The sequence below is a fragment of the Pipistrellus hanaki genome (assembly GCF_964339955.1).
Source record: "Pipistrellus hanaki genome assembly, chromosome: 3".
Taxonomy (NCBI): Eukaryota; Metazoa; Chordata; class Mammalia; order Chiroptera; family Vespertilionidae; genus Pipistrellus; species Pipistrellus hanaki.
In genome coordinates this window covers 139,826,255-139,898,343 of record NC_140505.1, presented here as the reverse complement: position 1 = coordinate 139,898,343, position 72,089 = coordinate 139,826,255, and the positions used below count along the sequence as shown (strand labels likewise).

The following is a 72,089-nucleotide window of genomic DNA, read 5'->3' as shown; positions in this document are numbered from 1 at the left end:
TTGTTTGGAACAATTTTTGAGAATCAAGTGGTCATGTAAATAGGTGTAAAATGACAAGAGAACAATTGACAAATAAACTACAAACTTTGTTCCAAAGTCTATTGCAATATAATAAATAAAATGACAATTAACGAAAATCACCTTTATTTTAGTCTTCAATGTTGCCTCTCTCCCCCTGCCCCCAATATAAACATGATTAACTTAAAAATGGCATTTACAGTGCCTCTTCAAAGCATTTCCCTTTAATCGGAAACTTAGCCTCACAGAACCCAGACACTGAAAAACATTAAATTTTGTTGTCATTATAAGATAAACAGAATCTGGCATAAGTCAAAGGAAATACATTCATACTTCAGGTCGTTCTCTTCCACAAACCAGCATTGTTATATTATTTCCACTTAACAAAATCTTGTATAATTTATTAATCCAGAGAGAGCTCTGGGTTACTCACAGGTGAGATCCTCTCCTCCCTCAGGCAAGAGGGAGGGAAGGAGGGAGGGGCTGGAATCCACCCTCCAATTGCTCCAGTGCTTCTTTTTCTGTAGACCAGCCATGAAGTGAAGATTGGGCTGCCTCTCACCTCCCCTTCCTCCCTGATTTCCCCTCTCTGAAGCACCCTCCCCTCCCATAGCCCAGGGCATGTAGGAATAGGACAGGGACAGAGGAGGGCATCCACAGCATGTACTCAGGCCTCCAGGCTTATTTCCTAAGACCCTTAACAATCCACAAGTTTAGGCCTTTGTTATTTCCAGACCAAGCTACCTTGGAGTTTCTCAGGGCTCTCTGGCCACCAGTCTGTCTCCACTGTAGTCCATGTTCTGGGCTAATGCCTAAGGAATCTCCTGAAGTTCATGCCACATCTCTACTTAAAAGTCTTTAATGACCACCAATTATCCATAGGATAGAGTGCAAATTCCTTGGCTATGTGTTCAAGGCCCTTCATCTTTCAGATCTCATCTCTTGCCTCTGTGAATTATTCCCTGCTTGCTGTGGTGTTATATCTGTATTCATGCTATTTCTCTGTCAGGGGTGAGCGTCCCTCTCCGCCTGCCTGGTGTATTCCACATCAGATGTTGCCTCTTCTCTGGAGTGAATCCAACGTTTTCACTATCACTCCTCCATTGGTTAGTCACCTCGCCTTTTTGGTTCCACAATACATTGTTTACATCTTTATCTTTTCATTATTACACTAGTGGCTCAGTCCATGAAATTTGTGCATGGGGGTGGGGGATTGTCCCTCAGCCCGGCCTGCACCCTCTCCAATCTGGGATTCCTTGGACATCCCTCTTGCAATCCGGGACTGCTGGCTTCTAAACGGGTACCTGCCTGCTTCTCTGATCGCCTCTAACCACTCTGCCTCCTGACCTGCTTGACCCCAACTGCCCCCCCTGCCAGCCTGCTCACCCCAATTGCCCTCCACCAATGGCCTGAGTGCCCCAACTGCCCCCACCCTGCTGGCCTGTCCTCCCAGGCTTGCCTGGCAGCCTCCCCGCCAAGCTGGCCTGATCCCCCAACTGCTCCCCCTCCAACCTGCTCTGCAACTGCCCCGCCCTGCTGACCTGCTCACCCCGAACTGCCCTCTCTGTCCTGATTGCCCCTTAACCACAACCTCTGCCTCGGCCCCACCACCATGGCTTTGTCTGGAAAGTCTCCCAGAAAGTCTCCTGGTCTAATTAGCATGTTACCATTTTATTAGTATAGGCCAGAGGCCTGGTGCACAAAATTCGTGCATGGTGGGGGAGGGAGGTGTCCTTCAGCCCAGCCTGCACCCTCTCCTTACACTATCTTCATATTTTTGGGTTCTTTTTCCTTTTACGGTTGAGTGTTTTTTGCTTCTTTGAATTTCAAATCTTTGACTTGATGCTTGTGCTCCTCTAGTCTGCTGTTGGGTCTCTGTATAATAATTTTTATTTTAGTCAGTGTATGTTTAATTTCTAGTTGGTCCTTTTTCATGTCCTCCAGGGTCTCGCTAAATTTATCGGCCTTTTCTAGGTAATTCTCGAAGAACCTTATAACCATGGTTTTGAACTCTATATCCAGTCATTTGTTTTCCTTCATTTCTTTCTTTTGTGATCTGTTTCTTTGTCTCTGCATTTTCACTGCTTCCCTGAGTTGGTAGAGTAGCTTTGTGTGCTAGGTGTCCTATAGGCCCAGTATCTTGGCCTCCCCAGTTACCTGAGGTGGACACTGTAGGTCACATGTGTCAAACACAAGGCCCGCGGGCCAAATCCAGCCCGCCAGGCCTTGCAATGTGGCCCGCACCGCGCTGTCATCACTGCACTCTGCTGTCAGTTTATGACATTGTCAGTTTATGACTGTTCAGTAAACCATTCGGCCCGCGATTTAGGCTGGATTTTAGATTTTGGCCCCTTCTCTGATTGAGTTCGACACCCCTACTCTAGGTGTACCCCTTTGTGGACTGTGTGTACAGCCTTGTTGTAGTTAAGTCTTGATTGTTGTTGGTATCACGAGTAGGAATTGACCTCCAGGCCAATTGGCTATGAGGATCAGCTGTGTCTACACCAGGAGAACTTCCCTCAGCCTTTTGCAGCTCCTCTGAGTCTCTGTGTGCTTTCCTCTTCCTTCTAGTGGTAGAATTTCCACTCAGCCAGCTTTCCTGTAGTTCTGGATGATGTTCATTTTGTCTTTTAGTTGTAGTTTTGAAATTGTTGTGCGAGGCAGCAGTTAAGTGTTTATCTATGCCACTATCTTGGTTTATCCTCTGATCTTGCATTTGTTAAAATTTTGGTGCTCTTTTATAATAAACAGAACTATTTGTGTCTGTTAAAATGTTTATTGTGAGTTGCAAACTTTATTAATATACTTTTCCTTGTCTCACTTAATGTGTTTGTATTAAAATAAATGTCATCTGATATTAAGATTAATATTCTGCTTTCTAAAATTTGCATATGTGCTTTTGCCATTCTTTGACTTCCAATCTTTTCGAGTTACTTTTCTTTCTTTCTTTTTTTTTTAAATATTCACCTGAGGATAGTTTTTCCATTGATTTTTAGAGAGTGGAAGGGCGGGGGAGAAAGAGAGAGAGAAACATCATTTGAAAGAGACACATCAATTGGTTGCCTTCCACTTGTGCCCCTACTGGTGTTGAGGATTGAGCCTGCAACTGAGTGGATTAAAACCTGTGACCCTCAGTTCACCTGCTGACGTTCTTAATACTGAGCCAAATTGACTAGGACCTGACTTACTTTTCTATTGAATTTTGTGTAATTCCTGCAAACAAGACTATTTTCATCATAACCACAATACCACCATTAAAATCAGAAAATTAACATTTGGTATACTATTGATGCCTTATTACCATGTAAACTACAGTCCCCATGTGAATGTTGCCAGTTGTACTAATAATGTCCCATATAACAAAAGGATCCAATCAAAGATTAACATTTAGTTTTCACAGTTCCTCAGTCTTTCCTTGATTTTCGTGAATTCCAGTTTTGAAAACTACAGACCAATTGTGTAGAATGTCTCTTGATTTGGATTTATCTAATGTCTTCTTATGATTAGATTCAGGTTCTGTATTTTTGGCAGGAATAGCAAGAAGTGACACTGCATTCTTCATATTACATTTTATTAGGTGTTGCATAAGTTCTATTTGTCCCATTTTTGTGATGTTAACTTTGATCACTGTTTAACACAATGCCTGGCAGATTTCTCCACTGTAAAGTTACTTTTTTTCTCTTTGTAATTAATAAATATATTGTGGGAAGGTACTTTGAAGTTATGTAAATGTCCTGTTCCTCATCAAATTTTTGCCAATTAGTTTTAGCACTCATTGATTTTTTTTTTTGGCTGAATTATTTATTCCTGAAATTGTTGTCAAATAGTGATTTTCTAGTTCATTCATTACTTCTGCATTCATTAGCTGCTATTCTACTGTCAGGAAAAACCTTTTTCACTTCCCCATGTATGTACACTAATACAAATAAATAATACATGCACATTTATATATGACTTTTATTTTAGTAAGTAAATTATAATCCTGTTACCATTATTATTATTATTATTATAGTAATTATTATAATAATAATTATTATTATATTTTCCTTTCCCATTGAACTTGGCTAGTCTGAGACAATTTGACAGTGATGGAAGTAAGCTAACTTTCTGGTTAGGTTATGTTTTCTTTTGACATGTCTTCATTATTTTTTGAGCACTTTTTAACTTTCTAGTACAACTAGGCATTCCAGGCTCATCATGTACTTTCTCTGTGCTACTCCTGGTATCAGCCATTTCTCCAAGAATCTCTATTCTTTTAGTGGTATTTAGAAATGAAGATATAGCAGCTTCTTGGAATGTCAGTGCTTCTAGGCCCTTCCATTGGTCAAAGACAGGGAATATATATTTGTGTGAATGTATGTACATTCACACAAATAAATCATATATATCTCTCCCAATAAGTTCTCACTGTTGCCTCAAATTCTAGTCTGGTACCACAGAATTCCAGCTCAGTTACCCTACACCATGTAGACCTCCTTCTCATCCTGCTTGTTTGCTGATAACCCCCACCAGATCAGTACTTGCACACTCCCTCTCCTCCGTTCCCAGTACCCTTGGGCAGACACCCTCCTCATCTTTCTCCAGTTCCAACACCCAGCTCCAGCTTTTCAGCATGCGCCTCCGCTCCACACCCCCACCCATGCAGAGACCTATTTGGTGGCTCTATCTATTGGATTTTGCACTGAATCATTAAGGGAAGAAGCGAGGAATCTACTGTTTATAGTTTAGTTTTGCTTTGTGACCCAATCTGAGATTATTTTGCTTTCAATACATAAATTTGTGCTATTTCTATTTATTCATATGAAATGTGTGTTTGGTGCTAGTTTTATCTTTTCAATGTAATCCTTTCATCTTAACAATTCATTATTATTTATTTTTTGATATATGATTTGTATTTCATTTTTTGTGTAGTTTTTTTAAAATAATTTAAATATGTGTAGTTTTAATAGTCCTACTGATTCTTGTTTAACCATAACTTCAAATAATGCAATCAATTCTTTATCATGTTTTTCATGAATTATAGTATGAATTATTCTCATGGTTTCCTTTATAGCTTTATTATTGCATTAGCAGATGAAAATAGTTTTTGATATCCTATAAAAGTTGTGTAAGTTAGCCTATTTTTATTAACTCCCGTTCTCTCCTCTATCCCCATCATTCCCATTCTGATTTTGTTTTGTTACATTCTCATAGTTCATAACATTTACCTCTGCTCTGTAACCATAACTCCTCAGCAATTTAGCTTTTTCTTGAATGAAAATGAATTTAGCACTTGCAGCTAATCCTTTTACCTAATTTTATCCATTTATCTCTTGGCTGACTAGAGTTTCTAATCTAATAGGTTTTTTTCTTTAAGGGTCATAGGAATGGAATGTCTTGAATTCTTGCATGCTGAAAATACTTGTCTGTCACCTTTAGACTGGAAAAATAATTTGAGGAAGTACAAAATGCTTGAGTCTCATTTTTCTTCTTCTAGAGGACTTTGTAAAGACTTCTCTACCCTTTTGGTGTTAGTTTGAAGCCAACATCTAATTATATATTATATATAGATAATTACTTGTGCAAAAAGGCCTCTAATTATATAAAATTACATATATATAATTAGAGGCCTGGTGCACAAATTTGTGTGGGTCTGTGGGATTGGTCCAAAACTCTCCAACACCGTCCAAGGGGTTCTGTTTGTGAGAGGCTGCAGACCAGGCAGAGGGACCCCATGGGTGCACAGTGGCTTGGAGGGACCCGGGAGGTTGGCCAGATGGGGAGGGACTGTGGGAGGGCTCCAGGATGTGTTAGGCCCATCTTGCTCTGTCCTGATTGGCTGGATCCCAGCAGCAAGCTAACCTACTGGTTGGAGCATCTGCCCCTGGTGGTCAGTGAATGTCATAGTGAGTGGTTGAGGGGCTTTAGCATATCATTAGCATATTTTGCTTTGATTGTTCAAATGGCCTGCTGGTCAATTGGACACTTAGCATATTGGGCTTTTATTATATAAGACTCTTCCCCCTCAGTTCTTCAGTAGCTATGCTGATAGTTTTGCCTGAATGCCCAATGATTCTTTTTAAACTTTTAAATTTTTTATTATAGTTGAAATGCAATTTGATATTAGTTTAGGTGTACAACATAGTGATTAAACATTTTTATACCTTACAAAGTGATCACCACAATAAGTCTAGTATTCACCTATCACCATACATAGTTATATTCCCTAGGCTGTACTTTACATCCTATGCCCTATTTTACAACTGGAAGTTTGTACTTAATCTCCTTCCCTTTTTCTAATGATTCTTTTTTTTAAAAATCTTTGAATATAAGAAATTTTATTTAGACAGTTCTCAGCATTTGTCTTTTTAAATCTGTTTTTCCATTCAATCTGTAGATTGCCATTTTTAAATTTTATTTTATATTTATTTATTTATTTAAAATATTTTTATTTCAGAGAGGCAGGGAGAGGGAGAGAGAGATAGAAGCATCAATGATGAGAGAGAATCATTGATTGGTTGCCTCCTGCACATTCTCTATTGGGGATTGAGCCTCCAACCCGGGCATGTGCCCTTGACCTGAATCAAACCTGGGACCCTCCAGCTCCTAGACCAAGGCTCTATCCACTGAGTCACACCGGTTAGGGCTCACGTTTTATTATTAATGTTAGTTTTAATTTGTGGTAAAATACATAGAACATAGAATTTACCATCTAAACCATGTATAAGTATACAGTTCAATAGTGTTAAGTACCTTTATGTTTTTGTACAACCGATCTCCAAAACTATTTTCAACTTGCAAAACTGAAACTCTTCATCTATCAAACAACTCCCCATTTCTCCCTCACCCGAGCCAGATTCAAATTTTATTTTTAAGGAACACTTTAATTATGTCTTTAATTCTGCTTTTCTTTTCTAGGTGATCAGTTCTTTTTATCAGGAGTAGTCCTCATACATATTGTGGATCTAGTTATAAACAAGGTGTTTTTGATTTTATTCCTCTGAGTATATTATGCACTTTGTCTGCTCTGCCCATGAGCTGTCATCATGGAAACTGTGTCAGCTTCCTCCCTCAATTTGGTTCCAGTTTCACTGGACTTGGCAGAAGTTCTTCATAAAAAGTGTTATTTGAGCCCAGCTGGTGTGGCTCAGTGGTTGAGCATTGACCTAGGAACCAGGAGGTCATGGTACAATTCTCAGTCAGGGCACATGCCAAGGTTGCAGGCTCCATCCCCACTGTGGGGTGTGCAGGAGGTGGCTGATCAATGATTCTCTATCATCATTGATGTTTCTTTCTCTCTCCCTCTCCCTTCCTATCTGAAATCAATAAAAAATATTTTTAAAAAAGGAAAGTATTATTTGGGGTTGTTTTCATCCAAAATGAAATTTATATATCTGTATTTATTTTCCTTGTGGTAAATCAATTTAATTGGTTTCAAAGATAAGACATTGGTAGATGCATCTTTATTCCTTCTCATTATATATGGAATTGTGTTGAGTGTTTCTCTTATTAATTTGTATATAATTTATTAGAACAGTGATTTTCAGCTCATGGAACATATAAACTAATTACTTAAATTCTGCATCATGTCAAAAATGATATTTTTTGTTGATTTGACCAAAAAAAAAAAAATTTTGATTCATTCACAATGGATGGCTATTGTTGTGTTGGCCATTGTTTTTTATTTTTTTATTTGACAATTTAAGGGAAAAGAAGTTAGTGCCCCTGAATAAATAGTCAAGTTTTAAAAAGTCTTGTGGCATACCAGATGAAAATCAATGATTTAGAATATCACCCATAGCTGAACATCCAATTCCACAACCCCAGAATTAGGAAAACAATTGCCAATGGAAAGAACTTACAACCCCAAATAATCCTTTCCTTTTTAAAAATATTTTAAAATTTGTTTATTATTTCTTGTCATCCCATGAAATTGGGTGTGGGAAGGGGATGGAAAGCTGTGCTTGGCCTTTTAGCTGGACACAGATGCGTTTGTATGTGTCTTGAGTGGTTTGTGTCAGAGAGACCACCTTCTGCTCCCACACCCCCGACAAAAGTAATATGTTAAGGTAACATACAACAAGGGGAAGCTGCGGATGCCTTTTTCCTTGTTGGTCTGCCCAGGGATTTTGGACTGCTGTCATTGTCTATGGGGATGAACCATTTCACTGGGCCTGGGGTCTCCTCTGAAACTGTCTGGGAAACCTTCCCCTTCATCAGGCTTTGTCATGGTCACTGTACCATCCAAAGCACAGAGATGGTTAAAGTTTTCTGTCCTTTGAGGGATAGGGGGAATGTGGGGTGTGTTGGAGTGCTGGAAGGCAGATAACACCAGAGCCTGGGTGGGCACTGTCAGTGGGGAGGATGGGAGAAGTGTTGTGTGCCGGGATGGGCCCGAATGGACAGTGCCTACATGAATCTCCATCATTCAATACACAGGCCATTTGTGAAATAAGCATCTATTATCCATTGAGTATTAGGGGCCCATCAGGACACTGAAATGGATTACACATAGACTTGGTTCTGAAGAGTTATATACCTTCAACTAGGTAAAGAGGTAGCACAAGTGGAGACATTAATTTCACAGGATGAGAATGGAGAGGTGAGTGGAAGGGGTGAATTCATTCAACATTCATTCCAGGCACTGTTTTAGGAATTGAAGCTATACCAGCAAAAAACCCCAGAAATCTCTGCTCTCCTGGTGTTTACGTTCTAGTTAAGAAAATTGATAAATAAGTAAATTACATAGTATATTGGATAGTGAGAAATGCTATAAGATAAGATCCAGAGAGCTGCTCTACAACATAATGTCTATACAACATTGTGTACTTAAAACTTGTTAAGCCCTGGCCGGTGTAGCTCAGTTGTTTGGGCTTTGTTCCATGCACCAGGAGGTTGACAGTTTGATTTCCAGTCAGGGCAGATGCCTAGGTTTTGGGCTTAATCCCCAGTGGGGGTGTGTGCAGGAGACAGCCTATCTATGTTTCATTGACGTTTCTCTCTATTTCTCCCTCTCCCTTCCTCTCTCTATAAATCAATAAAACAAAATGAAATAACAATAACAAAAGCAGACATTTGCAATACTTTCAATAATAAAGATAAATTTAAAAAAACCACACTGAAGTAAAAGAATTAAATACTGAGAAATAAATTTAACCAAAGAGATAAAATATCTGTGCAGTAAAAACTGAAAGACATACATATCAATATAATGGACTATTATTCAGCCACGAGAAAAAGGGAAATCCTGCCATTTGAAACAATATGGGTAGAGCCGGAGGATATTATGCTAAGAGAAATAAGTGAGAGAAAGACAAGTACTTCATGATCTAATTTATATGTAAAATCTTAAAAACAAAACTAATGGAAACAAAGTATATTGGTGGTTGCCAGGGCTTAGGAGGGGGGGAGGATATGGGTGATGGTGGTCAAACGCTGTGACTTTCCAGTTATAAGAAGAAGCCAGTAGCCTGCTGAGATGTTGAATATGTGAATAGGGGTGTGTGTTATTTTTCTACCATAAACTGGATGATTTTAAAACAACAAAAATTTATTGTCACTTAGTTTTGGAAGCTAAAAGTTCAAAATCAAGGTGTCAACAGGGCTATGCTCCTTCAGAAACCTGTAGGTAAGGTAGAAACCATGATGATGGCATAGGTAAATGCCTAACTGCAGCCTCGCACAACAATTTCAAAAAAATACAACTAAAATACAAAATGGACGTTATCCAGAACTACAGGAAAGTTGACTGACTGGAAATTCTACAACTAGAAGGAAAGAGAAAGCCAGAAGGAAAATGAGAGGAGCTGTAAAAGCCTAATGTACAGAGACACAGTGCACACGTGGGGAGAGGACAGAGCTGGAGAGAAGGGGGTGGCTGAGTGCCTGGCTGGCGTTCCCCAGCGGGAAGGAGATAAAAGCTCCGGACTGTGCTGAGCCCCAGTTCTAACTGCACTGATCCCCAGTTCTGGGCCAGGCTCTGGGGACCCAGGCTCATATGGAGGAAATCTGGGCTGTCAGGCGGAAACTGAGGGGAGCGGAGAAAGGCAGAGCTCCGGAGGCGTGCACGTGAATACGCGCAGAGGACGGACTGTTGACCATGCCACTGGATTGCCCTAGCGGGAAGGAGACAAAAGATACAGACTACTCTTAACCACACTTCCAATCCCACTTCCAATTTCACTGAACCCCAGTTCCGGGCCCAATGGGAGAGAGACTGGACTGTCTGGCAGCAGGCAAAACTCAAGGGCACCTTTCTCTCAGAGGTGCTTGCAGCGAGTACCAAAGGACACTGTGGAACACTGAGACTCAGGAACCTCATAGCATGGGGCTGATGGGAAGCCAAGGCTATAGGCTTCACCCTGAAACTCTGCCCCATCCAAACTGAGCACAGAGGCTTTTGCAATTTTCCAAGTCTAGTCAAATAAGGCTGTCTCCTGGCATAGACACAGCTGATCCTCACAGCCAATTGGCCTGGAGGTCAGTTCCTCCCCGTCATACCAACAAAAATCAAGACATAACTACAACAAGGCTGTGCACACAGCCCACAAAGGGGTGCACCGAGAGTGTCTATCTCAGGTAACTGGGAGGCTGACCCACTGAACCATATGGGACACCTTAGCACACAAAGCCACCCTACCAACAAAGGGAAGCAGCGAAAATGCCGAGACAAGGAAACATCACAAACGAAAGAAACGGAGGACAAAAAGCAACTGGATATAGAGTTCAAAACCATGTTTATAAGGTTTTTAAAGAATTTCCTAGAAAAGGCCTAAAAAATAAACGAGACCTATGACGATATGAAAAGAGGTCAACTAGAAATAAAGAATACATTATTTGAAATAAAAAGTATTATAGAGAGTCCTAAAAACAGAATGGAAGATCTCAAGAATCAAGTCAAAGATTTGGAACACAAAGAGCCAGAAGACACTCCTCCGCAGAAGCAAGAAGACAAGAGAATCCAGCTGAGACCGGTTTGGCTCAAGGGATAGAGCGTCGGCTTGGGGACTGAAGGGTCCCGGGTTCGATTCCAGTCAAGGGCATGTACCTTGGTTGCGGGCATATCCGCAGTAGGGGGTGTGCAAGAGGCAGCTGATCGATGACTCTCTCTCATCAATGTTTCTAGCTCTCTATCTCTCTCCCTTCCTCTCTGTACAAAATCAATAAAATATTCAAAAAAAAAAAAAAAAAAAAAAAAAAAAAAAAAAAAAAGAAGACAAGAGAATCCAGAAAGTTGAAGATAATGTAAGAAACTTCTGGGACAACTTCAAGTGAACCAACATCAGAATTATGGGGGTCCCAGAAGAAGAGAGAGAGCAAGATATCGAAAACATACTGAAAGAAATAGTGACAGAATACTTTCCCCACCTGGTGAAAGAATTAGATTTACAAGTTCAGGAAGTGCACAGAACCCCAACAAAAGGAATCCAAGGAGGACCACACCAAGACACATCATAATTAAAATGCCAAGAGCAAAAGACAAAGAGAGAATATTAAAAGCAGCAAGATAAAAGCAGGTAGTTACCTCTAAAGGAGCACCCATACGATTGTCAGCTGATTTCTTAACAGAAACCATGCATGCCAAATGGGAATGGCAAGAAATATTCAAGGTGGTGAAAAGCAAGAACCTACAGCCAAAAATACTCTACCCAGCAAAGCTATCACTCAGAATTGAAGGCCAGATAAAGAGCTTCACAAATAAAAAGAAAGCTAAAGGAGTTTATTACCACCAAACCAGAATTATATGAATTGCTGAAGGGTGTTCTTTCGGAAGAGAAAGAAAATGAAGATAAAAATTATGAACAACAAATACATAACTCTCAACAAGTGAAGCTAAAAACCAAGGGAATTAAAAAATCTGATGAACAATATTAACTGTTGAATACAATAGAATCAGAGGTATGAAAGTTGAGTGAACTGATGATTCTCGGGGAAAAGGAGAGTGGGGGGTGCAGGAAGGGTCTGAACATAAACTGTGCACCTATGGATGAGGACCATGGGGAATGGGGAAAGGGCAGAGGGTGGGATGGGAACCTGGTGGAGGGGAGAAATGGAGGGGGGTGGAAATGAGGAACATTTGTAATAATACGAACAATAAAGATTTATTTATTTATTTTAAAAAAGAAAAGAAACCTGTAGGGAAGAACCCTTCACTACCTCTTCTTGTTCATGGTGTTGGCATCACACCAGTTCCTGCCTTCTTAGTTACATGACCATCTATCCTTGCATGTGTTTACAGAATCTTCCCTCTGAGTGTGTCTGTGTCCCAATTTCTTCCTCTCTCTCTCTCTCTCTCTCTCTCTCTCTCTCTCTCTCTCTCTCTCAAGATTTTTAAAATTGATTTATAAAGAGAGAGGAAGGGAGGAGAAACCAAGATGATGACATAGGTAAACACTGGAACTTGCTGCCTCGCACAACCACTTGAAAACTACAGCTAAAAGGCAAAACAGACATTATCCAGAATCACAGGACGAATGGATGAGTAGAAATTCTACAACTAGAAGGGAAGAGAAAAGCACATTGAGACTCAGAGGAGTTGCAGAAGTAAAGTGCAGAGGTATGGAGGCATGCGGAAAGGGGCTGGCAACTGAGGATATGGCTGACGTTTTCAATCGGGAGGGAGACACAAGCTCCCAACTGTTCTTAACTCCAGTTCTGGGCAAGACTCTGGGGACCCAGACTCATATGGGGACAAACTGGACTGTCTGGCAGCAGACGGAAATGGAGGGGTGGCTTTCTCTCAGAGGTGCTTACAGTGATTACTGAGAGACACTGAGATCCAGGGGCCTCTTAGGGCAGGGCTGATGACCAGCCATAGCTTATTGCTCTGCCCTGAGACTCTGCCCCATCCAAGTTGTGTGAAGAGGCTTTTGCATATGAATGGCTTGTTCCTTTGAAATCTAAATTTACCTAACAAACTGCATCTGAGTCAGAGAGACCAAGAACATCCAAAACAAGGCCCAAGGACCCATAGCAACTTACATTGCTTCACAGCTGGGCCTCATGTGGGCATCTCCTAAACCCAAAAAAAGAAGAGGAATCTGCAGATATCTCCCTAGCTCCCACTTGGTGGCCTCAGGCAGAGGCTGAATTAGCACCTCCTTGGAGATCCAAGAGCCAGTGTACCCAGTGGTCAGAGTAGGACCATCCAGAGTACAACTCCTCAGATTCATAAGGGACACACTCAGGGAGCATATTCAGTGAGCACTAAAACCCCATTGAAGCAAGTCTTGCCTCATAAGGGTGTCTCCAGCACAGGAGTTCTTCCATCATAGACACAGCCGATCCTCATAGCCCATTGGCCTGGACGTCAATTCCTCCAAGTGATAACAACAACAATCAAGTGATGTCAATTCCTCCCAGTGATACCAATAAGTCTCCTATAGTTAAGGAGGCTTAACTATAAGACTGCTCACCCAACCCACAAAGGGGTGCACCAAGAGTGTCAACTTCAGGTAACTGGGGAGGCTGAGCCATGGGCCCTATAGGACACCTAGTACACAAAGCCACTGTATGAACACAGGGAAGCAGCAAAAATGTGGAGACAAAGAAAAAGGTCACAAATGAAAGGAATTAAGGAAAGCAAACTACTGGACATAGAATTCAAAACCACGGTTATAAGGTTTTTCAAGGATTTCCTAGAAAAGGCCCATAAATTTAGTGCGACCCTCAAGAATATGAAAAGGACCAACTATAAATTAAGCATACACTGACTGAAATAAAGAATAATATACAGAGATCCAACAGTAGACTGGAGGATTGCAAGAATCAAGTCAAAGATTTGAAATACAAAGAAGGAAAAAACACCCAACTGAAAATGCAAAAAGCAAAAGAATCCAAAAAGTTGAAGATAGTGTAAGGAGCCTCTGGGACAACCTCAAGTGTACCAACATCCAAATTATGGGGGTGCCGGAAGAAGAGAGAGAGCAAGATACTGAAACCTTATTTGAAGAAATAATGACAGAAAACTTCCCCCACCTGGTGGAAGAAATAGACATACAAGTCCAGGAAGGACAGAGAACCCCAAACAAAAGGAATCCAAAGAGGAAAACACCAAGACACATCATAATTAAAATGCCAAGAGCAAAAGACAAAGAGAGGAGCTTAATAGCAGCAAAAATTTTTTAAGATTAATTAAGGTAAAGTTAATTACCTACAAAGGAGCAACCATACAATTCTCAGCTGATCTCTCAACAGAAACTATGCAGGCCAGATGGGAGTGGAAAGAAATATTCAAAGTGATGAATAGCAAGAACCTACAACCAAAATTACTCTACCCAGCAAAACTATCATTCAATTGTTCAAACTGTGACCTCCTGTTCAGATAAAGAGTTTGACAGATAATAAAAAGCTAAAGGAGTCCATCAACACCAAACAAGTAAAGAATAATATACAGAGATCCAACAGTAGACTAGAGGATTGCAAGAATTAAGTCAAAGATTTGAAATACAAAGAAGCAAAAAACACCCAACTGAAAATGCAAAAAGCAAAAGAATCCAAAAAGAAATAAAGAATAATATACAGAGATAAAATGCTGAAAGGTATTCTTTAAGAAGAGGAGGAAGAAGAAAAACGTAAAGATAAAAATTATGAACAAGCCAAAACCGGTTTGGCTCAGTGGATAAAGCGTCGGCCTGTGGACTGAAAGGTCCCAGGTTCGATTCCGGTCAAGGGCATGTACCTTGGTTGTGGACATATCCAATATGGGGTATGCAGGAGGTGGCTGATGATGATTCTCTCTCATCGATGTTTCTGGCTCTCTATTCCTCTCTCTTCCTCTGTGTAAAAAAATCAATAAAATGTATATTTTTTTTAAAGAATTATGAACAACAAATATCTATCAACAAGTGAATCTAAAAATCAAGTGAATAAAAAAATCTGATGAACAGAATAAACTGGTGAATCAGGGGCATTGAAAGGGAGTGGAATGACAATCCTGGGGCAGGGGGGAAAGGGGTGTGGGAATTGTGGGAAAAGACTGGACAAAAATCATACACCTATGGATGAGGATAGTGGGAGTGGGGGTAAGGGTATGGCTTAATGTGGGAACTGGGTGGAGGGGATCTATGGGGGGAAAAAAGAAGAACAACTTTAATAATCTGAACATTAAAGATTTAATTTCAAAAAAAAGAGAGGAAGGGAGAGGGAGAAACATCGATGTGAAAGTGACATATCAATTGGCTGCCTCCTGCACACCTGCATCAGTGCACAGGACGATGCCCAACCAACTGAGCCACACCAACCAGGCCCAGCAAATTAATTGGCCCAGTGTGGAAAGTATGAGTGGAAGGCAGGAGGGATGCATTTTTACTAATGCCACAAGAAAGTGACCTTTGTGGCAATAACTCAGGATTTGACTATTTTCAGGATCATAAATCCTGGATCTTTGGAGGTTGATTAATTTTTGGAAGTGCTCAAATTTCACTAGGAGCCCTTGTGAAGAAGGAGGAGGCAGACCGAATCGAGTGGCATTTGGAGCAAGAGGCCCACCACATGTGGCTGTGGCTCAGTGTGACTAAAAGGGCTTGTTAGAGGCTGTGTCCTGAAAGGGGGCTGTGACTGGCTCAGGGTATGGGCTCCAGGCAGGAATTTTCTCCCTCTCCCTCAGGCCCACCCAACAGAACACAGGCACACAACAAGTTATATGCTTTCAATTTAATTGCTCTGAGCTCTACACATGTTTAAGGCATTTTGTTTTTACATTTCATTTCGTACGCATCGTGCAGAATTCTAGTATGAAGATCAATCTTCAGTCTCTCATAGAACCCTGGAAGAAAGCAGAGATGAAAATGAGGCTTGAAGGGCCCCAAGCACCACCCACCCATTCCATCCTCAACTCAATCTTCTTTCCAACCTCACTGTGCCCCTGAGGGCCTGACACAGAAGTCAGAGGGAGGGAGGTTAGATTCACAAGAGGCCAAAGGATGAGCCCTATCCTCCAACCTGGGCAGGAGTGAGAGAAAGAGAAATGAGCAAGCAGACTTTGCAGTGGGAAGGTTGGGGGTAGGACCCAGGGGGATCTGGTATTAGACAACCATGCATTTTGAATGTGGACGAATTTAAGGCACAAATGAAGGAAATTTCAATGGAGAGGGGCTGAGGTAGTCCTGCATCCCCTTCCTAAGATATCCTGTGTAAGGTGATGGTGGGGGTATGGCTGGTGGCTGGTGAGTATTCCCACCACTTGGCTGGTGGCTGGTGAGTATTCCCGTTCCCACAAGGCTTTGCCTTAGGATGCACTCACATTTAAGTTGCATTTTTAATTGTCTAATGATTATCGGCGCCGTTAGTTTTGCCTCTTCAATGCGGTCTCTTATCTTCTCGATATCGTTCTCTATCACACCTAATTTTGGAGCAGGAGAATCACATCAGCAGAAAAGCCATGTCATTTAAAAAGTTCCCACCTCTTCCTCTCTTCCCCCATTACCCTTGTATAAATTCCTAAAGTGCAGAAGTTTTGCTGAGGGGCTCAGCTTCTCATAGGAAAGTGGGTGGGCCAGGAAGGAAGCCATGTATAGTGAGGCAGCAAAATCTACTATTGCACAGACTCTACACACCATGTGCTCATTATAGATGAGTGTTTGTTTCTCCCGCCCTCTTCCCTCACCCACTCGCTACCCCCCCTCCCCGCCACAATGCATCTGATGAAATCTTAACTTCTAACAGAATGGTATTAGGAGGTGCGGCCTTAGGGAGGTGAAGCCCTCATGAATGACATTAGTGCCCTTGTAGAAAGGACCATAGAGAGCTCTCTCCCCTTCTTTCCACCATGTGAGGATACAATGAAAAGTTGGCAGTCTTTAACCTGAAAGAGGGTCCTCACCAGGACCTGACCATGCAGACACCATGGTTTTAGATGTGTAGCCTCCAGGACCATGGGAAATACCTTTCTGTTGTGTAAGCCAGTGTATGGTTACTTGTAACAGCCCGTCCGAATGGACTGAGACAGCACCTCTTGGGAGATGGGCAGGGTTGGGGAGGAATGGAGAGAGGAGTGTGGGGAGCAGTTAGGGAGCATGGTAGAGAGAAGTGGGTCTTGAATGCAGGATTTTGGCAGGGAGACTGTTCTAAAGGGGCTTCCTTGGGGGCAGGAAGTGAGTCAGCAAGAGCTTTTGGGAAGCCACGTGTGGGACAGGTGAGTAGAATGTGAGGAAGTTAAATTTAGCAGATGTGGGTGGTACATGAAGGAGAGGCATGGGAAAGAGGGTTGGAAAAGGGGTGTGAGGCCAGATAGCGGGCAGCTTGCAAAGGAGCTGGGAGTCACGAAAGCTGTTTACAGGTAAAGGTCTGAATACTGCATGGGACATTGCCCTTATTATTTGACCTTATCATTTTCTCCCTTTTATTCACAAAAGCCTTTCTCCACTCTCCCCATTAACCTTGCCTGTATGAGTTCTCCTGCTTCTTCCCTACACCTGTCCCACCCTAAGCCATGCTCTTCCATTACCACCAAGATCAGGACCCAGTCCCCTCTCCCTGAATTCCTCCCCGCAGCCTCGCTGACATCTCAGCTGTTCAACCCTTCCCAAGGGCAGGGACCAGAGGGAGAAAACTCACTGGTCACAGAGTCATCAGTAGCTGGTGTGGGATCACTTGTGGTATCTTCTTCTGTAACCGAGAAGAGAGACAACTATGAGGACTGAACCTGATCCACACCAGAGCCATCCTCCCTCCCATCCCCAATTCTCAGCTCTCAGGAATGTTTGTGGACACCAGGGGACAGATTTCACTGTGGGCTGAGCAGGTCCTTCTGCCACACCATTTGGTCCATCAGAGCATTCTTTCTGATGTTTAACTCCTCCTGCAGTTTTTTTTTTTTTTTTTTTTTTTAAGCAGAAAAGTGGGATATTCTCTGAAAATTGCCCTCCTCCTGTGCCTTTCGCTGTGAGGGTGCCCTAAGCTAGTGTCACGGAGCCAGTCATGGCCTGTGGTGGTAGAGGTTGGCAGTGCAGAGGCCACTGGGTCATGCTCAGGTCATTTATGGGATTGGGTTATAGCTCTAACTCCCCTTATTCTTTCAACACAATGTTTATGCAAAGTCTGCTAAGTGAAGGGAGTTCTATGATGAAGAAGGTGGACAAGATCCCATCCCTTCAGAGCTAACAACCTAATTATTTAGATGGTACGATATGGGCAAAAGAGGTCTCATTGGTCCTTTATTCACTTTATTTTTAAGGAAGACTTTCTTGAGAAATTCATACCTAAAGTGAAATTTCACAGATGAGAAAGCAATGGTTAGGTGATATTCAGAGTTGGCTGGGGAAGGGGACAGGCAGAAGGAAGAGCAAGAAGGAAGGTCCCAGTGTTTGAGGAATGACATGGTTATCCTGGCCCAAATAGTGCTTTTGTGCAATTGGAAAAGGCATCCTGAGAGAGAGAGGCGTGGGCAGGGTTCGCTGCTTGGCAAGTGGAACAGGGGCTAGATTTCAGCCCCTTCAGCTTCTCTGCCTGGTACCCCTGTGTAGGGAACAACCTGCCCAGCTATATACTGTGACCCAGAGGCCCTGCAATAAGAGTGAAGGAGGATGTGTGAGGAGATGGCCAGAGGTTTCCTACCCCCTCAGCCCTCCACACAGCAATGAGGTAAATAGGCCACATGTAGAGAATTGGGGGCGGGGGAGGGGAGGAAGGAGGGGGACAGGAGTCACTTGCAGAAGGAGGAGAAGCCAGCACAGCATTAGGAGAGAAAGAGAGGAATAAAGGCAGGAACGAAGGCTTCCCTGGACTGTGAGGGCTTTTGCAGTGGGAGGGCCATACTCACGGGCACAGACCAGGGTCCCAGCCAGAGCTGCCAGGAGGAGAAGAGATGTGAATCTCATGGTTGACGCTCAGGAGTGAGTATCAAAGCAGAATCCTCAGAGGGTCCCAAGTACAGTGCTGAGACCTGCTGGGCCCTTTTAAGGATACCAAGAGCCAATGGGAAACAAACTAGGAGGGGTGTGACTTCTTCCTCCTCCTCTTCTTCTTCCCCAGATTGTCACCTGCTAATTCAACAAGGATGAGCTGGGGCTGGCAGATACCTGGCACCAACCTTCTTTTTCCTTCTCCACCCCACCTGCCCTCTGGGTTCACATCTCTGGGATCTCAGGTTTGGTTTGGGAGATTTTAAAATGTGTCTGCTGAGGGCCGCAACCTGTTTGGCTCAGTGGATAGAGCATCGGCCTGCAGACTGGAAGGTACCAGGTTCGATTCCGGTCAAGGGTATGTACCTTGGTTGCGGGCACATCCCCAGAAGTAGGGGGTGTGCAAGAGGCAGCTGACCGATGATTCTCTCTCATCGATGTTTCTAACTCTCTATCTTTTCTTCCTCTGTGTAAAATATCAATAAAATATATTTTAAAAAATGTGCCTGCTGAGGGTAGTGGGAGGACTCTTAGTCCTGGCATCTCTCCTGAAGGAGATTGGGGTTTGGGAGCTCACATTACCCACCTCTTGTCTAGATCTCCACTGGACTCAGTGCAGGGGCTTGAAGGTTTCTCCAGGCTAAGTGGGTCCCATTCCCTGGAGAGGCCACACTCAGAACACACTTGGGGACTGAGTTCATGGCTCCTTCATCTTCTTGAGGACATGGTGCCTTCTCTGGAGTTGTCTTCTGCTTTTCCACTTAAATTTTCCATAGGAAGAACTGCCCCAGACCCACATGCGCCCCTGTCAGCCTCTGTGCTCAGGTCCAGGCAATGAGATCCCACATTTTTGAGAGGATCTTCTGGTTAAAGGAAGCTGGTCGTTCACTGAAGTTGGACTTTGGCTCTCCCTTCCAGTAGGGAGCTGACTCACGGTCACAAAAGCAGATAGTTCTCTTTGACTTGGGAATTCTTCTTGCCCTGAGTTGGTAATCAAGAAGCCAGGATTTTGAGTTCTGACTTTGTCATATACATAAGACAGTGTACTGTCATATGCTAAAAAAAAAATATAGGATTTTCACTTGTCATTGAGGAGTTATGGCTCCTGTACAGGAGAGTGTTGAGATAACATATGGCAAAGCATTTTATAGACAATACATTTCTGTGGAGATGTTTTGGATTCTTGAACTTTGAGAGGGTTCATCTTTCTGGGTAGGTTTGATTCAGGCTGGTGCTAAATGCTAAATTGAACGGGGCTGAGGAGAAACAAGAGCCACTTGAGGAACTGATAGGTGGAGAATAGGGTACTGGATACCAATTTGTGATTTTCCATTAGTTGGGTGCTAGTTCTCACCAGGCCCTGCGTGGTCCTGCAGGCTTCCCTGCCTCTCAGCTGTTCTGCATGCTGGTGTGGAAAGGGGGTATGAGGGTGTTTGGGTGGCTGGGTTCAGAGCATTAATCTCCTCAGAAGATAAAGAGGTGGGACATTGCTGGCATGAGGAGTGAGCTCTTGCAGGCCATTTCACCCATCCTTAACCTCCAATAAGATAACCATCACATTCAGTCAGTTGATCTGCTCCACACATGGGGTGTGGGACCTGGGTTAAAGTAATTGTGTGGTTTTATTTTTGAAATTTATCAATATCTAATGGTAGTCAGTAGGTGAAGAAGAGGAACGCATTAAATTAACATAGGGACAGGACTTGGCAATTGACTGCCTAACTGAGGAGGCTTGAAGGTGATGGGGAGGGCTGAGGGACAGGAGAAAGTGCTTTAGGGTATGTGTGCATGTGCGTGTGTGTCCATGTATACACTCCACAAGGAGAAGCTCTGACTCAAGAGCCCAAACAGTCTACCTGAGCACATTAAAAAAACCAACAGAAGCAAACTATGATATTTGCACAACTTTTTTCTAAGAAGAGGAAATTAGAACTCTGGCATCAACATTAGAGCTGTCACAGAGCAAGGTCTTTCCAAATGTCACTGCTCATTCCCTGTCCTTTCCTAATCCCGCTCTTTGCTCCAGGAATTAAAATGGCAGGTATTGACATAAATGGGTGTGGAGGGGCCGGGGTGGGGGCTGGGGGGGTTGGGGGGAGGGAGGAGGTGTAAGATAGGGACACTTGTTCTACAGAAAAATTTCATAACTTTAAAACAGGGCCAGTCCAATATTACCTGAAATTGTAGGGTCTGGGAAAGAATTGGATCAGTATATTAAAGAAAGGAGATGCATCCCATGTATCTGGGTGAGGGACTTGTCTTCAGGGTGTTTGACCTCCATGATGACTGTCAGTTTGCCCATCTGTCTTTTATCATGTGCTGGTAATTCTCTGCCCATCCTACTTCCCTCCCCTTTTCTGTCTCAGATTCATTCTTTGACGTTCTCTGCCCTGGTCTGGAAGGATGACCTTTGTGGGCTGTGTCACCTGGGCTTCCTTGCCCTCTAGCCTCTGGTAGAATTTGGTCAATAGCAGACAATGGTGGGCCATCAGAAGATGGGAAAAGAGATTGGTTAAGGCCTTTGTTCCTCCTGCTACCTCCCTGCTTTGTTATGTGTGGTAGGTAGACTTCGAACATACTCTGAGTAATCCCTATTGTCTAAGCTTGGGCTGGATCTAGTGATTTGCTTCTAATAAAAAGAAAATGGAAAAAATGATGGGATATCTGTCATTTTTTTAAAAAAACTATTTTATTGATTTTTTTTACTGAGAGGAAGGGAGATACAGAGTAGAGAGTTAGAAACATCGATGAGAGAGAGCAATCGATCAGCTGCCTCTTGCACGCCCCCTACTGGGGATGTGCCCGCAACCAAGATACATGCCCTTGACGGGAATCAAACCTGGGACCTTTCAGGCCCCAGGCCGACGCTCTATCCACTGAGCCAAACTGGTTTTGGCAGATATCTGTCATTTTTAGATTAGGTTATAAAAGACTGTTGGATGTAACTGGAGAGCATTATACTAAGTGAAATAACATAGTCAGAGAAAGACAATTACTACAATTTCACTTATATGCTGAATCTAATGGACAAAACAAACTAGAAACAGACTCATAGATAAAGACAACAGACTGACAGCTGTCAGAGGGGAGGAGTTTTGGGAGACGGGGTGATAAAGGAGAAGAAACTAAGCAACAATTGTATGACAATTACCAGAGGAAAAAGGGGGTAAGGCAGATAGAAGAGGGAAAAGGGGGAATAAATGGTGACAGGACAATACAATATATAGATGATGTATTAAAGAATTGTACTCTTGAAACATATAATTTCATTAACCAACATAACCCCAACAAATTCAGTTAAAAAATTTAAAAAGAACTATGACTGTTATCTTGCTTATTTTCCTTCTCTCTCTCTTTCTCTCTCTCTCTCTCTCTCTCTCTCTCTCTCTCTCTCTCTCTCTCTCTCTCTCTCTCTCTCCCCATCTTCCTCTCCCTCTCCTTCTCCCTCTCTCTTTTCCTCTCCTCTCAGCTTGCTTACCATAATGAAGTGACATGCTGAGGTGTGAGCTGCCCTATGGAGAGGTCCATGTAGTAAAGAACTGATGGCAACCTTAGCCTGAAGCCAGGGAAGGATGGAGGCTCCCCAGTCCAGCCATCTTTGAGGAAGTGAATCCTGCCAACAATTGTGAGTGAGCTTGGAAGTGGATCCTATAGTAACTTGGATGATAACTTCATTGCAGGCTTGTCAGAGATTCTGAATAGAGATCCCAGCTAAGCTGCGCCTGGACTCCTGGCCCACAGCAACTGAAAGATAAGAAATGATACTGTTTGAATAGCACTTTGGAATAATTGGTCATTTAGCCACAACCATTTAAAGGAACACCACCATTGCATGGTTTGGTAATGTCGGTGTTCCTTTATGACCACAGTTTCTATCTAGTGGCCCTGGTTCCGCAGCTCCTTCTCCTAACTGGTCTCAGGGAAAACAATTTTTTTTCCTGTGCCACTTCAGTTTTAGAGATGGTAATGGCTTTGCTGTTGCTAGTCCTTACTTGAACCTGTGTGTGTGTGTGTGTGTGTGTGTGTGTGTGTATTTATATTAATTTTTTTTCTTTTCATTAAAGTACCTCTTTACTAAGTACTTCTGAATGTGCCATTCCTTTTCTTCTAGGACTCTGACCTCATCTGACCTGTGCTGAATGTCTTTTTCCTGTTTCCCTTCTGTGAAACCCTGTCCTGGTTAGAGTGGTTTACCCCATTCTCAAGGCCACTGTAACTGCTATTATTGAGCCAGAGACTGCAGACCCTGTTACACTGACGCTTTTTGAGGAGGGATAGCAGGGATTAAAAAGAGAAGTAACCCGGAGTTCTTGGGGGTAGATAGTTCACACATCCAAGACATAGCCATAAATTGTGTCTACAGGAACATCTTATCCTGACTGCTATGGTTCAGCATGGTTGGTTTCTGCAGAGCTCTGTGGGCTTGCCCAAGCTCTACCACACTCCCCTGTTGTATTTTTGAAGGAATTGGTTTATGTGCTTATGGAGCCTGGCTAGTCCAAAACCTGTAGTTCCAGTTTGAAAGCTGTCATGCTGAAGACCCAGGAAAGAGATGATGTTGTGGTTCAAGTTGAAAGGCCATCTGCAGGCAGAATTCCCCCTTGCTCCAGGGAGGTCAGTCCTTTGCTCTATTCAGTCCTTCAACTGATTGGATGAGACCCACTCATATAATGGAGGGCAATCTGCTTTACTCAAAGCCCACTGATTTAACTATTAATCTCAGCCAAAACCACCCTTAAAGAAATATCCAAAATAATGTTTGACCACATATCTGGGCACTGTGGCTTAGCCAAGTTGAGACCTAAAATAAACCATCACAGCCCTGTCCAGTGCTACTCAATGGTTAGAGTGTTTGCCCCCACACCAAAGGGTTTTGAATTGGATTCCCAGTCAAAGGCATGCACCTGGGTTGTGGGTTTGATTCCCTGGCGTGATCCGGGCACATGTCAGAAGCAACCAAATCATGCATCTTTCTCACATCGAAGTTTCTTTCTTTTTTCCCTCTCTCCCTCTTCTTCCCTCCCTTCCACTCTAAAAATCAATGGGAAAAATATCCTTCGGTGAGGGTTAACAAAACAAAATAAAACAACCCACCCCTCCCCCCCCAAACCATAACCGTACCCTTTAATATTTTAATTTTGGAAGACTAGAGAATATCAAGTAGGGCCTAGAGAGAAAAATATATATTATGTGTAACTTCAGAAAACCTTTTCCAGACCTTAACATGCAAAACTCTTATTTTCTCTTCCTGGTTCACAGGTGGAGTGGTAAACTCCAGGGAGCCACAGAATAAGTCCTCAAAGAACAAAGAGCCAGCCCTCCTCCTGCCTGTGGTCTTAGCAATTCTCATGGACCTCATGCGGTTCTGCCACTTCACTTGGCAATGTCCAGATAGGGACTTGGAGGTAGAGGCCAGGGTTTGGGGATGCAAATTTCAATGTCTATAGGAGTCAGGCAAGTAACAAAGTGACCTAAGCAGGCCAGGTGTAATTGTAACAACAGTGTAGTTGCAATGATAAATGACAAATCCCTCTCTATTGCCAGATATTCCAGTTCTTCAAGGGAAATTAGATAACTGGATTTTCCAGTGAAATATTCTGATTTTCTTTCTTATTCTTTTTTTTACATTTTTTGTAATATTTTAATTTTTAAATAACTTCAGACTTACAGAGAATTTACAACCCCCCCCCCCCCACCACTTTCTAGGTCCACTGGGGACTAGCATTCCATATGTTAACATTTACTCATGCTTGCTTTATCATTCTCTATCTTTGTCCTTGTCCTTTTCTCTATTTTTCCTGAAATATTTTGAGAATTGGAGCTGAAGTTTTATTACACATGACAGATGATCCCTTTGGAAATGAGTGTGCAGTTCTTGACTGTATCCATGATGGCAAATCCTGGACCTTGTGGGTTAACGTTATCTTTGGAAACAATGGTTTATTGTCTAGTCAGGACTTGGTGGAATTTTTTTTTTCAGATAGTGCTTCCAAATATGGACAGTCTAATCTCCATTTCCCATTTTTGACGACACATTGAACAGATTCCACAGTTTTAAAGTTATTTTTGGTTATTAAGAATGCATCTGGTTTAAAACCTTTAAAGGGGAGGTGAGATGGGGCAGGCAGAGATTCTGAGGTACAGGCTACTGCCAATGGCGGGAGAAGCCCTGATCTCTTTCTGTCGTGGTCTCCATTCATCTGCTCCTCTGAGGGCCTCCACTGATGCATGGTATGCTGATCTTCAGGTGGCTGATGTTCAGTTTTACTTGAGCTCCAGCCATTGCTGTGGAACCCCTCAAAGGTGGAAGTTCCCTTAAGCCCTGTCAGGGACCCACACTTCAACTTTCTCACCAGTTGCTGCCTCCCCTGATTTGGCCTGGAGACCCCATGCAGCCTCTGGCCCTTTGACCCCTCTTCCACATGAATTCATGGAAGCAATGGGAAATCCCGAGTTCTCTTCCTTTCCCTCCAAAGGCCTCAGGTGATTGAGGTCGGTCTTCTTGTATCTCTTCCAGAGACTATCATGGAAAACACATCCTGCCTCCAGAATATTCAGATGACAAACACACACTATTCTTTATTTATTCTGCCCCGTGGCAGAAGTTGATACAGGGTCACCAACATTTATTCTGATCATCTGTCTGATAGATGTTTAAACAGCCATCAGAGTTAAGTGTGGTCATGAGACTGAGTTCTTGCCAACAGCATGCGTCACCTGCTAGTGTAGTGCAGACAAACTTCCATTGTTGAACGCTTCTTCCCCACATTTGTAGTTGGAATGGTGGTGACGATGACACAATGACTTTGATGCCAGGTGTTGAAGATGTAGAACAATTTCCAGCCTAAATCCCTAAATGACTACATAGAGAAGATGGCTACTGCACCCTTATCCCATGGGGGTGCATGGGGGGTGTATGTGGTATATGGTGTAGTGGTACATAGTTTGCATCTGTGTGTGTGTGTGTGTGTGTGTGTGTGTGTGCGCGCGCGCGCACATGGGAGTTGTAATTTGTGTATGTTGTGTGTCTGTGTGTGTGTGGTATGATGTGTGTATGTGGGTGTATTGGTTATGTACTGTGTGATGTAGTGGTTTCTAGTGTTTCTCTGTGTGTGATGCATGTGTTATGTGATGTGTGTGTACATGGGAGTGTATGTGGTGGGTGGTGTTGTGATGCATGGAGTGTATGTGTGTCTGTGTGCTTGTATGTGGTGTGTGGTGTAGAAGTGTGTGGTGTAGTGGTGCATGGCATGTGTGTGTATGGGGTGTATGTGCTGTATGACTTCACTGGTCTTCTGCAAGCACCCATGGGCACAGCAGTAGTGAATTGTTTCCCTGAGCCTGTAGAAGTTTGGTCAAGTGCACTAGATATGGCCAGAAGGTAAACCAGCTGTGTCTGCTGGGAAAATGTCCTCAGAGTCAATGACCCAGGCTTGAAATAACCTCAAAGTGACACCATGTGCCTCTGAAAGGTGAAAGTGGTCAATTATCATTAAGAACCAACGGGTAGGAATAAGGCAGAGAGAGGCTTGGGCTGAAAAGCTGACGTTGTCACTTTTTCTGGTTCTAAAAATCAATTTGAAAGAAGAGACAATTTGAAGCATTGGACGTCAATTTGGGATGATTTATGGCTTCACATGGTGACTAGTTTGAAGAATGTGGTGCTTGTTCCGATGGAGAAATTCTAGTTTATTCGAGACAAATGTGTTCTCTCTTTATTACCATCAAGCTGGGTGTTAGCCAGATCTTTGGAGCACTTAGTACTGTACATTCTAAATTCCTTTATCCTGATGGGCTGGAGAGTTGAGGAGCCTCAGACCTCAGGAAGTTGCAGGGAAGGAAATTAATCTGGGGAGACTTCTTAGAGCAAGTGGCCTGTGGTGAGGAGATGGAAGCGAGGGCTTTCAATGTTGGGGACTTGTTAGTGCAAGTTTGAATTCAGAATTGGGGCATATGAATCGAGTAGAATTTGGGGAGCCTTAAAATAAAGGAAGAAAAGAGATAAGTGGAACCGAAACCGGTTTGGCTCAGTGGATAGAGCGTCGACCTGCGGACTGAAAGGTCCCAGGTTCCATTCCAGTATAGGGCATGTACCTTGGTTGCGGGCACATCCCCGGTGGGGGATGTGCAAGAGGCAGCTGATTGATGATTCTCTCTCATCAATATTTCTAACTCTCTATCCCTCTGTCTTCCTCTCTGTAAGAAATCAATAAAATATATTTAAAAAAAATACAAACAAACAAGCTCTCTGTAAAAAAAATCAATAAAGTATATTAAAAAAAAAGAAAGAGAGAGATGAGTGGAGCAATTGGTAGAAAGCTAAGATAAGTTACAATGGCATTTTAAACAGCAGGAAAGAGAAGTCTTCTTGGTTGCCAGGCAGTCCCTGATTCTGGATAATCAGAGCCATTTCTAAAGTACTGAAGGGGTCCTAGTTGACCTCTAACTCCTGAAACAAGCCCTTAATTTCCAGAGGTGCTTGGGATTGGCCTGAGTGCATGGAGAGCCAATTTCTTCATGGAGAGTACTTGGACAAGAAAGAATTTTATGTTCTTGCAGATTCATGCGAATCTGGAGGTTGAGGAATGGAGTTGCCAGTGAGGGTTGCAGGAGGCAACTGGTCCTGTTCTTTGCTGAGATTCTAAAAAATCTGGAAGGCCACTGTCCTAAAATACCCCGAATTGGGCAAATATCCTGGCTCCCTCTGGTTCTCTCTTGAGTAGAATTTCAACCTCTTTCCTGCTTCCAGTTCTGAGTTAATGACAAGGAAGGAGCCTGCTGGGTAAGTGGGAACATTTAACCTCCTTAGAGACCTAGAGCCACAAAAAGGGGATAGTCTTAGGGAGAAGTCATTCCATCTACTAGTATATCCATCAGACTGGCAGAGAGAAGGGAAGCGCATGAACCAGGTTGAGGGTGTAAAGGAGAGGGCGACAGTAATTCCTTCCCTTAGACTCTGCCATATACTGCAAATGTGTAATTCTTGCTGTATCATGTGTTCTCTGTTTCACACACTTGTAACTCAACTTTCTCAATGTGGACACAGGGAAGGAAGTTTCTAGCTCTATCTGCTTCCTCAAATACTTATTTTTAATACTCAATAAACTGACTTGACACCCCTACCACTGGGAGAACTCCAACTCCCTCATGTGTATGGATTCCCAGGTGCTTCTTAGCATTTGATCATTTTTCCCCCCTGTGATTTCCTCTGTCTGCTAAAACGGTCAGTATCAATTGATGTTTTGATTCCTTGAGCTCTCCTCTGTGTCCTGAATCTCCCCAAATGTGGGACACAGCCCCTTTCTCTGAATTTCTCTGAGTACCACCAACATAAAGTTTTTGTCTTTGCTGAAAATTTGGAATGAAATTCCAGAACAAAAACAAGTTAATATGAATACTAATCTTTCATGTCCCAAATATCATCGGCCCTCACTATCACAGGGAAAGTCGCACCATCTCTGGCTCCTTAGGCCTTACCTCTCCTCCGCCATTCTCTTTACCTTGGTACCCTTTATTCATTTTTTCTAATCTTATTCTTCCTCTGTTCTCAATAAATGCTTATTGAGTGCATACCATGTGCCAGTCATTTCTCTCACTGATTAGTTTAAATAGTTTAGTTCTCTTTGACTCCTACCACCCAGGGAAACTTATCTATCTCTACTGAGAGAAAAAAAAAATCTAACAACTATTAAACAATATTTTGAATTTAGAGAGAGAGAGAGAGAGGAATTGAGAGGGAGAGCATGTGCAAGAGAAACATCAATGTGAGAGGTGAGAAAGAAACATTGAATAGTTGCTTCCTGTAAGAAGCTTGACCAGGGAGTAAACCTGCAACTTGGGCATGTGCCCTTACTGGGAATCAAACTGGCAACCTTTTGGTGCATGTGATGGTGCTCAATCGATCACACCTGCCAGGGCCTGGCAACCATTTTTGACCAAGAGTGCACATCACATACCACCTTAGCCAGAGAACCTAGTCTCCCGTGAAAAATCATAACTAGGTCAAGCATCATCCCTTTATCCTGAGCCTTTGTACTTTGAGTTGTTGACTCCTCAGTGAAAAGAAACTTACCTTTGACATTACAATACCAATGGCTGCAGATGATATAATGACCCTTGCTGATATGATAGTCATGTGAGGAACTGCTCTTTTTTCTACCAATAAATAAGGAACAAACCAACTATGATTTTGCAATTTTCCTCGATCTTTCTGTGCGTCTTATTCAGAGAGCCCAGTTCTTCTAAAGGAATTCCCTGCAGACACTGGAAATAAAAATACTTTGTTTTAAATGTTCAAATTTGCCTCTGAGTTTTCTTTTGATATCACACAAATGTTCTTTCTTTTGCTATTACCTGAAACTCACTGAACTCTTGTCTTCAGCACAAAACCATGTATACCTGGATAAATCAGGTCATTCCTTTGGAGGGCAGGAGTTCTAGAGCCAGTTGTTTTTGTCATGAATTGTTCTATCATAAGAATGATGTAATTTGGTTTGTATATATGAGGAGGGCCTTGGGAGAGAACAGGCTGAGGCAATTCCCTGGGCAGTGGTTGATCCCCAGGGCCCTACTGGTTCTGCTCTGAGTCTCAGGGTCTGACACACTCTCTGCCTCTCCTCTATGCCACCCCTGTGGCTCACCACCCCTCCCCAGCTGTCTAGTTGACTGTCATATAGAAACTAGAACTGACTAGCTGCTCTTAGATCTCATGAGTTTGTGAGAGGCAGCACTTGGTTCTGTCATTGATAATTTTCTGGATCATGGTGTGGAAAGTGTTCTTTGGAATATACACGGTTCTCTAGAATTCTCTAGGGATCATGGAGGTTCAGAACCCAGACTGCTGCCAGTTGTTTCAGGAGCAGTCTTGTGAGGCAGGGGGAAGCAGGGACAGCCCTGGCAGTGAGTGCTCCTGGTAGGGGCAGGTTTCTGTTAGTTAAACTGTTTGAAGTTCCCAGTTTATTCTCCTTACATAAAATCATGCCAAACATTCCAGGATACTTGTACTGGACTAAATGAATTAAACAACGTGTATTTTTCCATGCATGAGCCAGGCAGGATTTCAGGGTCCAGAATGTGGTGGGGTGGCAGTGACATTCTCCAGAACAAGTGATGGGGGCAGATTCTGGCTGCCTGGCTTGGCTCTCTGTCCTCTCTCCTCCAACATAAAACTCGTACAGAGTGTTTCTGTGTTTAGAGTTAAGAAAGGAAGACAGTTTTTCTGTCCAGGACTTGTTTGAAGGTGAGTTTCCTAAGAAGGTCAGAGATGTGGAGAAGACCAAGAAAACTTAGCTTTGTTTGAGTAGAGCATTTGTGGACATATTTTGGGTCTGGATGGGGGCTTCTCTAGGTCCCCAGCCTGGATTCCCCTACCCATTAAGCAGAATTACCTAGCATTCCTTCCCTTCCCTTTGTCTTAGAGTGTTTTCCACTTTTTCCATAGCTAAATGCTTATGGGCTGTGCATTTTCAGTCCCTGGTCATATCGCACTCATGGGAAACATCTTTCCTTGTGTCTGGTTCACCTTTGGTCTGTGGAGGTCACTCCCTGGGAACATCACCTCTAAGTGGCTGGGAGAATCTGGAATTCTCATAGCTTTGCCATGGCTCACTCACTAGGTCTCTTTGGAAAGTCACTACCCCACCCTTGATCTCTGTGCCCTCTTTTGTCCAACAAGTGGGCTTCATTAGATTCCTCTTAAGCCCTGACCAGTTCCACCACCCAGTGTGTGGGCTGGCCCTGTCCCAGGTCTTCCAGGGCTCTCTGGCTGATAAAGCACTGCCTGAGACTCAGGCCTGGAGCCCTGCCTGGGTGGAAAGTTCCCTTTGGACTGACACCTACTACCACCCTTTTGTCCCCCAGCCTCAGGACACTTTTGCCTGCAGGAAACACTGGTATAAGAACAGTTTTCTACCATATTTGTGTAGATTTTTGCTTCTCTCAGGTTCCAAGATCCATTCAGAAAATGTGGAGCCTGACATCTGTGTGAATGAGAATCCAAGTCTTTTGGGGAAAGCACCTCCCAGCTGGATGAGGAACTCCATATTGGCAGCAACTGGCAAGTCTGTGACAGCAGCGGGCGCTGTGGGAGCAGCGTGATGGGTCCCAAGGCTTTTCCTTTCCTTCAGAAGTCATCTCAGGCCACCCCTGCCTTCAAACCAGACTCTACCTCATCCAGCCCATTCCAGCCTCTGCCTTTGAAAAATTACTGTCGAACAGGGGGAGAATCCAAGATGGCTGTTTAGGTTAACACCTAACCGTAGCTGCACACAACAATTTCCATAAAATACAACGAAAATACAAAATGGACATTATCCAGAACTACAGGAAAGTCAACTGACTGGAAATTCTACAACGAGAAGGAAAGAGAAAACCAGAAGGAAAATCAGAGGAGCTATAAAAGCCTAAGGTATGGAGACACATTGCATGCAGAGAGGATGGAGGTGGAGAGGAGGGGGAGGCTGAGTGCCTGGCTGGCATTCCCTAGCGGGAAAGAGATAAAAGCTCCGGACTGTGCTGAACCCCAGTTCTAGGCCAGACCTGGGGACCCAGGCTCATACAGAAGGAGCTGGGATGTAAGGCAGAAACCCGGGGGAGCAGCGAAAGGAGGTCCTGGAGGCAAACACATTACGTTCACAGGACGGACTGTTGACTCTGCTGCTAGATTGCCCTAGTGGGAAGGAGACAAAAGCTCCAGACTGTGCTGAGCCCCAGTTCTGACTGCTCTGAACCCCAGTTCTAGGCCAGACCCTGGGGACCCAGGCTCATACAGAGGGAGCTCGGCTGTAAGGCATAAACCCGGGGGAGCGGTGAAAGGAGGTCCTGGAGGCGCACACATTTCGCGCAGAGAACTGGCGGTTGACTGTGCCACAGGTTTGCCCTGTAGGGCAGGAGACAAAAGCTCCAGACTGCTCTGAACGCCTCCTCCAACTCCACTTCCAACTGAACTGAACCCCAGTTCCGGGCTCATTGGGGGAGAGCCTAGACTGTGTGGTAGCAGGCGAAACTCGAGGGCACCTCACTCTCAGCAGTGCTTGCAGCAAGTACCGAAGGACCCTGAGGAATACTGAGACTCAGGAGCCACATAGGGTGGGCTGACGGAAGTCAAGGCTGTAGGTTCCACCCTGAAACTGTGCCCCATCCAAGCTGAACACAGAGACTTTTAAAGCTACCAACTTAGGGAAGCTGCGAAAATGCCGAGATAAGAAAATAGATGACAAACGAAAGAAATGGAGGACAAAAAGCGACTGGATATAGAGTTCAAATCCACACTTATAAGGTTTTTCAAGAATTTCCTAGAAAAAATCGATAAGACCTATGAGGATATGAAAAGGGATCAACTAGAAATAATAAGGAATCAATGAGAAATAATAAGGGTTCAACAAGAAATAAAGAATATATGGTCTGAAAGAAAAAAAATATTATTCATAGTCCTAGAAACAGAATGGAAGATTGCAAGAATCAAATCAAAGATTTGGAACATAAAGAGCCAGAAGACACTCCTCTGCAGAAGCAAGAAAGCAAGAGAATCCAGAAAGTTGAAAGTAATGTAAGAAACCTCTGGGACAACTTCAAGCGAACCAACATCAGAATTATGGGGGTCCCAGAAGAGAGAGAGCAAAATACCGAAAACATACTGAAAGGAATAGTGACAGAAAACTTCCCCCACCTGGTGAAAGAATTAGACTTACAAGTCCAGGAAGTGCACAAAACCCCAAACAAAAGGAATCCAAAGAGGACCACTCCAAGACACATCATAATTAAAATCACAAGGGCAAAAGACAAAGAGAGAATATCAAAAGCAGCAAGAGAAAAGCAGGTAGTTACCTATAAAGGAGCACCTATACAATTGTCAGCTGATTTCTCAACAGAAACCATGCATGCCAGATGGGAATGGCAAGAAATATTCAAGGTGATGAATAGTAAGAACCTACAGCCAAAGATAATCTACCCAGCAAAGCTATCACTCAGAATCGAAGGCCAGATAAAGAGCTTCACAAATAAAAAAAAGCTAAAGGAGTTTATCACTGCCAAACCAGAATTATATGAATTCCTGAAGCGGTTTCTTTTGGAAGAGAAAGTAAATAAAGATAAAAACTATGAACAACAAATACGTAACTATCAACAAGTGAATCTAAAAACCAAGGAAATAAAAAAAAAAATCTCATGAACAATATTAACTGTTGAATATATTAGAATCAGAGGTATGGAAGGGGATTGAACTGACGATTCTCGGGGAAAAGGGGAGAAGGGGAGGAGACTGAATATAAAATGTGCACCTATGGATGAGGACAAGGGGGGGTGGGGAAAGGGCAGAGGGTGGGGTGGGAACCTGGTGCAGGAGAGCAATGGAGGGGGGGGGGAAGAGGAACATTTGTAATAATATGAACAATAAAGATCTATTTTTTAAAAATTACTGTCATTCACAGTGCACTTGTACATAGAAGATATTTGATGTCTGTTTGTAAAAAAAAAAAAAAGAATAATGGGGAGAAAGAGAAATCTTTTCTTGGTTCCTACATTCTGTGGACAAAGGATAGATACCCTGACCCCAGTTGTCTACATGTGCCTCTCTAGCCTTATTGGAATACTGAGGCCTCACTCTAAGGCCTGTTGCTTCCAAGTGGTTGGAGACCATGGGATCAGGCAGTGTTAAGTCTTGACCAGCATTCTAGAATCACTGCTCTGGTTGTGTGCGGGTTCTATTCTTTATTTCTCTAAATCTTAGGGAGTTCCATTCTACTTGAAGAATATCCCTGAGAAGGAGACCAATAGACAGTTAGCCTCCAAACAGGACCATGCATTAGAAAGAAGATGGGATGCCCTCATACTGTCTCTGATGGGATAGTAACCAGGATATTGAGGTCCTCGAAGGAATGGGATCCTGGGCAGTATGTCCTCCTGTTCTCCAGGCAGTTCTGGGCTCAGTGTTGGGGTGAGGCCCAATGTGAAGGAATGTGGGACAATGGCCTGAATTCTTCATTCTAGTCCCTTGGGGAAAGAAGTCAGGCTGCTAAGAAGGAATGCATTTAAGAAACATACATGTCATGTTGTTAATGGCACTAACACATTGCTTGTTTAAATTCCATGTCCTCCTATCCATCATGGTTACTTTATAAGGCCACGCTGATATAACTCTTGTTTTTACTTTCTAGTTGGCATCCTTGCCTCCAATCTTTTTGCCAACAATGAGCTTCTGAAAAAACACATTGAGTCAGGCCCGGTTTCACATTAAAAATCCTTGTTAGCCCATTACCTGCAGGATGATGGTAAGCTCTCAGCATGGCATTAAAGCTGTAAAAAATTAACTCTCTTTTAGGGGATTCTGAGAAAATGGGGCAGCTGTGACATAGATTTAGAATTTTTCGGAACCTTTACTTAAAGACAGAGTAACTGGATAGCAAAACCCCAAACTCGTGGACAATATTTACAACAAAACTAGTGATTAAGTATCCTTACAAATCCGAAAATACAAGAGGGTGAGGGCAGGTCACCAGTGACACTGGGTGTGATTGGTGTCTAGATGGGAGAGAGCAGGACAAGTGATGGAAAATCTTGTAAACTCAAGAGCAGGAACACCCCTAAATACCCACAGTAATTCCCTGGAAGGCATTGCAGACCAACCTGAGAACAGCAGCTAGAAATGGGCAGGATTCTTCTCACTCCGTTAGTGGCTGGGGCCTGTGGTAAATCTGAGGGAGTAGCTGGACCAGTTGAGCATGCAAAACTGCTGACACAGAACTATCAGAGCTCTTTTCCAGGAGAAACCTCTGGGAGTGGAATAAAAATTGAGCAGGATAGGGCCAAGAGAGGCAAAAAATAGTGAAGAAAAGGTAAAGGTGGGTTAGGGGAACAGAGCTGGGAAACCTAAGTAAGCATCTATCTATATCTATATCATCTATATCAATATCATCTATATCTATATCTATATCTATATCTATATCTATATCTATATCTATATCTATATCTATATCTATATCTATATCTATCTATATCTATATCTATATCTATATCTATATCTATATCTATATCTATATCTATATCTATATCTATACCTATATCTATATCTATATCATCATCTATATCTATATCTATATCTGTATCTGTCTATATATCTACCTATAATCATCTACCTATTTCTATCATCTCTATCTATATCTATAGCTATATAAATATCTATATATCTGTTGATATACACTGTGATAATAATAGTAAAAGGATCTCCATGAAGTTAGAAAAGCCATGCTGAAACAAGTTGAGTAATTCTAATTTTGTGTTAAATTGAGCAACAGAAAAGTATTAAGGTCAAATATAATTTTTTATTTTTAGTAAAAAAGTAAAAGAAATTGAATAGCATTCTTTCAGAAAAAGAACGCATTCCAGGAGCATATAAAATCTTATAATATTTTATTTCCGAATGAGCTTAAAAGGCATTGAGAAAATGATGCAAATCATAGAAGAACAGTATAAATCAGAACTATGAACTCAGAAATGAGGTGACCAACTTAGGAAAGAATGAGAAGTAAAAGGAAAAATATCACTTCAGAATGAGCACAGTGAGGAGCAATATAAGAGTGAACTAACAGAGCAGGAAAGTAGGAAAAAATTAAAAGTAAAAAGAAATTAAGAAAGAGTTATGATTCATGAGGGAGTGACAGATATTAAGGAAACGAAGGAGAGCCACACACATAATAGAAGTCCCACAGAAGAAAGCAAAAGAGAGGGAATAGAACAAACTAAAAGCCATACTTCAAGAAAACTTTCCTCAAAATAAAGGACATTACTGAGAGTTTTTAAAAAAGAAAACTGTCTTGAAATTGGAAAGATTTGAAGTTACAAATGGAAGGAGGGACCCTGTACTTGAGACTATCAGTCCAGAGTGACCAACATCAAGACAAAATGTAACAAAGTTGTTGAACTTCCTTTGAGCTGTAGGTAAAAACAGTGACTAAAAGGAAATGAAAGTTAAATTATCATCAGGCTTCTCTGCCAGAAGTCCAAGAAGAAAATGAAGAACATATTTTAGACAGCAAGGAGAGAAAATGTGATCCAGGGATTTTATATCTAGCAAAACTGATTTTAAAAATATAAAGGCACACAGTGTTATCAATGTGCCCTTCCTGAGGAATCTACTGGAGAATGAGCTCTAGACAATCAAAATGACAAGAGGGATATTACCATAAGGAATAATGGCAAGCATTAAAAATATAGTTACCTGTAGAACTAATTAATGAGAGTTAAAAAAGAGGAGGTAGCATGAAATGATTATATATGTTCAGTCAATTGAGATATGGGGTTGCAAAAATGAGGAAAGTTTATAGGCAATTAAGAAAAATCTCTGAGGTTCAGAGGTGCTAATATTAATATTGTTGTTTTTATACTATTGTATAATGCAGGATAATGTAAATGACTAATTATGGGGCCATTCTATCATCCTATGTTTTCCAGAACATCCTTTTTTTTCCAGGAGAAAAATTGACTGAGACTTTTATTGGGATAACATTAAATTTATAGATCGATTTGGGGATAATAGACATCTTTACAATATTGAAATCTTTCCATTCATAAATATAATTTCCCCTTCATTTATTAATATTATTGATTAATAGTATAATACTTAAAAAGATATTGTAGTTTCTGTGTAGAAAAATTTCTTTAGATTTAGTCCTGCAATTTTGACTTTTTGAAGCTATTTTAAAAGTAGACATTTAAAAATTTTTATTTTCTAATTATCCACTTTTTATATCTATATCTATCTATCTCTATCATCTCTATCTATATCTATAGCTATACTTATATCTATATATCTGTCGATATATACACTGTGATAATAATAGAAAAAGGATCTCCATGAAGTTAGAAAAGCCATTCCAACTATAAAAATACAACTGATTTTTCAAAATTGACCTTATATCCAATGACCTTGCTAACATTACCTAAGTCTGATTACAAGGTGTTTTTTTTTGTTTTTTTTAGTTTTCTACACATACAATCATGTTGTAATTGTGTTGTGTGAGAATTACAGTTCTACTTTTCCTTCCCAATTTTTATACTTTTTACAATGGCTAGCACCTCTAGTAAAATATAAACAAACCTGGTGAAAGTAGGTCTTTTTTAAATTTTTATTCTTGATCTCATGTGGAAAACTTTCAATAATTCATCATAAATATCATATTTGATGCAGGTCTTTTAAAAAAGATAATCATCAGATTGAGAAAGCTCTTCCTGATTTCTAATTTGCTAAAGCTTTTATTATGAATGGGTATGAAATTTTATCAGATGCTTTTCTGCATTTATTAAGATGATCATATATAATTTATATTATTTGTTCTATTAATAGGATGAATTGATTTAAATAATTTCCAACTTCATTGGGGGTATAATTGACAAATAGAAATTAATTATACTTAAGGTTCACAAGGTGATGTTTTGATATATGTATATGTTGTGAAGTAAATCAATATAATCAAACTAGTTAACATATCCACCTCCTCACATGGTTATAATTTTTTGTGTGGTGAGAACACTTAAGATTTACTCTCTTGGCAAATTTCAAGTACAAAGAATAGCATTGATAACTACAGACACTATGCTGCACATTAGATCTCAAGCAATTTATTTATCCTGCATAGCAGATACTTTATACTCTTTGACTAACATCTCCTGGCAACCACCATTCTACTCTGCTTCTGTAAGTCTGATTATTTTAGATTCCATATACAAGCGAGACCATGGAGTATATATCTTTCTATGTCTGGCTTATTGAAATATTTGGAGGATGATAGGAAATTAATTCATTATCTTTAACACTGGTAAATAAAATGAGAGAATTGAGCATTTATTTTTCCTATATGAACTGTACCAGTGGGTAACCAAATAGTAGATGAGAGATGTGTCTCAATAAATGCATTCCAACTAATAAATTTACAAAAGTGTTAGACTGTCAGCATTTTTCAAACCCCAATTAATTAATGGGCTTTGACAGTGGACAGCAATAACTGCTAACATCACACAGCAAAAAGTGAGAATCAGATATTATCTGCTTTTTTTAAAAAAAGAACACACCATCACTTAGGTAGTTTTACTAAAGGGTCAAATATAGTCTGACCCAGGTTCTGGATACATCCGTCAGTTTACTGAAAATATAGAGGAGAGAAACATATTGAACTGAATCATGAACATGGAATCAACAAAAATCAAGACTGCTAGAAACTGCAAATCAAATGTATATTTCCAGGTCAAAGATTCTCTTCAATAGATACATTGAAAAGAAAAGAAAGAAATAGAGGGGGAAACTTTAGATTAAATAGGGCTTAAAAAGTATCTATAATAATAAAAGTGTAATATGCTAATTAAACTGGACATTCTTCCAGACATCCTTCTGTATGACCTTCCAGATGAAGCCAAGGTTGCAAGGGCCGAGGCAAGCCACCATGGCTGCGAGGGCTGAACCCCTTGCACAAATTTTGCACAGCAGGCCTCTAGTCTATCCTATCTAATAAAGAGAAAATATGCTAATTGACTGTTATGCCCTCAAAGATGGCAGTGCCCAGGGCCAGCCCAAGACACAGGCAAGCCTTGGATGGTGGCTGCCCAGCTTCCCAGGGCTGCCTGAAGCTCAGGTAACCAGGGCCGGCTGAGGCTTGCACTACCGGCAGTGGCAGCAGCAGAGGTGTGATGGGGGCATCGCCTTCCCCTGATCACCGGGTCATCTCCTGCCCCTGAGGGCTCCCAGACTGTGAAAGGGGGCAGGCCAGGCTGAGGGACCCACCCACTCCAATGCATAAATTTTCATGCACTGGGCCTCTAGTCCTATATAATAAGGAAGTAATATGCAAATTGACCCATACACCATCACATAAATAGGCTGCTCCCATGTGGTCAAAGATGGCCACCACAGATGGCCGGCAAGGGAGGGAGGGTAGTTATGGGCAGTCAGGTCAGCAGGTGAGGGTAGTTGTGGGGGACTAGGCCTGCAAGGTAGGGCAGTTAGGGGTGACCGGGCTGGCAGAAGTGGGAAATTAGGGGAGATGAGGCTGGCAGGAGAGGTCAGTTGGGGGCAATCTGGCTGGCAGGGGAGGGCAGTTGGGGGTGACCAGGCTGGCAGGGGAGCGGTTGTGGGGTGATTAGGCTGGCAGGCAGGTGAGTGGTTGGGAGCTAGCAGCCCCATATTGTGAGAGGGATGTCCAACTAATGGTTTAGGCCTGATTCCACAGGGATTGGTGGATTGGTCTTAAGCCGGCAGTCGGACATTTCCTGAGGGGTCCCAGATTGGAGAGCATGCAGGCTGGACTGAGGGACACCCTCCCTAGTGCACAAAATAGTATATATATATAAAAGCCCAAATGGCTGGCTGATAGTTATGATTTGCACTGTCAACCAGGGGACAGATGCTCAAGGCAGGAGCTTCTGAGAGATAGAAACTCTGCAGAGTGCCCCCTCACACTCCATACCCCTTGGGGGATGTCGGACTGCTGGTTTTGGCCTGATCCCTGCAAGCCAGGCCAAAGGGACACCACCTGCTGGAGGGACCCTGCTCACGCCACAGATGGCCTTGAGCCCAAGTGCCACTCTAGGTGTGGCCTGCCAGGGAGGAACTGCTGGAGGTTGGCTCCTGGGCATATCCAGCCTGTCTGGTCCAGTCCTGCTCTGACAGCCACTTTCTAATTAATTTACTTCCAATGTGCATGAATTCCTAACCTGGGCCTCTAGTTATAAAATAAAAAAAGAAATTTTAAACTATGGATATACACATGGATGATAAAGTCGTAAGCAAACATAAGGAAAATATTGTCAATATCAAGAAGGTGGCCACTTTTGTTTGGAAGAAGGCAGCTGTGATTGGGATGAGAAACCTGGAAAGGCTGCTACTGCAGCCATCAAAGCTCTATGGTGTGTGTGGCGGGCTAAATGGTGTTGTGAAAACAACTCAGTAAGCTATGCATTCATTTTGAGTGGTTTTCTGCATCTGTATTTTATTTTACAATAAAAAGTTTCAAATAAGTATAGTTCTTTTCTAGAAAGTTCTTTTCATATCCAATCACCTTGCACCATTTGATTTCTTCATTCTGAGAACTCTTGCCTCTGAAAGGTCAGGGCTCTTTGCTCCTCCATAGCTTTGCCTAGAATAACTCTTCCAGATCACTCAGCTAATAAATTGCAGAGTTAGCACTGAACCCCTGGCTAGCTGATTCTTATCTGGTACTGAAATAGACTGTTCTTCTTTCATTATCCAAATTGATTCAGAAATCAGCCATTACCACCTCTTAGGTGATAAGTCTTCTGGGTTTGGTAGGGGTCTTTCATTACCTGCTTAATTCTTGGAGACCCACATCTCCTTTTACCCCCTGGCTTTGGAACTTAGGACTATATTCTCACTACTGATTTCCTTATGAGTTTATGGTCTTTGGCATTGCTCTCCTTCCCTTGGCAACCTGGGAAGTTTTAATCTTCCCAATCTTAACTTTAGGTAAGGTCACGCCATATGTAATTTGGCCTCTTTTTCAGTTGTTAGCCCACTCATTTAGCTGTTGGGAAGGCTAATAAATCCAAGAGAAGGTAGTACCTGGCTTGAAGTTCTTGCATTAAAGAGGCAGCCAGTGTAGTGAATTTGAAGAGTCAGCACAACAGTAGCAACAGGCTCAGTAGATACAAGGTCATGATTCTTTCTGTTGACCTCTTGCCCTGTCCTTGTTCCCAAAACCTAGGCTAGAGGTTTTGGTTATAAGGGTTTTTGATTATAACCACATGTTGGGCTGGAAAAGATTTCCCTCACATCCTACCCTGGGTCTTGTAGAGTGAATTGCCCTTTGGGGGCCCTTGGTATTCTTTTCTATCAATGGACCTCATTAGAATAACCTCAATCAATTCAAGGGGACTGTAGTACTACCTAATCCTGGGGTGGAGTCATTGCCTTGAACTCTTTCCTCTTAGAAGCCTTGTTGAGCTCTGCATATTCACTTTCCCCCCAGAGATCTGCTTTAGCTATTGAGGATCTTAAATAAACTAGCCTGTCCAGCCACATATCAAAGGTCTGATGATACCCTTTCCCCAGGAGAGTGGAAACCTACGCACCAGGCAACTCAATTAAAATAACTATTTAATGTTATCTACTGTAATAATGACAATCTGCCCAGAGGTGACCCTCTTCTCTTTAGACAGAGAAGAGGCTGATGAAACCTTAAGCATTACACTACTTAGGTAATAAGAAATTCCAATATTTGCTTTAAGACATAACTTGACTGGTATATGCTAATTAGGGCTGCCACATCGACTTTATATAACGTAAAATAAAATGAGTGCGGTATTTTATATTTTGTTTTCTACATATTCTCATTAGTTACATATGTATAAATTATTATTAGAATTGTTGAAAGGCTGAAAATGGTTAGTGGTCCTACATTACCACCCTCATGGACACCAGTGATCTGAGTAACACAGGCAGAGAACCTTTGTTTTATGTGACATGAGCCTAGAATATACTCTGTCTCAGGGATTCCTGAAAGGATGCTCCACTGGGCCTGAAAGACACGTGCATGTTTGTTCATGTCTATCATGAGCCTTGCTGGGGCTTTCTTACTGGATACACAAGCCAGTGTGTGTGTTTGTGTGTGCGCACGCACGCGTGTTGCATATATGTGTCCCTACATATCAGAAGGTTCACTGAGAAGAGTATTACCCACATGGTGAGGTGGTATGGGCTGTTAAAGATCTACTTGAGATCAAGAGATACATGGTGTAGACTCCCTTTATTTCTCCTTTTCTTCCACAAATGGTGTAAAATTATTGAGCTCCTACTATAGGTTAGATGTTGTTTGAGTTCTGGGGCTTCAGAGATCAAAAAAAGGACTGATTTCTTGACCTTAAAAGTCAGTCTAATGGTAAAGAAAGACAAGAGAACTCATGATAACAGCTTGACAGATGGTGGTAAGCTATTTACCATTTCCTGCCTCCTCCGTTTCCAGAGGGGCATTTTGTTGGAGGGAGGCCTGGTCCCAGGGATTCAGGTGACTTGAAAGAAATATTTATTACTCCCCAGTCAATGTATCTACCACTTCCCAACCTCCCAGCCCAGTGCTGCTCTGAAGTTGGGCACAGTCAACCACAGGCCTGTGGTAATGCCAAGGTAAATACCAGGTTGGCCTTGGGGCCTGGAAGACAGTTGACAAAGAGTGAAATAAGTGCACTCAGAAAGCCAGAGGAGAATTAAAAGATTATTTTGGGAGTGGGAGTGGTGGTGTTTGAGATGGGGGGGCTACTTGCATCAGATGGATGGTGTCCTTCCTGGTTCAGGACACAGTTCCTGGGGTAGAGTCTTTCAGGCTTTTGAGGAATAGTTGGTAATGACTGTGCTCATAGCAGGAAATGTTTGAAGCAGTGTTTCCCAAACTTCTCTCATGATGAGAATCACCTGGTGGAGTTGTTAAAACACAGATTCCTGAATCCCAAGTAAGAAGTGCTAAACTAGAATTTTTGAGAACATATAGGTAAAATTGCATACCTAACTTAGTGCTCTGTATATAACATCTGTCTTAGAGCACTAGTTAAGTATACAATTTTACCTATATGTTCCCAAAAATTCTAGTTTAGCACTTCTTAGTTGGGATTCAGGAATCTGTGTTTTAACAACTCCACCAGGTGATTCTCATCATGAGAGAAGTTTGGGAAACACTGGTTTGAAGGAACCAGGAGAGAAAACATAAACAAAGTTTGGGGTCAGGGTGATTGTTAGGAAGTGAGGATGGGAAGAAACATGCAGAAAGACAGGAACCAGAAAGAGAGAGAGAGAGAGAGAGAGAGAGAGAGAGAGAGAGAGAGAGAGAGAGAGAGAGAGAGAGAGAGAGAGAGAGTAAGAGAGGCAAATGAACAAAGTGAGTGGAAGAGACATGGGGATGGAAACAAATGGGATCTCAGAGGTAGAGATTCAGTATGGAGAGGAATAAAAGGAAGATCCGGAGAAACACCCACCACTTCAGGTTTGCCTTGGTGATGGGGACTGTGGCAATTCTCCCTAAGGATTTCAGCTCTCACAGGCTTCGCACAATCTATGGAAATTAGGACAGAATTGGAGGATGGAAGAGATCCCATTCAAGGCTCTAGTGGCTGGAAGAGAGAAGACGGGGTCGGAGATGGGTGAATCATTCCACTTAGGGTGAGGTCTTGCTTCCCAATTCCCAGGAGGAAAGTGTGGGCTTAAGGGATATACTTCCTTGTTTTGATGACAGGGAAACACAGACCCTGATGGTTGAAGGGGGTGATGATGGCACCTTCCTCGCGGTGATGGTGGTGGCACTTAAAAAGTTATCCTGTGATATTTTTTCCTTTTCTCTAGTGGTTCTTGGGGCCAGTGGACAATGATCAGTGCTTACTGTATATGTAATATGTACCTGTGTCTGAGTACCTTACCTGCCTGTGCCACTTGCACCTGGAACCGTTTGAAACAAGATTATCAGGCCTCCTCACATTCCTGGGAGAGACAGACTGATGAGGCACCAGTGGTAAAAGAGCCTAGTCCCATAATTTTCTGCAACATTTTGAACTTATTCCTCTCCTAGCAGTTTCCCCTTTGCCCATAGAACTTTATTTTATTTTTTTCTTATAGAGAAATCTCTTTTAATCCTGCGCTCTCTTCTACCATCTCTGTCACCTTTTAACCTTTTACCCAAACATCTACATACTTTTATTTTTCTCCCTCATCTCTCCATTTACTCCTACATTAATTTTTCTGGATTCTGATCTAACACTTCTTCAGGAAAAACAATCCTTTACTCTTTATTTGATACTAGTGGCTCTGTGCACGATTTGTGCACATCGAAAGGAAAATAATTACAAGAAATATCTTAATATTGCAATTTTCCCTTTCTCTGTAATGGATGCTGGCCGCTGTCTGCAGGGCAACCAGTGGGGCAATCAGCGGGCTGTAACAGGATTCCCATTCTTTCACCTGTTCCACCATCCTGTTGTGGTCCCGCTCTTGTTTGGGCTAATCGGGATGCTTTCACTGCCACCCACCACCAGTGCTGCATCCCTGACACCCACCATGTTCCACGCAGCCCCCCAGAGCACATTGTAGTGAGGGCTCAAACTCCTGGCTGAACTTTCAGTCAAGGGGACAATTTGCATGTTAGGCTTTTATTATGTAGGATTTCTTTTATGTATTGAATTTTTCTGACAAGTTTACTTTTTATAAGTAAAATTACTCACTTTTCATTACACATGTTGATTTAAAATATTTAAAGATATACAAAGATAAACAAAATAAAGAGAAAACCCATCTTTAAGAACATTTTTGAACACTGGAGGAAGCAAAGGCTGGAGGGTGGATTGAAATAATGAATTTGTTTTCCAAAGTGTTACACTGATCTGGCCGGTGTGTGACCCACATCCTGCATGATCCAGGGTTCAGGATCTGGAGAAGGGCCGCGTGCAAATGAAAGAGACCAGATAAGAAATAACAATTTGGAAATACTGGGGGCCAGGTGGGAAGCCCAAAGAAAGGAGAAGGACTTCCACTGGTACTCAGGCTTTGCCAACCTTTTATCCAATTTTGGGTACACATATAGCCCTTAGTCAGACACGCAATTGTGGAAACAGATTATCTTAAAGGTCAGTAAATATTAGAAAGATTTACTCTGAGACTATTTGGTCAGGAAATTGCTTGAGCCACCATTGTCTGGATTAAACAATCGGTGTATAGCTCTTGCCCTTGCCAGGGACTCCAGGATCACCAGCTTTCTGGGATCCTTGTTTACACTTCTCCTATAGTGAAGACAATGGGTGGCTTCACACATGCTGGGTTTTAGGCAAGATATTATTTAAGAAGTTCAATACCTAAATATGGAATCCAGGAGAGAATTTTGGGCTGGAAAGATGGTGATAACAAAAGTAATAACATCTATGATAATAAAAACATAATATGCTAATTAGGCCGGATATCTTTCTGGACGACTTTCCAGATGAAGCTGGGGCTACGAGGGATGCCCCAGAGGTGCCCAGCCTTGACTCTGCTGGTGTGTCTGCGGTCTCAGGTGGGCAGGTCTTCTGGGTCCCTGTGCTCTCAGCGGCTCCCTCAGGTTCCTCTCCCTGTTGCTGTTGTCCCAGGTGATGTTCAACCATCATCTGAAGCTCTGGGGGTGCAGAGAAAAGGAGGGAACATTGGACATGACTGCTCAGAGCCTTCTCTGTGAACATTCAGCTTCAACAACCACACTAAGCGGCTACCACACACTGCCATCCCCTGAGATCTGAACATGGAGGGACATTCGCCAGGCAATTAGGAGGGACTTAAGCTAGACAATAAGACATATTTCCTTCAAAGGTGCCCTGGCTGGCATGGTTCAGTTGGTTGAGTGTTGTCCTGAAAGGCTGCTGGTTCAATTCCAGGTCGGTCAGTGCCCATACCCTGGTTGTAAGCTTGATTTCCAGTAGGGGTGAGTATGGGAGGCAACCGATTGATGTTTCTTTCTTACATTGATGTTTCTCTCACTCTCTCTTTCTCCCTAGCCCTTCCTCTCTTTCTCAAAACAATATATATATATATATATATATATATATATATATATATATATATATATATATTTAAATAGCAAGTAAGGTGTAGGGAAGAGCCTTTAAGAACAAAAAGCTCTAACTTGTTGGGATACTTGGGTCTCCTGTGGGGGCCGGAGAAAAGACTCAAGTTAGAGTAAAAAATATTTGAAATCAAAACAACATAGTGCTGGCATAAAAAGAGACACACAGACCAATGGAACAGAATAGAGGCCAGAAATAAACCTATTTGGTCATAAATATATGACAAAGGGGGCAAGAACAGATAGCGGGGTAAAATTAGTCTATTCAATAAATGGTGCTGGGAAAACTGCATAGATGCACGCAACCCCCACCCCAATACAAAACTAGATCACTTTCTTACACCATATAAAATAATAAACTCAAAATAGATCAAAGACTTAAATGTAAGACCCAAAACCATATAACTAGAAGAAAACACAGGCATAAACTCTCCAACATTACTCTTAGTAATATTCGGCTCCCCCCCCCCCCCTGATATATCTACTTAGGCAAGAGAAACAAAAGCAAAAACAAACAAATGGGACTATAAACTAAAAAAATTTTGGCACAGCGAAGGAAACCACCAACAAAATGAAAAGACAACCCACTGAATGGGAGAAGATATTTGCCAATGATATATCCTATAAGGGGTTAATATCCAAAATTTACAAAGAACTCATACAACTAAACACCAAAAACAATGCCCAAACAACTCAATAAAAAAATGGGCAGAGGACTTGAAGGGACATTTCTTCAAAGAGGACACACAGATGGCCGATAGATACATGAGAAGATGCTCAATGTCACTAATAATCAGAAAAATGCCAATTAAAACCACAAGGAAATATCACCTCACATCTGTCGGAATGGCTATCATCAATAAACCAACCAACAATGAGTATTGTTGAGGATGTGGAGAAAAGAGAACTTTCTTGCACTGTTGGTGGGAATGCAAATTAGTGCCGCTGTTATGGAAACCAGAATGGAGGGTCCTCAAAAAATTAAATGTGAAACTGCCTATAACCCAGACATTTTATTTCTGGGTACTTACCTGAAGAAATCCAAAACACTAATTTGAAAGATATATGCACCCCTTTGTTCATTGTAGCATTATTTACAATTAGAGGCCTGGTGCACAAAAATTTGTGCACTTGGTGGTGGTGGGGGGGGGGTCCCTCAGTCCGGCCTGTGCCCTCTTTCAGTCTGGGACCCCTCGGGGGATGTCCACTTGGAGGCATAGGCCTGGGGGATTGGGCCTAAGCTGGCAGTCGGACATCCCTCTGGCAGCCGGGACCCTTTGGGGGATGTCCACCTGCCAGCTTAGGCCTGCTCCCCAGAGGATTGGACATCAGTTGGACATCCTCAGTGCTGTTGCGGAGGCAGGAGAGGCTCCTGTGAGCTAACATCTGGCTGAGCGATGCTCCCACTGTGGAAGTGCACTGACCACCAGGGGGCAGCTCCTGTGTTGTTCGTCTGCCCCCTGCTGTTTAGTGTGTGTTATAGTGACTGGTCATTCCTGGTAGCTTCACCACTAGGGTCAATTTGCACATTACTCTTTTATTATATACTAGAGGACTGGTGCACAAAATTTGTGCACCATGGGAAGGGTCTCTCAGCCCTACCTGAACCATCTCCAATCTGGGAGCCCTCAGGGGATGTCCTACTGATGGCTTAGGCCCACTCCCTGGGGAGTGGGCCTAAGCCGCAGTCTGGCCTCCCTTTGCAGGAGGCAACTGGGCTGATCAGGGGAAGGTGCCACCCCCATCACCCCACTGCTGCTGCCAATGCCAGCTGCCACAGCTGCCAAGGTGTTTTCATCAACATGGACTCCAGTCCCTTCACCACAAAAAAATGACAACTTTCTTTAGTCATTTTCAAGATGTCTGTTTCATAGGATATGATATTTCTCTCTCTCTCTCACTCTCTCTCTCTCCTTCCCTCCCTCCCTCCCTCCCTCCTTCCCCCCCTCTTTCTTTCTCTCTCTTCACCTGAGTATATTTTTCCATTGATTTTTAGAGAGCATAGAAGAACGAGGGAAAGACAGAAACATCAATGTGAGAGGGACACTTCAATTGGTTGCCTCCTGCATGGGCCCTGACCTAGGCCTTGGTCAGGAGCCTGCAACCTAAGTATATGCCCTTGACCAGAATCGAACCCGGACCCTGTGATCAACAGGATGAGGCTTTGTCCAATGAGCCAAACCAGGTAGGATAGGATATGACATTTCTAAGCCCCTACAGCAGTGGTCCTTGTTTTTTTTTCCAGGAATGAGGTGGAAAAAACCCTAGATTACCTTCTTGGATTCTCATTACCTAAGTTACCAAGATCACTACGAGTTGTGTATGGGAGTTTAGCCAGTGAGCCGTCAGAAAAGGTGTTTCCTCTGCAGTTCCCGTGTGGAGGCGGGACAGCCGGCACACTGTGGCGGCAGGCCCTGTCCTCTGTGGGCCTGCGCCATCCGTGGCTGGCCTCACCATGTATGCAGTCCCCTCCCACCTGCACGTGCAACCTCCTCCTGAGCGATCGTGACGTTCAGCATCCTGTCTATTTTGCATATTACCTCTCTATCTATCTATCTATCTATCTATCTAGATATATGATAGCCAAGATATGAAAGCAATTTAAGTGCCCAGCAATAGATGATTAGATAAAGATGTAGTAGAAATACACAATGGAACATTAGTTGGCCATAAAAAAGAATGAAATTTTATCATTTGTGACAACATGGATGGACCTAAAAGATATTATACTAAACGAAACAGGCCAAATAAAGACAAATATCATATGAATTCCACTTACATGTGGAATTGAAAGAAATAACTGGACAAACAAAACAGAAACAGACTCTTAGATACAGAGAATAAAGTGATGGTTGCCAAATGGGAAGGGATTGGGGTGCCAGGTGAAAAAGGTGAAGTGATAAGGAAGTACAAATTGGCAGTTACAAAATAGCCACGGAGATGTAAAATACAACATAGGAAATAGTCAATAATATTTTAATAACTATGCATGGTGCCAAGTGGGTACTGAAACTATCAGGGGGATCACTTTGTAAATTATATACATGTTTAATCACTATGCTATATACCTGAAACCAATCCTATCTAATAAAAGGGTGATATGTAAATTAACCATCACTCCTTCATAAAGATGGCGGCACCCATAGTGGCTAGGGTGCTGGATGCTGGCGATGCTGCCCTGGCCAAGAGCCCTAGTGTCCTGCATGCCCTGGCCTTCAGAGATTGGGAGGTGGGCAGTTGGGCGTCTGGCTAGAGGCCAGCTGGGGCGGGGGATTCTGGCATCATTGCAGGCTGAGGGACCCTCCCCCCACCATGCACAAATTTCATGCACTGTGCCTCTAGTATAAAATAATACTGAATGTCAACTGTAATTGAAAAAAATTTGAGCATTACACCCTTTGCAGGGTGAGCTCACATATTTTCTTTAGCTTAACTGCTATAGTGAGGCTGTTTTGGGGGCTCAGTAGGTTAAGAAGGCCACTCAGCTAGTTGGGAAATAGAGCTGGAAGCCAACTCCAGTTTCTCTAGCAACAACCCCACAATAATAACGACAGACTTCATGACTTCTCAAGGATTCTTTCCAAAGGGGCATTAGGTCAACTGCACAATCTCTGGCTCAGAGGGGAAGAAAGAGATGAGAGGAATTGGGAGTGGGCAGAGGTGAAAGAGGATATATGGAAGATAAATGGTGATGGGGGGGGGGGGGAAGGGTTGGGAAGGATCTTCCAAACCTTTCATTGTAGGTGTGGTCCTCGTCACCTTCTTCCGTTGCTGTGGAGACATGGACTAATGGACTGTGAACTACAGAACACAGTGGGTGCCAGCCCTCTTACCAGCCTCCTCTGCCTTCTCATGCTTTTGGTTTGCAATTGGGGGTGGGGGTGCACTTCAGAAGGCTTCTCCAGCCCCCACAATGGTGAGCCAGGAGCTCGGGTGGGCGACATGCTGGGAAGTGTGTGTACATGCACAATTGGGTGGTGCAGGGCAGAGGAACTCAAAGGTTCTGCAGATGGAGTGTTCTTAGTGAGTCTGTGGGTCCCAGGGCTGGGATGAGTGGGAGGGGCCAGCTCACCTTGAGAAGGGGATTGGGGATCCGGTCTTCATCTATCTCTGAGGGAACAGAGAAAGGAGAAAGTGATGAGGCTGGGAGACTCAGAGGGACCCCACGAGCTGACTTCCAAGGGAAGAGCCTCTGCAATCACCTCCTTCCTGACGTGTCCCTCACATCTGCCCCCAGGCAGTTAGCCCTGGTGGCTGCCCCAGGCCTTCTCCTTCCAGCTTCCTCCTGCTCTGCTGGCTGGCTTTACCCCTGCATCTAATCCTTTCCTTGACCCTATGGGTTTATCTGTGTCTGCATCCTTGCATCAGACCTGGAGGTGCCGGGATTTGTGGTCCCTTTGCTGCATATGAGGGAACATTGGGAAAAGAACAGCAAATGGATCCCGCGCAGGGGCCAGGAAGGTGCAATCATTCTCACTGGTTGGAGGCAAGGAGAGACTCGCATCCTGAATCCCGGGCTAGCTGATAAGCATGCCCACTTCTCTTCCACTCCCCTGTCAAGCTCCCTGTGACATTCCCCGAGACCTTGCTCTCTCCCCAGACCTTGATGGGGACACTGGTGACCAAAATGCCAGCTGCTCCCTGAGCTTTTTCTAACTTCCCCTTTCCCCTCTGGGGGCTGTGGAGATGGCTGCTGGGGCAGTTCCTCTCCCTCACAGCTGTCACAGCCTATGGGGGTGGGGGCAGCAGTGTCTCAGTTGCTGGAGAAACCAGGATGGCTGTTGCGAAGCAACCAGCACTCCGTTGACCACCCCAATTCCTGAGGGCTTAGGAACCAGGTGGTCTCCCTCCCCTTCCTAGTGTTGCTCCACTACCCAGAGCAGAGGAAATCCTCCTGCTAATCCAGCCACCACTTTTCCCCTCCAGGAGTGAGGATCTCTCTGACTTCTCAGACCTGCCCTGCTATCCTGCACCCACCATCCCTCACCGGACCCCGCTGTCTTCGGCAGGCCCCACCCCCTTCAGGGACCCACTCCTGGGGTTACCTGGGGATGACTGGTCACTGGTCAGCACAACTGTAGCATGGGTGGGCCGACGCCTCCGAATCTGAAGGAAGAGGTCAAGCACATGTGGAGGCATCAAAGCCTCACCCAATACCAGTCAGCAATGTAATCAGGTCAGCCAGTTAGCACACCTCAAAAAATACTGTTACACAGGACCCGTGGCCTCAGCGTGGACTTTCCTGGGCTCATTCCTCTCTGTTAGGGGACCCAAAAGACCACCCCCTTTCTGCATCTGTCTCTGAGTCCACCCCACCCCTCTCCCCCAGCTCCAGTCCTGGCCCTGTCTATCCATCTCAGCAGTTGTATCTGCTCTGTACATTGATCTCTGGCCCACTGTCTTTCAGTCCATCCTGGATCAATGGTCAGAAATAACCCAGGAGGTGCCAGGCTCTTCCCTCTGTTTCCCAGCCCACCCCCCAAGGGAACATTAACCCTTTGTGGATCAGCACCAGCAGAGCACACCCCTCAATCCCCACCCAGCCTGGGGACCATACAGAACAGGCAGGTCTGAATGTGCATCTCCCTGGCCTATGCTCCTCACTCCCTAATGTTGTCCCTATTCTCGGACAGATTGCCTCTCTGGTTTGTTAGGAAACATGTCTGTGAAAGTCCTTGTTCCAGGAAATAGAAATGAGGAATCCTAGGCAGGACTCTGGCCAGCTAGAAAAGCTTATTCTGAGCTCCAGGTGTCATTCTAAGAAATTAACATGTAAGAGCTGATTGCTGGGCTTCTGAGCCCCTTTCCCTGTTGCTGTTCTTTTGTCATGCCGCCAATAAAGTTGATTGTTGTTGAAGTTGGTTCAAGGACTCTTGGGACATGTAGTTTTTTTCCATTTCTTTGGAGGGTGTAGGGGCTTGGAAGCAAGGGTAAAGGTGGGGTTGGAGTTCCTGGAGATCCCTCCAGGGCAGCAGGAGGGAGGGAAGGCTAATGAGACCGGGAAAGGGGCTAAAATTATTCATAGCTAAGAGGAGGCGGGTGAGGACACTGAATGATCCAATCCCCATCTTCATGTGCCCATCACTTGTTATTACTACCATTGGGGGTGAGGGTGGTAAGATGCCTGGCCTTATCTGTGCCCCCAAATTGGGTATCAGCCACAGCAAGAGGGGCAGTGTCAGTCTGAGAGGAAGACATGGGACGCACAGAATGGGGTATGTTGAGGCAGGATAATCCGGTGGCATCTGTTCTGGTGACATTTCAAGGTCCCTGGCACTACCAGTCCATGTGTGCGCGCGCCACGCCGCCTATATGCGCGCACCGCACACACGTTCGCTGAGTCCATCTCTAGCTATTCCTGGTACAAGTGTGCAGGGTGCCAGCAGGCAGGCATGTGGGCTTAGTGCATGTGGGTGGGGGCCATCCTTCTCCCAGGAGGGGACTCCTCTCCAGTTCGCTCTGGTCCGAGGGAGGGGGCTGGCTGGGAAAGAGACCTGGAGAGGGTGGGGGCCCATGAGTGGGAGCTGGGAACCTGAGAGGGCGAGGCTGAAAGGGCAGCAGGGTTCTGCGATCCCTTCCTCAGCCAATTCCCTCGCCTTGGACAAGATTTCTCAGCACTCCGTGTCCTTGAGGATTGTGAGGGAGCAGAGTCAGACTTTCCGAAGCACCTCCCAGGCACCTGTACCGTTTGCTCTATTCTCTCTTCCACACACCCCAGACCTCAGCTTTCAAGGACATGGGTGCCTTTGTCTCTGATTTACCTTCAAACCTGGCATGCCAACGGCCTGGTAGTTGTGGGCACCCCTCACCCCCTGCCACCCTGAGCTCCCTAATGCAGATCTTCAGAGTTTTTTTTTGTTTTTGTCTCTTCCCCCCACCCCCCGACTCTCCACCCTCCTCATCCCAGGAGCTTGGAGGTCTCCCCACAGTCCCTCCCTCTCCTATGCCACCTCAGAGACCCCGAGATGTGGCTATCCCAGGCCTGAGAGAGGATGGGGGTCCAGGGACCTAGCCCCTACCCACACTTGGGAAGCTGAAGTGATAGGGAGAGAGTGTGTACCTTCCCTTTTCCTTCCCATCCAGACCTGGTTCTACCAACCAGCTGGGTCAACAGAAAGAACACTCTGTCAGCCCCCCTGAGCGGTCAGTGTTTTCTCAGGTGGGGCGGCCAGCAGGGCCCTGGCAGCCAGTTGGGTACGTAGAGAACTGGCCTTGTGGGAATGGATACTCTTTAGGGAGAGCGATGCCCAGGCAAATGGACATAGCTAGTGTTTTGGGGAGTGACACCTCCTGGTTAAGAATGAGCAGAATACCAAATTGGGGAAGAATTGCAATTATTTTCTTCAATTATAGTTGACATAGAATATTGTATTCGTTTCAGGTGTATAACATAGTGATTAGACATTCATGTAACTTACAAAGTGATCATCCCAGTAAGTCTAGTACCTATTTAATACAATACCTAATTATGACAATACTAGAGGCCTGGTGCACAGATTCGTGCACCGGTGGGGCCCCTCGGCCTGGCCTTTGCCCTCTTGTGATCTGGGACCCCTCTGGGAATGTCAGACTGCCGGTTTTGGCTCAATCCTGTAGGCCAGACCAAGGGACCCCACCAGTTCACGAATCTGTGCACAGGGTCTCTAGTATGCATGTAAGATCTTCGGTTAATCTCTTCTGGTCCCCCCTTTCTCCCTTCACTCTGACATTCAACAGTTTGTTCCATGTTTCCATGCTTGTGGTTTCTGCTCCTGCATCGAGTGTCTACTCTCTGATGGTCAGTGCACATCATAGCTACCAGTCGGCTGGTTGCTTCGGCTTTATATATAAACTAGTAGCTCTGCGCATGAATTTGTGTGCCAGTAGCTCTCTGTGGGGACTGGCCACTCCGTGCCTGCTGCCCAGAGGCTCTCCATGGCCCAGAGGCCCATCTGTGGCTGGGTGCGGAATGCTGGCCTCTTCTCTGGGGCGACAATACAATCGCTCCCCTCCACCCCTGGCTGCTTGTGCCTGCTGCCCAGAGGCCCTCTACAGCTGTGGTGGAACGCTTGCCTTGTCTCCATGACAACAAGGTAAGCATTCTGCCAGGTTGCTCATGCTGCCTGCTCTCAGTGTTCACCCCCACCCTGGGACTGGGGGACTCTGGCGGGGCTGAGAGGACTGGGTGCCGCCATCTTTGTGGTGGAATGATGGTAAATTTGTATAAAACCCTGTTATTATATAGGATTATTGACTGTATTCCCTATGCTTTAGTTTACATCTCTGGGGAAGGGAATAATTTTGTGTTTTCATTTTATTGCATTCTAATTTAAAGGAAAGTGTTTTTAAATTTTGTTTCTTTTTAAAAATCCTCACCTGAGGATATTTTTCCATTCGTTTTTATCTTTACTTTCTTCTCCTTCTTCCTCTTCTTAAAGAGAGGAAGAGAGAGCAAAAGACAACAAGAAATATCAATATGAGAGAAACACATCAATTGATTGCCTCCTGCACATGCCCTGACCAGGGCTGGGACTGGCTAGGAGCCTGCAACAGAAACATGTGCCCTTGACCAGAATCAAACCCAGGATCTATAGTTCGAAAGGCCAATGCTCTATCCACTGAGCAAAACTGGCTAAAGCTCTTTATTACTTTTGACATTAAGAGGGGGGTTATATTTAAATATAGGGCATTTTTAGGCAGCTAGTGATGAATTATGTAATACTTTATGCTGCCATGTAGTACTTATTTTGTAACTTGCAGGTGAGCTGAACTGAGCTGATTGGAGAGGAGAAATAGTGTTTTAGAGTTTCAGTGTTGGATCTAATTTTTATCCTATTTGTATCCAATTCAGAGCTCTTGGGGGGCGACAGTAAACTGACCATCCCACTAATTCCAGGAGAATATACAAAGACTAGTGGTGAGGACTTGTTATTTCACTTTCTTTCTTTCTTTCTTTCTTTCTTTCTTTCTTTCTTTCTTTCTTTCTTTCTTTCTTTCTTTTAAATTTAGTAGGTCTTTATTGTTCAGATTATTAAAATTCTTTATCTCCCCCACCCCCACTCCCCATAACTCCTCTCCACCCGATTCCCACCCCACCCTCTGCCCTTATCCCCCCACCCCCCCTTCGCCACTGTCCTTATCCATAGGTGTAAGGTTTTTGTCCAATCTTTTCCCATACACCCCATTTCCCCCTGAGAATTATCAATCCACTCCCATTCTATGCCCCTGATTCTATTATATCCACCAGTTTATTCTATTCATCAGATTTTTAATTCACTTGATTTTTAGAATCACCTGTTGATAGATATTCACTTGTTCATAAAATTTATCTTGACTTTTTTCTTCTTCTTCTTCCTCTTCTTAAAGAATACCTTTCAGCATTTCATATAATACTGGTTTGGCGGTGATGAACTCCTTTAGCTTGTTCTTGTCTGTGAAGCTCTTTATCTGACCTTCAATTCTAAATGATAGCTTTGCTAGGTAGAGTAATCTTGGTTGTAGGTTCTTGCTATTCATTACTTTGAATATTTCTTGTCATTCTCATCTAGCCTGTATAGTTTCTGTTGTGAAATCAGCTGACAATTGTATGGGTGCTCCCTTGTAGGTAATTAACTGTTTTTCCCTTACTGCTTTTAATATTCTCTTTGTCTTTTGCCCTTGGTATTTTAATTATGATGTGTCTTGATGTGGTCCTCTTTGGATTCCTTTTGTTTGGTTCTCTGTGCTTCCTGGACTTGTAAGTCTATTTCTTTCACCAGTTGGGGGAAGTTTTCAGTCATTATTTCTTCAAATAGGGTTTCAGTATCTTGCTCTCTCTCTTCTTCTAGCACCCCCATAATTTGGATGTTGGTATGTTTGAAGTTATCCCAGAGGCTCCTTATACTATCTTCAAATTTTTGTATTCTTTTTTCCTTTTTTTCTTTCCCAGTTGAGTGTTTTTGCTTCTTTGTATTTCAAATCTTTGAATTGATTCTTATGATCCTCTAGTCTATTGTTGGGTTTCTGTATAATATTTTTTTATTTATTTTTATTTTAAAAAATATATTTTATTGATTTTTTTACAGAAAGGAAGAGAGAGGGATAGAAAGTTAGAAACACCGATGAGGGAGAATCATCGATCAGCTGCCTCCTGCACACCCAACAGTGGGTACATGCCCACAACCAAGGTACATGCCCTTGGCCAGAATCGAACCCGGACCTTTCAGTCTGCAGGCTGATGCTCTATCCTTTTAGCCAAACCGGTTTCGACTGTATAATATTTTTTATTTCAGTCAGTGTATGTTTAATTTTTAGTTGGTCCTTTTTCATACACTTGAGGGTCTCATTGAATTTATCAGCGTTTTCCAGGAAATTCTTGAAAAACCCTATGAATGTGATTTTGAACTCTATATCCAGAAGTTTGTTTTCCCCCATTTCTTTCGTTTGTGATCTTTTTCTTTGCCTCCACATTTTTGCTGCTTCCCTGAGTTGGTAGGGTGGCTTTGTGTACTAGGTGTCTTAGGTGGACCAGTGGGTCAGCCTCCCAGTTACCTGAGGTGGACACTCTTGGTGTGCCCCTTTGTGGACTGTGTGTACAGTCTTGTTGTAGTTAAGTCTTGATTGTTGTTGGTGTCATTGGGAGGAATTGACCTCCAGGCCAATTGGCTGTGAGGACCCACTGTGTCTATAATGAATGTAGTGCCTCGCTGGAGGCATGCTTATCGGGTAGGACTTGCTTCAGTGGGGCTTTGGTGCTCACTGAGTCTGGCTCTTGAAATTGTCACTTATGGATGTGAGGAGTTGAAATCTGGTGTCATCTCACACTGACCACTAGATATACTAGCTTCTGGATCTCCAATGGGGTGCAGGCCAGGTGTATTTCCTGAGGCCACCCAAGAGGAACTACAGCGAGAACTACAGTTTTCTCCTCTTTGCTTAGGGTTAGGGTGTTTTGGAGCTGTCTGACCAGAGCTCCAGTTTGTTAGGTTAAGCTGTGATAGGGCAGGCCATTTATATGCAAAAGCTTCTGCCTGGAGCTTGGGTGGTTTGTAGGTTGTGCGGGGTGGTGTCTCAGGAAGTCACTCGGCTAGGGCATGACAAACAATGATTGCTGCCAGTCAGCCTTCTCTGCGCCTCCGCTTTTCCAAGTCCCCATGTTCCCCATCCTAGCGCAGTAAATGACTGCTGGGCACACCTCTGCAAGTAAGCTGCCCTCACTTTCCGACCCCATGGCAGACAGTCCATCTTCTCCCATAAGAGTTTGGAGTTCAGAGTAATTGGGAGCTTGTCTCCCTTTGGGTTGAAAGAAGCAATGCATCCCGTCACCTGCTGCCAGCCTGATTCGCGTGCCTCCATACCAGCTTTTTAGCCCTTGTGCACATCTCAGTGCTCTTTTCTCTTTCCTTCTAGTTGTAGAACTTCCACTCAGCTAGCCTTCCATGGTTCTGGGTGATAGGTGTTTTGTCTTTTAGTCGTAGTTTTGAAGTTGTTGTGCGAGGCAGCACTTTAGGTGTTTACCTATGCCACCATCTTGGTTTCTTTTTACTTAATTTTCTTTATCTGAAATTAAGAATTGATTTTTTGGGGGGTCTTTTGTAAGGATCAAATGAGTAAATATGTGTAAATCACTTAAAAATATATTTTATTGATATTTTACAGAGAGGAAGAGAGAGGGAGTTAGAAACATCAATGAGAGAGAATCATTGATTAGCTGCCTCTTGCACACCTACTACCGGGGATGTGCCCACAACCAAGGTACATGCCCTTGACAGGAATTTAACCCAGGACCTTGTAGTCTGCAGGCTGACGCTCTATCCTAGGGGTGTTGAACTCAATCAGAGAAGGGGCCAAAATCTAAAATCCAGCCTAAATCGTGGGCCGAATGGTTTACTGAACAGTCATAAACTGACAATGTTAACCAGAAATGTGAATTTAAAATGAGTGGAACAATCTTTTCCTTAACAGTGCTGTTAACCAACTCACATGCTATCAAGCAAAACAGTAATATTGGTATCAAGCAAAACAGTAATATTGGAATGTACCTAAAATGCTCATTGTTTTATTTTCTGGCTAGATGTCTGACACCATTTTCCCCGGATCAATGAGTCAATGTTCGGTTTTATTTCTTGGGCTGTAGCAACCCGCAAAACAGCATGGAGGTTGTCATCGGTAATGCGTGATCTGTGCTTGTTTTTGTTCAGATTCATTATTGAAAACATCTGTTCACAAAGATAGGTGCTCCCGAACATGGATAGAATACGGGCAGCATGAAGTCGGAGCTCTGGCATTGAGTCAGGGGGCAGTAGAGGGTAGAAGTCCTCAATTTCAACATCCTGAAACCTTGATTTCAGGCCACTGTCAGACTGAAGCTCGATTATCTCCATCTGAAGGTGATGGGGCACATTGTTGACATCAACTGTAAAAGGATTGGCAAATATGTCAAAGCCTGAGTGCTGTGTTCTAAAGTCAGAGAAGCGCCGCTCAAATTCACTTAGTAAACGGCTAACTTTGGTAGCCAGCCGACTGCAAGGAAAAGTACCAGAAATAGTGGTTGAGATACTCAAACAAACGGGAAAGTGGGCAAGATTGTCCTGTTCCAGTTGGGACTTCCATAGTTGAAGTTTACGCTGGAATGCTGTGATCATGTCAGGCATCTTCGTGATGACTTGTTTGCGTCCCTGCAGCTTCAGATTCAGTTGGGCGAGATGCTCGCATATGTCACACATCATAGCAAAATCACATAGCCAGGCGGGATCCGACAGTTCAGGCAAGGGCTTTCCTTTACTTTCCATGAAAAGAGCAATTTGTTCTCTGAGCTCAAAAAATCTTTTGAGGACTGCGCTCTTGCTCAGCCATCTTACTTCTGTGTGGTATGGCACGTCTCCATGCTCTGCACCCACCTCCTGTAAAAACTGCTGGAACTGGCGATGATTCAGGCCACGTGCCCGTATAAAGTTAATAGTTTTAATGACTGTGGTCATTATGTCATTCATGTCCAGAACTTTTCCACACATAGCCTCTTGGTGGATAATGCAATGATAAGTAATCAAGGGTGTGTGGCAGTGACTTTTTTGCATTCTTTCCTTCATTAGTCCAACCAAGCCTTTCTTTTCTCCGCACATTGAAGGTGCGCCATCGGTAGTTAGCCCCACCAACTTTTCCCAGGGTAATTTAAAATTATTTATAGATTTCTCCACAGCCTCAAATATATCTCTACCAGTCGTCGTCCCATGCATGGCAGCTACATCCAAAAGTTCCTCAGTGACAGAGAGGTCGGTCTTCGTAGCACGTATAAAGATGGACAGCTGCGCTGTATCAGTGTTGTCTGTGCTTTCATCGATAGCAAGTGAAAAAGCGAGATAACTGCATGCCTGTTCGGCCAGCTGTGATGATAGATTTCCTGAGAGTTCTTGAACTCTATCTGCAATGGTGTTTCTTTACAAACTGACATTTTGAAAACTCTGTATCTGGTCTGGGCATACTTGCTCACACACTTTTAGCATGCATTGCTTCAAAAAGGCACCCTCTGAAAAACACCTTGAAGTACGGGGCAATTTCTTCAGCCACTATAAAGCTTGCTTTCACTGCAGCATCATTTTTTGCTGTAGCCTTTGTAAACATTTGCTGCTGTGATTGTAGTTTGCCTTTTAGTTCTTTAACAATTTTATGCTTTTCTTCCAAAGTATATTTGCCGTACTTAACATTATGTTTGGTGTCAAAATGACAACGTATTTTGTACTCTTTCATCACCGACACTGTCTCATAACACAATATACACACTGGTTTGCCCTCTCTAAGCACAAACATGTATTCATTTTCCCATTTGTCATTAAATTGTCTGCCTTCACCGTCAACTTTTCTTTTCCTGGACATTTTGGGATCAATATTGGCAGTAAACGATGTAGTTTATTGGAAATCTGCGTAAGAAGGAAAAAGTTGAAAACTGCACAGGGATAGCTTGATTTGGCAGATGGAGTGGAGAAAAAAAAAGTCAGTCAATAAATGCCTGGCTGGGTACAGATAGCAGATTCTGTTGCGATTTTTATGCCTGCACTTTATGCCAGGAACTGGCAGCTTCTGCTGTGCATTTTTTATGCCCGCACACTCACTCTCTCCTCTGCTCTGCCACCCACACAACCACATCGGATGCCGGACTATAGGTCACGCCTCCTGAATCTCGTGTGACTTGTTATCTATGCGCATGCGTAATAGATAGCAAGTACAGTGGCCGGAGAGGCTGCTGGCGAGATCACAAGCCTCCTATGTCACTGCGCATCATTGTGATGGAACGCAGCGGAGTGCAGTGATGACAGCGCGGTGCGGGCCACATTGCAAGGCCTGGTGGGCCGGATTTGGCCCGCGGGCCTTGTGTTTGACATGTGTGCTCTATCCACTGAGCCAAACCGGTCTCGGCAAAATATTTGTAAATCATTTGGAAACCTATGTGCATATTTGTTATTTGGAAATTTACTTCTTGTTTGCTCTTGCCACATAGTAGGAGCTATAAAAATCAATGGGCCATATGACATGGCCACTTTTGTAGGTCACATATGGCTAAATATCTGCTAGGTGGGAGATATCTCTGATGCATGGCTGGTCTCCTCTCAGCCATCCCTTCAGCTGCACCTGTGGTTGATCACAGATCAGAAGCCAACCCTTTAATCCAAAGGGTTGAGTCCCCTCTGTTTGGGAGCTCTTCTTCTTAGATGTCCCCTCCCCACAGAGGTTGGAAGGAATATTTTTCAGCTTACTTTTGCTTTCCATGCTTACTCTCCTTTGGAGGAAGAGTAGATGATCTTACCTGTGACAGCCTGACTGTGGCTTCCCCAGCCCTGTCTTTGTTCAGTCCCTGGCTCAGGCAGGTTGGGGTGGGGCAGAGGGCAAGAGTACAGGGCACCTTTGTCCCGAGGTTTTCTATCCAGCTTTAACAGAGATCCCTGCCTTTGGGTTTATAGCACATGTGTCCATCCATTAGTAAGGTAGATATTTTGCTTTCATCTCCATTAGGTAATGAGTATCATGCCATTTCTTATATTGATCTGAACTGGATAATCAAAAGGATAAAAATTGAAATTTCCCTAATCTAATCTCAGAAACTCCCCCTCAAATTGTTTCCTGAATGACATTAACTTCCACACTCCATCCCCCTCCCCCGCCCCACACCTGTTTCCAGCTCTGAACACATTTCCAGTAGGACAGTCACTCTGTTGATCTTCTGAGCACACATTTTTCATTTTTTTAAATCCTCACTGAGGACATGCTGAGACAGAGGAGAAAGAGAGAGAGAGAGAGAGAGAGAGAGAGAGAGAGAGAGAGAGAGAGAGAGAGAGAGAGGAACATCAATGTTAGAGAGAAACATTGATTGGTTGCCTTCAACCAGAAATTGAACCTGAAACCCAGATATGTGTCCTGACTGGAAATCAACCTGGCAATACTTCTATACATAGACTAATGCTCCAGCTAGGCTGCACACACATTTTTATATGTCCTTGGAGTAGGAAAATATAGATCAGAGGTAGCTCCTGGGTTGGACAAACTCAGTTTTCCACCTGTGAGTCTTTCTTTCTTTTTCTTTTTTTTACATAAAAATATTTTTAAATTTATGTAAAAAAAAAAAAAAGTACCCCTGAATGGCAAACTATAAACTGAAATTTACCTGTAAAATACATGACTGAGAGTAACCTACTAAGAATTCTTACAAATTCGTAAGAAATAGGACAAGTATCTTGATGACAAAAGCCTCACAGAAGCAATTCACAAAGCACAAAATAAATAAAGAAAATTTGAGAGTGTGGCTAGGCAGTTTGAACTGGGCAGTGGATTTTGTAGAATATATTGCCAGGCTCTTGTCTTCTATTCACCTGGCTTCCTCTGATATCCAGGTTAGAGTACCGGGACAAGTGTGCCTCAGGCCAGGCTTTCAGAAGAATCTACCCCAGCACTTCCCCTTCGAGGAAGGAGGATCATTCCTGGCAGGAAATTCAGAAGAAATTAGAAGCTGCAGAAGAAAGATGCGAGTCCCACCAAGCTGAGGCCTTAAAGCAGTTTGCTGAGCAATGAGAACACGATACAAAAATGCTTCAGAAAGCAAAGAAGAGAACAAACTACTAAAATAGCAGAAGAGAAATTGATCCACAAAACGGAAGCCAACAAAGAGGCACAAACACTGCTGAAATGGAGGGCTGGCGAGAGAAGGACAGCACATTGAAGAAGTTCAGAAGAAGAAAGAATTCAAAGATCCTGCTGATGAGAATGAAGCTCACTCATTTGTTCTGAGAACCGACTTTCTCCCCCTCCTCTTTCTAAATATCCAAGGATTGCACTGGCGAGTGTCATTGTATTTTTGTCCTCCTCCTGACAAATAGCCTAGAAGGTGATGTAGGACCACAGGTAGATCCAGATGATGTTGTTTTAGGGGATTAAGGGGAGACACAGAAAGTGTTCCATACGTTTTCTAAAGTGTTGAGGTCTTTCTAATGTAGCATTTTTCTTGATCTTTTCTACTTCAGTACACTTGGTGTGCTGGGTCAATAGCTTGCACTGTATTGGCTCTGTGAACATGTCTGTGAAAAAAGTATGCAGTAGCTTCTTTTAAATTGTTAAGATGCTGAATATCAGTTCACTTAAAAAATATTTCTTTATTGATTTCAGAGAGGAAGGGAGAGGGAGAGAGAATCATTGATCAGCTGCCTCCTACACACCTCCTAATGGGGATCAAGCCAAAACCCAGGCATGTACCCTGATGAGGAATCAAACCTTCCACAACCTTTATGGCAAGTTCTGGATGAGTTGCAGCAGAGCCGATGATACAATAAGTACACTATATAAGAAATTTGAATTTTGAAGGCATTGGGGGGCCAGGTGGAAACCTCTTTTGTGAAGAGGTATTCTGGTCCTGCCCACTTTTATTCACTTTGAATACACATTTACTCTTTAGCAATGCATATAGGCAAATCAAAGGCAAAGTTTGGTAAACAATGTAAAGATTAGCAGGTCAGGAAATTGCCTTGAGCCATTGTAATCACAGCAGGAGCAATCCTGTGCTGGTGACATCCCTGCTGACCACCCAAGGTTTATGGTCTTCCAGGTTCCTTGTTGCATTTTCATGCCAATACTGTTATGCTTTGGCCTCAGGCACAAACCGTGACCTCCTGGTTCATAGGTCAACACTCTACCACTGAACAACACTGGCCAGATGCCAGGGGTCTTGTCCAGCATCTAGTAGTGTTCTAGAATCTGGAGAAGGGCTGCATGTAAATTATTAAGAAGTCTAGAGATGAAACATAATTTTGGAAGGCATTTTGTTGAGCCAGAGGAGCTTGGCTTTGGGACCAAGTTCTCCTCTCTCTGGAGCCCTTACTTTTTATTAACCCAAATTGTTCTAAAGCAAAGTCGATATACATATCAAAGACAAGGTTTAGTATACAGAATCCATTGTCAGATTGGGGAACTGCCTATGGCTGTTTAGGTGTTTGGCCAGTAGGAAGCAATAACATGTAGATTGAAATGCCCTCAGGTGTCTGGCAGCAAGCAATCATTTATGCATCCTTTTCAGGTTTGGGAAAATGCCCTTAGCCATTTCCAACAGGCAATAATATGTATTTTCCAGCCCTTGCTGAAGGCTCAAGGTCCACCAACCTTTTGATGAACTTCTTGCACTTATGACCTGCTGGAATTAGCTTCTGGCAACTAGGTTCTGTTCATTTTTAAATCCCAATTCTGACCTGATATTACCAGATGCTACTGATCTTGAATGGCTAACAAAACTGCACAGTGCTGTTACTAACATTTAAATATACCAGGTTTGTCAGTCACAATGACAGAGAGGAGAAGAACGAACATAGCCTGTGGTGGCAAGTATGCAAAATATGAAAAACTGCTGACAATCATATTGTTGACAACATGAGAACTATATCTTTTGACTTTACATCTTCCTGAATTTCTACTAAGAAAAATAAAAATGTATAAAGATTTAGTTAGACTACTGTGACCAATAATAAGAATAGGCTAAATAAATTACAATGGTATATCGATTTAATGAAATACTATACACTCATTAATGTTGCTGAAATATATGATGGAAAGATGTTCACCATTAAAATTTTTAAATGGAGGCTACCAAGGAGCGTAATCAGAAAGAACAAGTTTTTGTAAACATAAGTGAGTACTGTGAAAGTCTAACTCAATGAATGTTTTCCTTTGAATTTATTCGCCATTCTACAATGTGCACAGATTACCTGTTCATATTGTTTGTGTTTTTATGAAATAAATATTTATTGTTCAGATTATTAAAATTGTTCCTCCTTTTCACCCCCATAGCTCCTTCCACCTGGTTCCCACCCCACCCTCTGCCCTTACACGTGCCCCTCTCCCCAATGTCCTCATCTATAGGTGTACGATTTTTGTCCAATCTCTTGCCACAACCATCACACCTCTTTCCCCCCAAGAGTTGTCAGTCCACTCCCTTTCTATTCCCTTGATTCTATTATATTCACCAGATTATTCTGTTCATTAGATTTTTTATTTACTTAATTTTTCGTTTTACTTGGTGATAGATATGTATTTCTTATTCATAGTTTTTATCTTTACCTTTTTATTTTTCCTCTTCTTAAAGAATACCTTTCAGCATTTCCTATAAAACTGGTTTGGTGTTGATAAACTCCTTTAGCTTGTTCTTTTCTGTGAAGCTCTTTATCTGCCCTTCGATTATGAATGATAGCTTTGCTGGGTAGAGTAATCTTGGTTGTAGGTTCTTGCTATTCATCACTTTGAATATTTCTTGTTACTCCCTTCTGGCCTGCATAGTTTCTGTGGAGAGATCAGCTGACAATAGTATAGGTACTCCCTTGTAGGTAACTAATGGTTTTTCTCTTGCTGCTTTTAATATTCTCTCTTTGTCTTTTGCTCTTGGCATTTTAATTATGATTTGTCTTGGTGTGGTCCACTTTGGATTCTTTTTATTTTTATTCTCTTTGTGCTTCCTGGTCTTGTAAGTCTATTTCCTTCACCAGGTGGGGTAAGTTTTCAGTCATTATTTCTTCAAATAGTGTTTCAGTATCTTGCTATTTCTCTTCTTCTGGCACCCCCATAATTTGGATTTTGGTATCTTGAAGTTGCCCCAGAGGCTCCTTACACTATCTTCAACTTTTTGGATTCTTTTTCTTTTTTGCTTTTCTGGTGGGTGTTTTTTTGCTTCTTTGTATTTCAAATCTTTGACTTGATTCTTGCGATCCTCTAGTCTGCTGTTGGATCTCTGTATATTACTTTTTTTTTTTTTTTTTTTTTTTTTGGTAGCTAAGAATATTCTTTAGTTTAATATAGCCATCAGATAAAAATACTTAAAATATCAGCATTATGTCAGAGCACTAACATTATCTTTGGGAATCTTACTTTTTTTAGACAGAAACTAGACACATTGCCAATATTCTACAAAATAAAATAGGATCTGACAAAATATTTTGGGGACTTTTGATCTTAAAAAAGTTATACAAAGGTATAAAATTATCATTTTACTTGCCTATTTAATTCATTGCTTTTATAAGAAACATCAAGTTTATTTGTTTGTTTTTTTAAAATTTTTTTTAAAACCATTTATTTATTTATTTATTTTTACATATTTTATTCATTTTTTTTGCCTCCCTCCCTCCCTCCTACATATCCTCTACATCCCCAGAGTTCTATGTCCATTGGTTGTACTTATATGCATGTTTTCAAGTCCTTCGGTTGATGTATTATCTCCCCCAGATCCTCCTCCCCTCCCCGCTGAAATTGTACAATCTGCTTGTTGCTTTACTGTCTCTATATCTATCTTTTGGTTCATCAGTTTATAATGATCTTTATTATCCACAAATGAGTGAGGTCATGTGGTGTTTGTCTTTCATTGATTGGCTTATTTCACTCAGCATGATGTTCTCCAATTCCATCCAGGTTGCTGCAAATGATGAGAATTCCTTCTTTTTTATGGCAGCATAGTATTCCATTGTGTAGATGTTCCATGGTTTTTGGATCCAATCATCTGCTGACGGGCACCTAGGCTGTTTTCAAATTCTGGCTATTGTAGATTGTGCTGCTATGAACATAGGGGTGCATATATCCTTTCTGATTGGTGTTTCTAGTTTCTTGGGATATATTCCTAGGAGTGGGATTACTGGATCAAATGGGAGTTCCATCTTCAGTTTTTTGAGGAAATTCCACACTGTTCTCCACAGTGGTTGCACCAGTCTGCATTCCCACCAGCAGTGCACGAGGGTTCCTTTTTCTCCGCAACCTCGCCAACACTTGTCATTTGTTGATTTGTTGATGTTGGCCATTCTGACAGGTGTGAGATGGTACCACATTGTTGTTTTGATTTGCATCTCTCAGATAATTAGTGACTTTGAGCATGTTTTCATGTGGCTTTTGGCCTTCCTTCTGTCTTCTTTTGAAAATATTTTATTTAGGTCCATTGCCCATTTCTTAATTGGATCATTCACCTTCCTTTTATTTAGTTGTATCAGCTGTCTGTAGATGTTGGAGATTAAACCTTTATCAGTGGTGTTATTTGCAAATATGTTCTCCCACACCGTGGGCTTTCTTGTTGTTTTGTTGATGGTTCCTTTTGCTATAAAAAAGCTTTTTATTTTGATGTAGTCCCATTTGTTTATTTTCTCTTTAGCTTCCATTGCCCTAGGGGCAGTATCCGTGAAGAAGTTCTTTTGGCATACGTCTGAGATTTTGCTGCCTGTGGCTGCTTCTAGTATTTTTATGGTTTCCCGTCTGATGTTTAAGTCCTGCATCCATTTTGAGTTTATTTTTGTGTATGGTGTAAGTTGGTGATCTAGTTTCATTCTTTTGTATGTGTCTGCCCAATTTTCCCAACAGCATTTATTGAAGAAACTGTCTTGACTCCATTGTATTGTATATTCGTGCCTCCTTTGTCAAATATTAATTGAGCATAGTGATTTGGGTTGATATCTGAGTTCTCAATTCTATTCCATTAACTATATGTCTGTTCTTGTGCCAGTACCAGGCTGTTTTGAGAACAGTGGCTTTGTAATACAGTTTGAAGTCTGGTATTGAGATCCCCCCTACTTTACCCTTTTTTCTCAGGATTGCTGTGGCTATTCGGGGTTTTTTATTGTTCCAAATGAACTTTTGGAGAGTTGTTTCTAGTTCAGTGAAATATGCCGTTGGTATTTTAATGGGGAGTGCATTGAACCTATAGATTGCTTTAGGAAGTATGGACATTTTGATGATGTTGATTCTACCAATCCATGAATATGGTATGTTCTTCCATCTCCTTACATCTTCCTCTATCTCTTTTTTTTAGTGTCCTGTAGTTTTCTGCATATATGTCCTTTACTTCCTTAGTTAAATTTATTCCTAGGTATCTTAATTTTTTTGGTGCGATGGTAAATGGAATTGCTTTTTTAATCTTCATTTCTGTAGTTTCACTGTTGGTGTATAGAAATGCCATGGATTTCTTGGCATTAATTTTGTATCCTGCTACATTGCCAAATTCATTTATTAAGTCAATTAGTTTTTTAATGGAGTCTTTTGGGTTTTTTATGTACAATATCATGTCATCTGCAAATAAGGATAACTTTACTTCTTCTTTTCCAATTTGGATGCCTTTTATTTCCTCCTTTCGTCTAATTGCAATGGCTAGTACTTCCAGTACTATGTCAAACAGGAGTGGCGAGAGTGGGCATCCCTGTCTTGTTCCTGTTCTTAGAGGGAATGGTTTTCGTTTTTGCCCATTGAGTATAATGTTGGCTGTGGGTTTATCATATATAGCTTTTATTATGTTGAGGTATGATCCTTGTACTCCCACCTTGTTAAGAGTTTTTATCAGAAAGGGTGTTGGATTTTATCAAATGCTTTTTCTGCATCAATTGATATGACTATATGATTTTTATCTTTCAATTTGTTTATGTGATGTATCACATTTATTGATTTGCGGATATTGTACCATCCTTGCATTCCTGGAATAAATCCTACTTGGCCATGGTGTATGATCTTTGTGATGTTCTTCTGGAGTTGATTTGCTAGAATTTTGTTGAGGATTTTGGCATCTATGTTCATGAGGGATATTGGCCTGTAATTCTCTTTCATTGAGTTGTCTTTATCTGGTTTTGGTATTAGTGTGATGCTGGCTTCATAGAAGGAGTTTGGAAGTGTTCCTTCCTCTTGGATTTTTTGGAATAGTCTGAGGAGGATATGTTTTAGTTCTTCCTTGAATGTTTGGTAAAACTCTCCTGTGAAGCCATCTGGCCCTGGGTTTTTGTTTGCTGGAAGCTTTTTGATGACTGTTTCAATTTCTTCCGAAGACACTGGTCTATTGAGATTTTTAGATTCTTCCTGATTGAGTTTTGGAAGTTTGTATTTTTCTAGGAATATGTCCATTTCCTCCAGGTTGTTCAGTTTGTTGGAATAGAGTTGTTCGTAGTATTTTGTAACAATCTGTTGTATTTCGGTGGGGTTTGTTGTTATTTCACCTCTTTCATTTCTGATTTTGTTTATTTGGGTCCTCTCTCTTTGTTTCTTGGTTAGCCTGGCTAGAGGTCCATCTATCTTGTTTATTCTTTCAAAGAACCAGCTCTTGGTTTTGTTGATCTTATGTATTGTTTTTTTGGTCTCTATGTCGTTTATCTCTGCTCTCATTTTTGCTATTTCCTTCCCTCTGCTTACACTGGGCTTTTCTTGTTGCTCCTTTTCTAACTCTTTGAGTTGTAGAGTTAGATCATCTGTTACCATTTTTTCTAGTTTTTTGCAATAGGCTTGTAAGGATATGAACTTCCCTCTCAAAACTGCTTTTGCTGTGTCCCATAGATTTTGGATTGTTGTGCTTTCATTGTCATTTGTTTCCAGGATGTTTTTAATCTCTTCCTTGATTTCTCTGGTAACCCAGTCCTTGTTTAATAGCAAGCTGTTTAGTCTTCATGTGTTTGATTTCTTTGGATTATTTTTATTGTAGTTAATTTCCAGTTTCATGCCATTATGGTCTGAGAAGATCCTTGATATGATTTCTATCTTCTTGAATTTGAAGAGACTTTGCCTATGTCCCGAAATGTGGTCTATCTTTGAAAATGTCTCATGTGCACTTGAGAAGAATGTATATTCTGTGGCTTTGGGGTGGAGTGTTCTGAAGATGTCAATTAATTCCATCTGGTCTAGTGAGTCATTTTGGATTGATATTTCTTTGATGATTTTTTATTTAGATGATTTGTCGAAGGGTGACAGTGGGGTATTAAAATCTCCTACTATGATTATATTGCTATTAATCTCTCTCTTAATGTCCTCCAGCAGTTTTTTTTAATGTATTTGGTTGCTCCTGTATTGGGTGCATATATATTTTCCAGGGTTATTTCTTCTTGTTGGATTGTTCCCTTTAGTATTATGAAGTGGCCTTCATTATCTCTTATTATGTCCTTCACTCTGAGATCTAATTTGTCAGATATAAGTATTGCTACCCCAGCTTTTTTTTCATTTCCATTTGCCGGGAAAACTTTTTTCCATCCCTTCACCCTCAGTCTGTGTGCATCTCTTTTTCTGAGGTGGGTTTCTTGTAGACAACAGATGTATGGGTCTTGTTTTCTTATCCAATCTGTTACCCTATGTCTTTTGATTGGAGCATTTAGTCCATTTACATTTAAGGTTATTATTGATAGGTACTCATTTGACGCCATTTTTAATCTATACCCGTGTTCCTTCTTCACTTCTTATTTCTTTATTTTTACAGTAGACCCTTTAGCATTTCTTGCATTGCTGGTTTGGTGGAGATAAATTCCTTCAGTCCTTTTTTGTCTGTGAAGCTCCTGATTTCCCCTTCAGTTTTGATTGATAGCCTTGCTGGGTACAGTATTCTTGGATTCAGACCCTTCCTTTGCATGACTTTGTATATTTCATCCCATTCCCTTCTGGCCTGATACGTTTCTGTTGAGAAATCAGTTGCGAGTCTGATGGGGGTTCCTTTGTATGTAACTTTCTGTCTCTCTCTGGCTGCTTTTAAGATTCTTACTTTGTCGTGCTTGTTTGCCAATTTAATTATAATGTGCCTTGGAGTCTGTCTTCTGGGATTCATTTTGCTTGGGACTCTGCAAGCATCTTGGTTTTGTGTGGGTTTTTTCTTCTCTATCTCAGGAAAGTTTTCTGTCATTATTTCTCGAAATACTTTTTCCATGTTTACCTCGGTTTCCTTTCCTTCTGGAACCCCTATTATTCGAATATTATTTTGTTTTGTATTGTCCCAAAGCTCCCGTAGGCTCTCCTCCTGCTTTTTAATCTTTTTTTCTAGAAGTTGCTCTACTTGGGTATTTTTTTCCATCTTATCTTCTAGCCACTGATGTGGTCCTCTGCTTCATCTAGTCTACTCTTGATGCTTTCTATTGAGTTCTTCATGGTAGCAATGTCATTTTTCATTTCTTCTTGGTTCTTCTTCAGTTCCTCATGGCTCTTCTTCAGTTCCTCATAGTTCTTCCTCATTTCTTCTTGGCTATTGTCAAATTTATCTTCCATTCTTTTTAGCCATCCTATGATCATTACTCTGAATTCTTGCTCTGGTAGGCTGCTTGCCTCTGACTCGTTACTTCCTTTTCTGGTGATGCCTGCTTTTCTTTCACGTGTGGACTATGTTTTTGTCTCCCCATGGCCTCTCTTTTCAGGATGTCTGGTTATGTGGTATTCCTTCTCCTGCGTTGATTTAAAGGTACAAAATACAACACTACCAGGTACCACACAAGAGGCACTTAACAGGAATGTATTTACAATATTAATAGCCTCTAATAATGGTGACCACTAGAGAAAGGCAACTTAGGGGATAGGAGAGAAGGAAGAGAGGTAAAAATAAAATAAAGAAAAATTAAAAAAAAATTAAAATTAAAATTAAAAAAATTAAGTAAGTAAAAAAAAGAGGGATAAAGAGATAGAAAAAGAAGAAAAAAAGTAATGAGAAAATGAAGTTGGAAAACAGGGAAAAAAGAAGAGAGAGAGAGAGAGAGAGAAGAAGAAGCAAACTAAAAGAGAAATGGGAAACAAACTATATATATGTGGCGAAAATTGCCATAGAACAACCTCTGAACCCAGCCAATGCCAGTAAAAATAGTTGGAGATTAATACAAACTACAATATCCACTATTATTAAGTAAGGCTATGATATACAGAAGTAAAAGAAACAAACAAAAACAGAAGATTTTTTTTTTAAAAAAAATACAAAGCAACAATAACAATACAGGAATAAGCATAACAATTTCACTAAAAAGCATAAAAATTCACAATAATCAACCTTCACACAAACAATACGAAAAGGATAGAGGGGAGAACAGATTTTTTTTTTTTAAACTAGTTAATATAGTGCAGAGATTGGTATTTATACACTTGGATCAGGGGTTGGAACTTAGGTCTATAAGTATAGTGAGAGCTTTAGCAGGGGGTATACAGAAAGAATAGAGGAAAAACTAAAGCCAGTAAGGGATAGGATAAACTGTAGACTAAAGGGTAAAGTTTAGTAAGAGAGTGATGGTGTAAAGGTTGAGTTGAGATAGGGTTGAATGATGCTATAGTAGAGATTAAAATAGAATGAAGATTACTCCCAATGTAAAATAAAGAAAAAATAAAATGGTGCTGGAGAGAAAAAAAAAAAAAAGAAACAAAAATTGCAAAATGGCAGTAGTAATAGTGATGATAGAGATTGAAAAATGTAATAATTGAAAAGGTAAAATCAAGTAAGGAAAAAAGAAAAAAATTGTTTCTTAAGTAAAAGGTATGAAAAATGAAAATTAAATAAAAGATGTAAAAAATGAAAATAAAATAAAGAATAGTAAAATTATCATAAAAATGTCCAGTAGTGGTCATTCACTTCCTCAGTTAATGTATTTGGCACTCCTGATTCTCGGTCCAGACAGTCTTGCAGTTCCCAGCATTCCACTGCAACTCAGTTTTGTAAGGTAATCCTTACTTTTAAGTAGGCTAAAACTTAGTTATTTGTGTCCATTTATTTTTGATTAATTAAAAGAAAAAAGAAAACGAAAAAAAAAAAAACGGTAGTTTGTAATTCATCTCTTAGGTGTCAGTGTTTCCGGTTTGACCTCCCAGTCTTTTTGGTTACTCTGGCCTTCTTTCTCTATGGCTCTAGCTGGCAGGGTGCCAGCTGGCTCCCAGACTATCTCTTCTGGCTCCGATCCCTTGTTTCCAGGAAGGCAATTTCCCCCTGCAATTTCCCCGGATATGCCCAACTAGGCAGTCCTTCCCTAGTATTCTGAAGCTAGGGGGTGAAGGGGATCAGGCGCCAAGGTGTCCAGATGATCCGCCCTTGGCAGGACAGCCAAGGTTCTTAACACTCTGTCCCGTGTCCCCTGGCATTTTTAAAAAAAATTCCCGCTTCTGGGGAAGCTTACGTCAAACCCAGCACTAGATGTCGCTGCAGCCTTCTTTGGGCTCAGCTCAATGAGCGGTATTGCGGTGCTCCCTGCTACAGTGGAGGCGGGGCCTCGCCGGAGATCTGGCTATGGCTGCCTGCGCCACAGGACCCGAAACCCTCAGGCTATTCCCGCAAACTCTGACCTTTCCATGGGTGACTGAAGAACTCCCTTGAATCCACGAGTTTGCGCCGATTCGGTCTTCTAAGCTGCTCGATGGACCTCTCCACTGTGGGTTTTCCAGGCCTCAGAGAAGCTACTCCTTTCCTGGTAAGATGGAGCAGCCTTCCCTTCGAGCCGCAGCCCGCAGCTCGCCGCCGCCGCCGCCGGGG

The 72,089-nt window shown here is 42.5% G+C and overlaps 1 protein-coding gene across 1 annotated transcript; it reads right to left on the bottom strand.

Moving 5' to 3' along the window:
- Positions 1-15,677: 15,677 nt before the first annotated feature.
- On the bottom strand, positions 15,678-52,182 carry LOC311619722 (protein phosphatase 1 regulatory subunit 1A-like; the record flags this gene model as incomplete). The annotated part of the gene is made up of 9 exons (XM_084878260.1): positions 15,678-15,763; positions 16,241-16,339; positions 17,554-17,604; positions 43,242-43,260; positions 44,808-44,962; positions 49,138-49,192; positions 49,479-49,516; positions 50,452-50,512; positions 52,168-52,182. The coding sequence occupies 9 exons, from the start codon at positions 52,180-52,182 to the stop codon at positions 15,678-15,680; spliced, it is 579 nt and encodes a 192-aa protein (XP_084734386.1).
- Positions 52,183-72,089: the final 19,907 nt, after the last annotated feature.